Source organism: Citrus sinensis, chromosome 3 (genome assembly GCF_022201045.2).
Source record: "Citrus sinensis cultivar Valencia sweet orange chromosome 3, DVS_A1.0, whole genome shotgun sequence".
In the NCBI taxonomy this organism is placed as follows: Eukaryota; Viridiplantae; Streptophyta; class Magnoliopsida; order Sapindales; family Rutaceae; genus Citrus; species Citrus sinensis.
The window spans coordinates 47726776-47788402 of record NC_068558.1 but is presented as its reverse complement, the minus strand read 5'-3'; the positions used below and the strand labels follow the sequence as shown (position 1 = coordinate 47788402).

At 36.4% G+C, this 61627-nt stretch overlaps 10 protein-coding genes and 1 non-coding gene across 17 annotated transcripts; 4 read left to right on the top strand and 7 right to left on the bottom strand.

Annotated features, from left to right (window-relative positions):
* Positions 1-318: 318 nt before the first annotated feature.
* On the top strand, positions 319-2466 carry LOC127901462 (uncharacterized). Its single transcript, XM_052438828.1, has 4 exons — positions 319-1013; positions 1097-1357; positions 1673-1832; positions 1956-2466. The coding sequence occupies exons 1-4, from the start codon at positions 663-665 to the stop codon at positions 2132-2134; spliced, it is 951 nt and encodes a 316-aa protein (XP_052294788.1). The 5' UTR covers positions 319-662; the 3' UTR covers positions 2135-2466.
* A 4077-nt stretch (positions 2467-6543) lies between these two features.
* LOC127900848 (vegetative cell wall protein gp1-like) lies at positions 6544-7997 on the top strand. Its single transcript, XM_052436109.1, has 2 exons — positions 6544-7045; positions 7192-7997. The coding sequence occupies exons 1-2, from the start codon at positions 6544-6546 to the stop codon at positions 7995-7997; spliced, it is 1308 nt and encodes a 435-aa protein (XP_052292069.1).
* Positions 7998-14844: 6847 nt separating this feature from the next.
* LOC127901165 (uncharacterized) lies at positions 14845-17956 on the bottom strand. The gene has a single exon (XM_052437733.1). The coding sequence runs from the start codon at positions 17272-17274 to the stop codon at positions 14860-14862; it is 2415 nt and encodes an 804-aa protein (XP_052293693.1). The 5' UTR covers positions 17275-17956; the 3' UTR covers positions 14845-14859.
* A 153-nt stretch (positions 17957-18109) lies between these two features.
* Positions 18110-21422, bottom strand: LOC127898595 (E3 ubiquitin-protein ligase SINAT3). Of its 2 annotated transcripts, none has more exons than XM_052437734.1 (3): positions 20768-21422; positions 19318-19704; positions 18110-18649 (listed from the first exon to the last, which is right to left on the bottom strand). In XM_052437734.1, exons 1-3 carry the CDS (start codon positions 20990-20992, stop codon positions 18287-18289), a joined length of 975 nt encoding a protein of 324 aa, XP_052293694.1. In that variant the 5' UTR covers positions 20993-21422; the 3' UTR covers positions 18110-18286. The 2 variants fall into 2 exon arrangements, with proteins under 2 accessions (XP_052293694.1, XP_052293695.1); XM_052437735.1 differs by lacking the exon at positions 20768-21422 and adding an exon at positions 20451-20674.
* A 3710-nt stretch (positions 21423-25132) lies between these two features.
* LOC127901204 (UV-stimulated scaffold protein A homolog) lies at positions 25133-28006 on the bottom strand. Its single transcript, XM_052437915.1, has 2 exons — positions 27541-28006; positions 25133-27264 (listed from the first exon to the last, which is right to left on the bottom strand). Exons 1-2 carry the CDS (start codon positions 27715-27717, stop codon positions 25474-25476), a joined length of 1968 nt encoding a protein of 655 aa, XP_052293875.1. The 5' UTR covers positions 27718-28006; the 3' UTR covers positions 25133-25473.
* Positions 28007-33743: 5737 nt separating this feature from the next.
* LOC127901323 (aspartyl protease family protein 2-like) lies at positions 33744-35578 on the bottom strand. Its single transcript, XM_052438405.1, has one exon. It carries the CDS (start codon positions 35397-35399, stop codon positions 33957-33959), a length of 1443 nt encoding a protein of 480 aa, XP_052294365.1. The 5' UTR covers positions 35400-35578; the 3' UTR covers positions 33744-33956.
* Positions 35579-46838: 11260 nt separating this feature from the next.
* On the bottom strand, positions 46839-48967 carry LOC127898594 (cyclic pyranopterin monophosphate synthase, mitochondrial-like). Of its 6 annotated transcripts, none has more exons than XM_052438694.1 (4): positions 48821-48905; positions 48644-48708; positions 48046-48155; positions 46839-47647 (listed from the first exon to the last, which is right to left on the bottom strand). In XM_052438694.1, the coding sequence occupies exons 3-4, from the start codon at positions 48145-48147 to the stop codon at positions 47054-47056; spliced, it is 696 nt and encodes a 231-aa protein (XP_052294654.1). In that variant the 5' UTR covers positions 48148-48155; positions 48644-48708; positions 48821-48905; the 3' UTR covers positions 46839-47053. The 6 variants fall into 6 exon arrangements, with proteins under 6 accessions (XP_052294654.1, XP_006491289.1, XP_052294655.1 ...); XM_006491226.4 differs by lacking the exon at positions 48821-48905 and adding an exon at positions 48305-48339 and having other exon boundaries at positions 48468-48807; XM_052438695.1 differs by lacking the exon at positions 48644-48708 and having other exon boundaries at positions 48821-48967.
* Positions 48968-49883: 916 nt separating this feature from the next.
* On the bottom strand, positions 49884-52081 carry LOC102625867 (cytochrome P450 703A2). The gene is made up of 2 exons (XM_006491228.3): positions 51037-52081; positions 49884-50783 (listed from the first exon to the last, which is right to left on the bottom strand). The coding sequence occupies exons 1-2, from the start codon at positions 51961-51963 to the stop codon at positions 50145-50147; spliced, it is 1566 nt and encodes a 521-aa protein (XP_006491291.1). The 5' UTR covers positions 51964-52081; the 3' UTR covers positions 49884-50144.
* Positions 52082-52421: 340 nt separating this feature from the next.
* On the top strand, positions 52422-52493 carry TRNAQ-CUG (transfer RNA glutamine (anticodon CUG)). Its single transcript has one exon. It is a non-coding gene; the product is annotated as a tRNA-Gln (tRNA).
* Positions 52494-52530: 37 nt separating this feature from the next.
* Positions 52531-55208, top strand: LOC127901274 (uncharacterized). The gene is made up of 4 exons (XM_052438268.1): positions 52531-52992; positions 53106-53211; positions 53642-53732; positions 53955-55208. The coding sequence occupies exons 1-4, from the start codon at positions 52702-52704 to the stop codon at positions 54817-54819; spliced, it is 1353 nt and encodes a 450-aa protein (XP_052294228.1). The 5' UTR covers positions 52531-52701; the 3' UTR covers positions 54820-55208.
* Positions 55209-58460: 3252 nt separating this feature from the next.
* Positions 58461-61240, bottom strand: LOC127901183 (transcription factor MTB1-like). Its single transcript, XM_052437781.1, has one exon. It carries the CDS (start codon positions 60593-60595, stop codon positions 58754-58756), a length of 1842 nt encoding a protein of 613 aa, XP_052293741.1. The 5' UTR covers positions 60596-61240; the 3' UTR covers positions 58461-58753.
* Between the last annotated feature and the right edge of the window lie 387 nt (positions 61241-61627).

Here is a 61627-nt window from a genome sequence, read left to right as displayed (position 1 = left end):
GAGTCGAGGTGGAACTCTGATTAATATCAATCCAGTTGGCAGTTGTGCAGCAAGGTTAGGCAGATCAAATATAATAATTCATGTTTTTCATTCCATGTCATGTAGTTATTGTTGGGCTACCCTATCTTATCTTATCTTATCTTTCGAATTAAACGTAAATCGATCGACTTCATCTCTTGCGCTTATTGCTCTATTCAAACTGAAAGCTCCAGAGCGCCGTCATATATGATGGTTTGCATATTTTTCTGCAATTAAGTTTTATTGTTGCTTTGCTTCTGTTAAATGCTGGCAGGTCGGCAGCGTATTTTCCAATGTAACAACAACGACGCGCCCGCTTTGCTCAAAATATCTGGTGTTGGGGGATTGCCCGAGTCCCACACAGCATTGCTCTTCTAATTATAATTCAACACGCGCACAGTGACGCACCAAAAAACGGAACCGCACACCCTCGATCATTATTACACATTTTCACGTGCTGCAGACTGCTGTGCTGGGGCCTGTGCCCAAGTGCCCAAAACCAAAAGTGTTACAGAGTCCGGCCCAGCCCACAACATTAATTTCCAGTTTCCCTCGCATGTACAGACTACAGACACGTCTCCTGACTTTAGGGAGACTATTTTTCTCTGGTGCCACCTGGGGGAGAAACGTTTGATCCCATGTAGATGTTGCCAAGTAAAGTTAATAAGTCGTTGCAAAAGGGGCCCGCGCAAAAGCCAACCAATTTTAAGGGGCAATCCCATCTTCAGATTCCCACTTCCTTATCTTCTCTCATAGCCCTGTTATCCCGTATCATGGCGGCCACGCTTAGCCTTCTTAGACTTCCAATTCTTGCCCAGAATCAACAACACTCTCACTCCCAATCTGGCTCAAAGCTCTCCACCTCAACTCAACTAAACTGTATCCGTAAAGACTCGAATAATCAACAAACACTCGTCAATGAGACCCTTGTTCGCTTCAAATCAGCTGTTCTTCCCGTTACAACGATCACATTGCCATTCCTTTTAGATACAAAGGTAAAAAAATTCTACTATCAAAATTTTAGCATTTTATATCGGTAATTTTCGTAGTATTTTTATTACGACTGATGGTCTCTCAGGATGCGCTTGCTGTTAATGGGGAATTTGGAATTTTGGAGGGCAGGAGTGTTGCACTTGTGCACCCCATTGTTATGGGTAGTTTGCTCGTGTACACTCTCTGGGCCGGGTATCTGGGCTGGCAATGGAGGCGGGTTCGGACTATCCAGACCGATATTAATGAGCTCAAGAAGCAAGTGAAGCCTACTCCAGTTACTCCTGATGGAGCACCTGCGGAAACAGCCCCATCACCTGTTGAAATTAAAATTCAGCAACTCACTGAGGTAGGCTTCTCGCGCCGTGTGTGCATACTACTACTTTAACATCAAAGATGCATTTTAGACATTTGGCTAGATGTATTTTTAAAATTCATGCAGTAACTTCACTTACAGAACATAGAATTCACCTTATGGTTATTAATTTTATTTGAAACAAAAGGGTTTTGTCATGTTATTGGCAGACTCTCTGTGCGTACCGATGTCCTTGAGTTTAGTGAACTGAATCTACTAGTTAATTGTAGTGACATGAAATGAAATTTGGCTCTAACGCATTTCAATAGACTATCACTATCTGAGACGTTGGTGCTTTAAATAATTCAGGAGAGGAAGGAGTTACTGAAAGGGTCTTACAGGGATAGACACTACAATGCAGGATCGATATTGTTAGGCTTTGGGGTGTTGGAGTCTGTTGGTGGAGGAGTCAACACTTACTTGAGAGCAGGAAAGTTATTTCCAGGCCCCCATTTGTTTGCAGGAGCAGGTAAACCTCAAGTTTGCATTTCCTGCCTAGCTAAACACTCAGCATATAAAATGGCGAAATAAATGCATTTGGTCCGATTATGACTAATACTTGATCTTACTGGTTTTGTGTTTGGTGCAACAGCCATTACTGTGCTGTGGGCACTGGCGGCAGCTCTGGTACCTGCAATGCAGAAAGGGAGTGAGACTGCGAGGAATCTTCACATTGCCTTGAATGCATTAAATATTCTGCTATTTATATGGCAAATTCCTACTGGAATTGATATCGTTTTTAAAGTGCTTGAGTTTACTAAATGGCCTTGATTTACATCTACTGTATAAGAGATTGACCTACTAGATGTACTCTGTTTCGTAGTATTTTTGGTTGTAAATTTCAATGATATGATACATGTGGTTCAGATTGTAATCTCATGTATTCTTTCCTTGGATTGTGTAGATTGTATCATTTTCTGGGACACAGAATATAGTCAATGTTCTGTCCTAGCAGACTATTTTTTCTGTTGTGCACTTAAATCAAAGTGCAAAATTGTGCATTGTATTTTGAGTCCCTCAAAAATGATGGAATTTTCATCGGTGTTTCTTTCATAATATAAGTAACAAGGTTGCATCAGTGAAGGATACTGTTACTTATTGAATACTTCATATTCCAATGAGAAAGATTTTGTATTTGTCGCTTTTCTTTTCGATTTTGTGTTTGTCGCTTTTCTTTTCCTTATTAGGGAGATTTTTTTTTAGTTTTGTCAACTAGATTTCTTATTAGAGTCATATTTAGTATGAGATTAGAGTATTTATTGTCATTTAGGTGGGAACCTATCTTTTCAATAAATAAAAAAACCTTGTACTTCATTTTTTTTTTTTTTTTTTGGCCATGTTTTCCATTCTTGACCTTCAAGTTACATGCTCTCCTAACAACTGACAAAGATTAAGGAGTGAGAGGTCTAGTGGCAGCAGTTACTACGGTTGCCGTACAAGATCTATTCTAATAACTTCTATTCAAGGATATGATTCATGACAGCTTCAATTTTGGGAACTGATATGTGGTTGATGGGAGTCTTGATGGAAATAAGAATCAAGATCAAGATCAACCCTAGCAAAGGTTGATTCTTACAAAGAAACTGAAGATGGATATTCTGATTGTCAAGTTTTATCTGCCAATGATCCGCCATCTTGTTAAAGAAAATCCAATGACCCTTTTTTTTCCAAGTTGAGGAGACTGACATAGGAGGAGGATATTGAAGGATTTATTATTTTAGAGACCTTATCTAATTTTATAAACTAGATTCTTATTAAATTCAAATTTGGTATAGAACTTAAGTATTCCTTTGTTATTTAGATGGAATGGGATTCCCTTTCTCTAGTTGAATTTACTTTGGTTTGCTCTATTATAAATACACTATTTATGCAATGCGTTTAATTATCTTTTGAATAAAGTTTTAATTTCCCATGGGGATTCTCTAGAATCTTGTTGAGATTCTAGCTAAACAACCCACAAGGGTGATTTGAGTTTTAAAAATTTCTCCAATAATAAGAACCACAATCTACAACACCAATTACTATAATCCAACAACAACGAATACAACAAGTAAACAAACACGCTGAATTTTTACATAGTTCGACAACTGGCCTACGCTCATGCCTTCAAGCTATTTGAGCTTGAGAATTCTACTAAAACGAGCCTTATATCTTGAGAGTTCAAAAATTACCATTGACTTCAAAGGTATTAATGAACCTTTGCAACAAAGGTTTACATCCCACACCTCTTCAATTAAGTGTTTTTCACACTTAAAATTGCTCCGTTGAAAGATTGAAATGAAGTTTAAAAGATCAAATTCCTTACAACGAGGTAAGTGATAGCTCAAGCATGCATGGATTTATGTGGATAAACAAGTGAAAGCTCAAGAGTATTTAAAATTATCAAATTTTAGTGTAGACCAGCCTTAGAAAATGATTTGGAGTTAGGTTTATATAGATAGAAGAAAATATAGAAGAAAAACTAGCTATTAGAATTTAGAAATATTAAAAAAGGTCTTTGTGAAACCAGTTCACTGCTTTGCTAATATGGCTAGTTATTGTTAAAGGATTTCAAACAAATCAATCTGCTGCTTTGGGTTAACTAGTTTGCCGGTTGCTCATCGGACAACCTATTCAATAACAAACCGGTTCGCCGCTTTGGCTCAACTTAGCTTTAAAAGTTTGGCATTTTAGTCTATGTTTTCAAACTTCTATATAATTATGAAAGTGCCTAACAAGTTTTGAAACTGCATCAAATAGGTCATATTCCAGATTTTTGGAAATAGCACCAAAACCAACAAAACTATTCATATATTTTTGACTCATTAAAACTTTTTAAGACTTATTTAAATCAGCCCTTTCACTTAGATGAGATTCATTTAGATAAAAGGTTTAGCTTCTGTCTTTCTTCAAGTATAGAAAACATAACTTATGAAAACAAAGATATATTTAAATGTCATGATCATTGCAAAATTTGATTTTTAAATGCCTAATCATGAAAAAATCCAACACACTAACTTTATAAGAATTATGAAAATGAATAGGGATGTCAAAATAACCCGGACCCGGCCCAGACCCGGACGAACCCGGATAATCCGGGCCGGGTTGAACCCGCATCGGAATATAAAAAAATCCGGGTCCGGAATAAATTTTAATAACCCAGATATATTCGGGTCCGGGTTTAGGTTAACCCGGACATCCGGAACCCGGACCCGGATATTTAATTTTAATATTATTTTTTTAATTAATTTTATTGATTAATCTAAATGTGTTATTGTTTAGAAATGTATTAATTTTTTATTTTTAGAATTTTAGAAATTAATATTGATTCATTGATCCGGGTTCAAAACCCGGAATCCGGAAACCCGGATTTTTCCGGGTTGAACCCGGACCCGGACCCGGGTGAAAAAATCCGGGTTAAAATCCGGGTCCGGGAAAAGAAAATAGTATCCGGGTCCGGATCCGGAAAGGCTAAACCCGGACCCGGACCCGGATTTTACCATCCCTAAAAATGAAACGTAACATAAGATAGTGTTATTCACATTTGAATTTTGACATGAATAGCATATCCTTGTATCGTTTAAAACTGATCTCACATTAATGATTATTAACCTTTGAGAACTAATGAGATTCAAAAATATTTTTCCTAAATTACCACTTACCATATTTTTTGTTATCATCAAAATCAAGATTATATTACTCTTTAAGCCAACACTTGTGTTTGATTTATCTCCACCACATTTTAGGCTATGTTATTTGATATCTGGATACTTCATTCTTAATGTTCTCATACACCATAAGACCAGTACGGACATGTTTTGCTGTGTAACAAAACAAAATATTAAAAAAATAGTTGATCAACGACAGTTTTAGCTGGATTGATACATGCACAATCACAAAATTGTATTGTATTTTTGTCTGCCCTTCCCTTCTTGCAAAAATGTTGTGTACAATGAAGCAGCAAAGTGCTGAGCCACAAGATATCAGAGAAATTTTGGGGAGGCTACTTCGTGAACACAGATTCTAGACTTACCCTATATTCTAGAATTTCTCGGCTAAGCAGTAAGCAACATCGCATTGGCTTTTTGCCACTGGGTCGTTGGCAGCTTCAAATTTAGCGTTCGGTTTCTAGTACCGACACAAGAGTAAGAAATACAGAATCTCTCAAGGCCCCACATTTTATATTCTTTTCTTCTCTTACCTAGCAATAGGTATGCTTTAGAATCTTTCGTCGCAATCAACATTGCTGCTGCCTCTCTCATTCGCTAGATTTCCTTTTCACTAGCACAACAGTTGAATGTTATAGCTGGAAATTAAAACCTTAACTACTGATTAATTAAAGCTGAAAATCACTCTTCCGTACATTCAAGTCATTCTAAAGAGAAAATGGCAGAAAAAGGGAAAGTGGACACCAGACAGCATCACAATCTCAACAAGCAAAGTCAACAGGACGACACTAACAACATCTTTCTTCGATTGCAGGAATCTTATAACAGTCAGTTATGTGAAGTTCAAGCATGATCATGAATTGTGGTGCATGAAAGAAGAGAAATGACAGCATGATTATGCCAGGCAGTCGTCCAGTAATATGCAGCGGATCCATGGCTGTTAATTGTACTCGTTTTCTTTTTTCTTTTTTCCTTTGGGACAAGATCAAGAGCAGCCACTATTTAGCAGAATATGACACCTTGATAGCACTACCATGTACTTTTGATTAACCAATTGTTAAACGTGTGAATAGAAACTGAAAAAAAAAAGATTAAATATTCTTGCTAACTTGCTTCTTGATTAAAGAATCGAAATGACGAGGATCTAGTAGCCTCACAATTTTTAAGGGCAACTAGTTGAAATTCAATTGAGGTAGGTCTTACTGAGACCGCAGACCACATCATGGCTGACAAAAAAAGGAAAAGAAAAAAGCAGCAAACTATTTTAATTGAGGACAGTTTGATACCAATCTTGCTTTGTGAACTTTTGTCAGCTGTTGGTGCTAGCTGAATCCGATGCTTTTCTTTTCATCGTAATAGCGTGTGATTTTCATGGCTCTCTATCAGTAGTTTCAATTTCAACCAAGTTGAAGCTTCATTGCTCATAAACCATATTATAAATAACAACTAGCATGGGCCGCATTTGTATGCATTTGTTCGATTTAAAGTTGTAGTTACCTATAACAAGTATTAGCACAAACTCTCTCTTTGGTCATGGCAACCCAACCACCAGCACCCCGTCAATGGTTCCGTTTACCATCCATAGGTCGCCCAGCCCCACCGGTTACACCAACCCCTGAGCCCCCCGCTCCCCAGCCACGGCCGCCAATGATTCGTGCCCCTTTTAGGCCAATGGGGCAGCCTCCTCTAGAATCTATCCCAGCACCAGCAGCTGTTGGGGTCTCCTCAGTTCCAACATCTCCAATCAGAAGAACTTCCGTTCCGTCTTCTCCGGTCCCCAGAGAATCACCGAGTCCCCCATCTCCTCCAGCCACTACATCACCTCCTAAACCTCAAGTATCATCTCCTTCTCCCACAAAGCTACCTAGCACCTCTTCAATGCCAACATCTCCGCCAAAACCAGCGGTCACTACTTCTCCACCCAAACCATTGGCAACTACATTCTCTGTTCCAACATCTCCAGCCAAACCGGCGCCAACAACCTTTCCTGTTATAACAACATCTCCACCCAAACCGGCGCCAACCACCTTTCCTGGTATAACAAGATCTCCACCCAAACCGGCGCCAACTGTCTTTCCTGTTATAACAACATCTCCACCCAAACCGGCGCCAACTACCTTTCGTGTTCCAACATCTCCGCCCAAACGGCGCCAAGTACATTTTCTGTTCCAACTTCTCCAGCCAAACCAAAGCCTGCGGTGACAGCTGCCATAAGTACTACTACTTCTCCTCCTCGTGTGCCTAGTCCAGCACCAGTTGGTCCTCGAACTCTACTGTCTGACGGGACCCCACCTCAGTCGCCTTATAAAAAAGCTACCGCCCCACCACCATCTCCTTTGACCCTACCACCTCCTCAGTTTACATCCAAAGCCGAGACTCAGCCTACAATCCCTGCTGAGACAGAGCAAAAGACCGTGCTTGTTCAAACTAGGAGTGAAAAGCCCAAGTCTTGGTTTAATGGTACTGGAAACCATTTCGATGAGACTCACAAGCCTAGCAGCTATGCACATCGTGGGAATCACGAGGTGCACAAGGAAGTTGCGAAAAATGGGAAAGTTCACCGCAAGCAGTTCTCTTCAGATTCCGATGAGGTTGGCATGAGGGTTATAACAATTGCAGGGGAGAACAAAGGTGCTTTCATGGAAGTGATCAGGTCTCCCCTGAAACATACTTTTGATGGCACCCCTCATACTCTCCACAACAAGGGAAGCCTTAAAACTCAGAGCGATGGCACCGGATGGCACAGCTTTAGCAGCAGCAGTGATGAAGAGAAGTCCAAGAAGGACAAGAATTACAAAGCAAAGGCGGCAATGCTTCCTCCTCCAATGGGTGCATTCATGAATAGTAACGTGCAAGGTGTTAACAACTCGATTGTATTCCATTCTTCATGCTCTCATCATGATCCTGGTGTGCATCTTTCTCTTTCAAGAAAGCCTTCTGGTAATGGATTCCACGTCAAAGACAAAGGCAATGGCCATCACAGCTAGAGAGAACCATTGCAAGTTGCGAGCAAGAAAATTTAAAAGTTCTGCTTTTGCGTTTCAGTTATTTTAGGCCAAAATAAATGATTCTATGGGAGTGATTGAGTGATGATAGAAAGAGAGCATGGAACTGATTCCTCATTGTTATATTCCACCTTCTGTGTGATGCAATGAAGACTGTGCCATGCTCTGTGACCAGTGTGAGAAATATGCAAGAATGGGGATGTGATGTAATAAGGTGTCGTTTATTAGGATGCCAGTTTTTCTCACCAAGAGTCCTGATGATAAATATTAAATAATGTAATTCGTCTATTGTATGATAAATTTCCCATTACAGAAAGAGTCTTCATATGCGAATAATATAATGTCATTATTCTGACAAAGATTGATATATTTTAATCTTTTTTTGCCCTGCATTAAAATAAATAAATCATTTCATTGACATGAAATGACAAGACCCTGTTCTTTATGATTTTTTGTTTTGTTTTGTTTATTATATCTCAAATAAAGTAGCAGTATCAAAGATGAACCACTATGATAGATAATAATGTTGCAGTTCACGTACTGAATATAACAATTCGACGCTATATTCTCTAAGTAAGGGGTCATAATTCAGATAAACTGGTAGGTTATCTTGTAATTATTTACATAAAAATATGTAACGGATGCCTGAAAAACATTTTTATTTGATTGATAAAAAGGAATTGATTCTGATAGAATCCGTTGATTAAAAATTTAACAAACTAGTCTCATATCCAATTTTCTTGGCTGAAGATTGAGCAGCAGACTTGAGAATGCGGTTGTATCTATATTAGTAATTCTTCAATATGCGGAAAGATGGAGACTTAGGTGACATTTGTTTTTTAACTTAATAACTTAAAGTGACTTAACTTAATTAATTAAGTTTGTTAAATGTGAACCTGAATCAGAACCTTCTGAAGGAGACGACTTTGTCGTTTCGGGAATTGGATAAGAAACGACAAAGCAAACATACAGATAACACTGCCGTATGACAATCAGCATCTATCATACGAAAGGCTTAAGTAACGCACGTGACTTGCACAATCAAGCTTAAGTTAAACGGCAGTTGTTGATGCCGTTTCAATTTGAAGAGCTGTTACTGACAGTTAAGATTGGCGGGAGTTTGCTGGGTTTGTTGAAACAAACCCAGAACGAGAGCTGGTATACAGCTTACATATCTGCATCCCTTCCGAGGTGTATATAAAGCCTTGAGGGCTACACTCAGTGATAAATCGTTCCTTGTAGCAATTACTCAAAAACTTGTAATCTGTTAAAGCATAAAGAAAAGCTATGGCTTCTGTTTCTCAAGAGGATGTAGGCTGCAAAGCCGAACCTCTATAATCCCCTTTGCATTTTGTTTCTTGCTTTACTCTATCTTAAATCCTATCTCTGCTAAATATCCTTATTCTTAATCTGACTTCTATATTGATCCTTTATTCTTGCCTTATCAAGATCAGTGTGTGGTGATTTCTTGGGTATAAGAATTAAGGTTTCTTACTCTTAATTACAACAAATTGGTATCAGAGCTCACATCTCTGAATCTTGCGAGCAAAAATGGCAACACCGAGGCTTGATGTGGAGAAATTCACGGGAGAAAATGACTTCCATCTTTGGAGGCTGAAGATGAGAGCATTGCTGGTTCACCAGGGAATTGAAGAAGTGCTGGAAGATCCAAGAACCTCGAAAAAGATCAGCAAAGTCAAAGATGAAGACATGTAAGAAGCCATGGACAAAGCTCACAGCACTATAATCCTAAGTCTAGGAGATGGAGTACTTAGAGAAGTGGGAGACCAAACAACAGCTGCAAGCCTTTGGAAGAAGCTAGAGGATTTGTACACAAAGAAATCTTTGACAAAAAGATTGAGTACAAAGAAAAGGCTCTACACACTCCAGATGGAAGAAGACAGCTCTTTAACTACTCACATTGATGCCTTCAATATGATCATTTTAGATCTAGAAGACATTAATGTGAAAATTGAAGATGATGATAAAGCCATTATTTTGTTATCTTCATTACCACCCTCTTATAAACATTTTGTTGACACTCTCTTGTATAGTAGACAATCTCTGGCTATGCAGGATGTCAAGGAAGCTTTGAGTTCCAAAGAAAGCTCTAAGAAATCAGAAACAAAAGATGGTGAGGGGTTGACAGTAAGAGGGAGATCAGATAAGAGAGATGGCTGGAAAGGCAAAAAGAAAGAAAGATCAAAATCTAAGAACAGAACCTTGAAGTGCTTCCACTGCCACAAGGAAGGTCACTTCAAAAGGGACTGCCCTGAGAGAAAAATTAAGCCTAAGGATGCTAACAACAGAAATGGAAATAATGCTGTTGCTTCTGAAGATTCAGATGAGGGATATGACTCTGCTGGTGTTCTGGTAGCCTCAAACATAGAAACTGAAGGTAAATGGGTTCTTGACTCTGGCTGCACCTATCACATGTGCCTCCATAAACACTTATTCAGTAGCTATCAACCCTTTGAATGAGGTAAAGTCTTGATGGGTAACAATGCTTCCTGTAAAGTCATTGGTATAGGCTCTGTTAGATTGAAAATGTCTGATGGTATAATTAGAGAACTTGATAATGTAAGGCATATTCCATAGCTTAAAAGAAACCTAATTTCTTTAAGCATGTTAGATAAGGCAGAGTGTTGTATCAGACTTGAATCAAGCTCCTTAACGGTTATTAAAGGGTCTCTGATACTGATGAAAGGTGTAATGCAGCATGGTTTATACATACTGCAAGGAACAGCAATAACTGGGGATGCTGGGGTAGTGATAAAACATGATCAAGACAAAACATTACTGTGGCATTTCAGGTTGGGTCATGTAAGTGAAAGTGGGTTGAAAGAACTAGAAAAACAGGGAGCTCTAGGGAGTGATAAGATAAGTACTGTTGGATTCTGTGAGGAGTGTGTCCTAGGAAAGTCCTCAAGAACCAGGTTTAAAACTGCAGTGCATAATACTAAGGGTACTTTAGATTATATTCACTCGGATTTATGGGGACCAGCACAGATTGAATCTCTAGGTGGAGCTTGTTATTTCTTGTCTATGATAGATGACTTCTCTAGGATGGTATGGGTGTATCCAATAAGGAGCAAAGATCAAGCTTTTGATAAATTCAAAGCCTGGAAAACCTTGATTGAAACTCAAACTAATAGGAAAGTTAGAAGGGTTAGAACTGATAATGGACTTGAGTTTTGCAATAAACAGTTTGATGATTTGTGTGAAAAGAGTGGAATCCAGAGACACAAAACTGTTAGGCACACACCACAACAAAATGGTTTGGCAGAAAGAATGAATAAAACATTAATGGAAAGAGTTAGATGCATGCTATTTCATTCAAGGCTGCCAAAGACATTGTGGGCTGAAGCTCTGTGTACAGCTTGTTATCTGATAAATAGATGCCCCTCAACTGCAATAGAACTTAAAACACCTTATGAAGTATGGTCAGGGAAATTAGCTGACTACACCAAGTTGAGAATCTTTGGCTGCACTGCTTATGCACATATTAAGCAGGGCAAGCTTGAACTAAGGGCATTGAAATGTGCTTTCCTAGGGTATTCTAGTGGAACTAAGGGTTACAAGCTGTGGTGTGTAGACCTTAAACCACCTAAGTGCATAATAAGCAGGGATGTGATTTTCAATGAGTCTGAGATGCAAAAAAATCAGACTTCTACTCAAGGCACAATTCAGAAAATCCTAGGTGCAGAGACACCTCACTTTGAGGTGGAGCTGTCAAAAACTGAGGATGGTAAGAACACAAGTCACACTGGAGAAACTCAAGGCTTAGATGAGACTAGTGCTTAATCACAAGAGCACATCTCAATACAAGATTATCAGCTTACCAGAGACAGACAGAAGAGACAAGTTAGAGCACCAGAGAGATTGGGATATGCTGACTTAATAGCATATGCCTTGACAGCAGCACAAGAGGTTGATCAAGAGGAGCCAAAAACTTATGTAGAAGCTGTAGCAAGTAAAGAATCAGCTCAATGGATCAAGGCCATGGAAGATGAGATGGACTCTCTAAATAAAAATGGCACCTGGAAATTGATTCAAAAACCAGAAGGGAGGAAAGTTGTGGGCTGCAAATGGGTCTACAAAATAAAAGATGGAATCCCTGATGTTGAACCCAAGAGATTCAAAGCAAGGTTGGTAGCAAAGGGCTTTACCCAAAGGGAAGGGGTTGATTACACTGAAGTCTTCTCACATGTAGTTAGACACACATCAATAAGAATTATTCTGTCATTGGTAGCTGTTTATGATATGCATCTTGAACAATTAGATGTTAAAACAGCCTTCCTACATGGTGATCTACAAGAGGAGATTGTAATGTCACAACCTGAGGGTTTTGTGAATACTCAACATCCTGATTGGGTTTGCTTACTTCAAAAATCTCTTTATGGGCTCAAGCAGTCTCCCAGACAGTGGTACTTGAAATTTGACAGCTACATGCAAGAACTGAACTTTCAGAAATCCAGTTATGATTACTGTGTATATCTCAGAAAGACCTATGGGGAGGAGGTGATCTATCTTGTCTTGTATGTTGATGACATGCTTCTGGCCAGTAAAAGCATGAAGTTGATTGATCTGCTGAAGCAACAACTCAAAGATAAGTTTGACATGAAAGATCTTGGCCCAGCAAAAAGGATCTTAGGTGTGGAAATGATAAGGAACAGAACAGCCAGGACATTGTTTCTATCACAAGAAAAATATGCCAACAAAGTTTTAGAGAAGTTTGGAATGCTGAACTGTAAACCAGTGTCCACTCCAATGGCAACTCATTTCAGGTTATCAAGTCAGCAGTGCCCTAGCACTGAATCAGAACAAACTGAAATGTTGAAAACACCATATGCTAACTCAGTGGGCTGCCTAATGTATGCAATGGTCTTAACAAGACCTGATTTGTCATATGCTGTAAGCCTGGTCAGCAGGTTTATGTCAAATCCAGGGAAGGAACACTGGAGGGCTGTGAAATGGATACTGAGATATCTAAGAGGGACTACAAGCTATGGTCTGCTGTATGGAGGGGAGAGAGCTAACTACAATCTGGTTGAGGGTTCTGTTGACTCTGACTATGCAGGAGATCTAGATAACAAAAGATCACTCACTGGTTTTCTTTTCACCCTTAATAACTGCATAATCAGTTGGAAAGCATCACTTCAAAGTGTAGTGGCCCTATCTACAACAGAGGCAGAGTACACAGCTGCTGCAGAGGCCTTCAAATAAGCAATATGGTTAAGGGGCATGATAAATGAATTGGGGTATGAGCAATCATCCATAGCAATTCTATGTGACAGTCAAAGTGCTATCAGTCTGAGCAAAAATCAAGTCCATCATGAAAAGACCAAGCACATCGACATCAAGCTCCATTTCATAAGGCTTGAAGTCTCTAAAGGCACTGTGAAGCTTGTGAAGGTTCATACCAGTAACAATGTTGCTGATATGTTAACAAAGCCAGTTCCAATGGCTAAGTTTGAGCACTGCTTAGACTTAGCTGGCATCTGTAGAATATGAAGATACAGAAACTCGAGAAGAAGAAGTCATATGAGTGCTGTGATTCAGATTTAAGGTGGAGATTGTTAAATGTGAACCTGAATCAGAACCTTCTGAAGGAGACGACTTTGTCGTTTCGGGAATTGGATAAGAAACGACAAAGCAAACATACAGATAACACTGCCGTATGACAATCAGCATCTATCATACGAAAGGCTTAAGTAACGCACGTGACTTGCACAATCAAGCTTAAGTTAAACGGCAGTTGTTGATGCCGTTTCAATTTGAAGAGCTGTTACTGACAGTTAAGATTGGCGGGAGTTTGCTGGGTTTGTTGAAACAAACCCAGAACGAGAGCTGGTATACAGCTTACATATCTGCATCCCTTCCGAGGTGTATATAAAGCCTTGAGGGCTACACTCAGTGATAAATCGTTCCTTGTAGCAATTACTCAAAAACTTGTAATCTGTTAAAGCATAAAGAAAAGCTATGGCTTCTGTTTCTCAAGAGGATGTAAGCTGCAAAGCCGAACCTCTATAATCCCCTTTGCATTTTGTTTCTTGCTTTACTCTATCTTAAATCCTATCTCTGCTAAATACCATTATTCTTAATCTGACTTCTATATTGATCCTTCATTCTTGCCTTATCAAGATCAGTGTGTGGTGATTTCTTGGGTATAAGAATTAAGGTTTCTTACTCTTAATTACAACAAAGTTGATTAGAGGTGTTTGTTTTTATAACTTAATGAGAATTTTTAGATAATTTTGACTTAATAAAATAAGCTAATTTTTTTGGCTTTTTACTTAATGGATAAATATGAATTAAGTCAATTACTGGCTAATGTCAAAAATATCCCTGTTTTATAATTTATTTTTCATGTCTATCCCAAAACTCACCCATAGATATTTACCCCACATAAAAATATCTCTATTTTTTCTTTCTTATATTATATACGATAAAATTTGAAATTTATGGTCTTTTATATATTAAAATTCTAAAATAATTATGTATTCACTTGAATATAGTTTTACTTATAAGTGTTAAAATATTGTGGTATTTAATATATTATTTATTTGACATTCAAATTTAATAAGGATACAAATGTAAAAGTACATATTTTCAACTTTTTAAGTTGAAAAAAACAAACAACTTAATACTTATTTTTCGAGATTCAGACGAAAAAAAAAAATAATATTCAGATTCAGATATTCAGACCTATTCAGAATTCTGCATATATTCATTATGCAGTTAACCAGGTGACAGATAACAGTCCATTTTGAACCAGTCTAATTATCAGTTTTCAATAGCTCATGCTAGGATAAACAAGCATGAAAATCGCTGTGCGGCACTGCTAAAAAATCAAATTTATCTGAGTAAATTTCCAAAAAGAAAAAGAAAACAGAAGAGACCATTTGCTATAGTTATGATATAAAGACCTACCTGCTCCATAATCAAGATTTTCAATGTTTGAATGGAGATATTCATGCAACTGTAATAATTTCTCATTCTCTTTCTCAACTTTCTTCTCAAGGCCCTTGAAGAATGCAAGTTTATCTTCAGCGTCCATCAAATGAAATGGATCACGCCCTGACAACTCATTATCACGGACTTGAAAAACAATTTCTCTAAGCCTATCATCTTTCATCCACTCGAATTCACGATCATCTTCTCCAGAGATAAGCTGCGCAATATCATCACATGTATCTAAATGTTGATTTACTTTCTCCCTTGCCGCCATGAAATTATCTCTGAAGCCAACTCCTATCTTTTTAACCATGGGTTCAATTTCATGAAAATTCTTTTCTACCCAGTTTTCCATCTTCAAAGATGGTCCTGTCTTTGTACTCCCACTAATAAATTCATGATCAAAGGAAATTGGGGACTTTTGATCATCCACCCCTCCATTCACTTCATCAGCATATTCAGGATCATGTTTCTTCATAGGAACATGCTCCATATTCTTCCAAGTTGAATCTTCACTAGCATCTGGAGCAGGCTTAGAGTCTGATGCTCCACCAGAAGTGGTAGATCCAACATTGTCCACATCCAATATCTGGCTTGTATTTCTGTCACAATCTATATCACTTGGTTGTGTTAAAACATTGCCACTTTCTGAAAAAGTTTTAACTAGGGGTTGATGAAATTCTGGTTTGTTACGAATATTAGAAAGAAACTCCCTAGCTTCTTTCACTGACCTTATCACCTTTGGTTTTCTTTTTTCATAATTAGTCTCTGCCTTACATGATTCACTTCGAAGAGTACCAGAAGACTGGACAGCTAAGCCTAAAGTACTCCCATTATCCAGGTTGGTTTTTGGCCATTCTCTTGAAACTTCCAAACTAGACGCACCGGAAGCTTGCACGATCTCTTTCTTAGAAGAAGGTACCTTGTTGGAAGATTCAGTATTTAAACTTTTTGCTTCATCCAAAAATGTTGTCACTACGGTTACATCAGTGTCACTTCCTTGTTCTAGACCTCCAGTTGAAAGATTACTCAAAAGACTCGCATATTCTTCATTTTTCTGTTTGACCTCTTCAATCTCATCAGATAATTCATCATCCACAGCCACCCATTCTTCTTCAACGACATCAGCCTGGGATAGCTCTTCAGCCTCAACTGCACGGGCTCTCCTGGCCATTTCTCTAATTTCCAGGATTTTATCATCAAAACCCTTGGATCCCCTTGTTTGTGAACAAGAAGAATTCTCCAGTGCTAACCTATCCTCGGAACCATTTGCTTCCATAATATTCTTCATAAGTTCTTCCTCATTTATCTTAGGCTTTTCAAATGTTACACCTTCTGGTTCTGTATTTCCTTGAACAACTTGCACACTTCCCTTCTCCAACATCTCCTTCTCCTTTCTTGAATTTATCTTCCTCCTCATCATTTCCTTCTCCAATTCAGTGTAATGCCCCCTCTTTTTTTTAAAAGAGAATAATTTCCTACCCACCCAAAATACAACCAAACCACACAACACTACCCTTCCAAGTGTAGAGAGTTTCGGAACAAACTCAGGGCCAGGAATAACACCACGAACAATGTCAACAAAACCAGACTCCTCGCCTGAAACCACAAACTTAGCCACTGAACTATTCCTCGGAATCACATTTTCCCCACTCTCCATCTCCCTGGCCAAACTCTTAGCATACAGAATTCTAGAATTGATTTTACTCAAGTCCTCAAATTCATGTCTCTTGACTAGGGTTCTTTTCAAAATTTCATTTTCATCAACCAAAACTTTCTTCACAGTCCCTTCTGAATCTTGAAAAACTGTAAAAATAGGACCTGACCCAATACCCCAGTAATCAACATCCTTCTTGTATTGATCAGTCCAGTTCTCTAATTTACTCGACAAAACAGATTTACCTAAGGGTTTCAACTTTGATTCCTCAACGCTACTACTTGTCTCAACAACACTATCATTAACAAACCCATAATTAAGATCACTCTCTCTTACACTATCATAATTTAAATTCTCACTAGAACTTGGGTTCAAAGAAATGGGATTTTTTGGATGCACCTGTTGATCATTAACGAGCTTTTCTCTGAGCGAGTTGCGGCGGTGGGTCGGTCGTCCAAAATGAGCGGAAATTTGCGTACTCCTGGTGTTAGAGAAGAATAAATAGCTTGGAAATGGGCGTGTTTTAAGAAAGTTGGAAGTTGGTATTCGGAATATGTATGAGTTTTTGCTGTTGCAGGTTCTGGCAGAAAATTTGGGAGTGAAGGGAGAGACAGTTGATAACGTTGGAGGATTGAGGAACTCCATGGATGATGAAGACTTGAGAGTTTTTAGTGGGGTTTTATCAATGACGTATAATTTGGAAATGATAAGTAAAACGACGTCGTTCCCGTAGTCAGTACCAAGCAACTGAGCAAGTACAAAGCATGATGTAAACTGATAAAGTGGGCTTTTTTTTTCTTTTTTTTTCCTCCTCCCCTTTTAATCTCTTGAGGGAAAATTTTATTAGAGTTCACAACTACATCCATTTTTTCCATCGCATGAGCTAGATCCCGGTTAATTTAGTTACTACTATGAAAATTTTATAACATGCCGATAAATAATTATTGTACCGAGAATAAAAAGTGTGTAAATCTCATATATTGATGTTTTTCATTTCTCTCTTCGTATTCTCAACAACGGAAATCATTTTCCTCGCTCTAAACTAAATTGAAATGCATTTGACACTCAAAACTGAAATCTTCGCCCATGCACAAAAACTGAGGTGACAAACTTAGATTGAACTCAACATCCACCTAGGTCTTTTGCTCAGCCATGATTTGAATCCCTTCATGTTGTCAGGTAATCTGTTTGGTTCAACCTCGCAAAACTGAAGGGATTGTATTCGAATGTCAAAACCAGGGCAGCACTTGACTTCAAAGCTCCACCAGCATCTTGACTTCCAAAAATACCTAAATTTATTTGGATCATAGATTGAAACAAACTAACTAAAGCTAGCTATCAGCTTGGAATCCTGCCAACATTTTATATTACGTTTGACTGGAAACCAGCAGAGCAATTTCTCATCAAGAAAAGTTGGTCTTAGTCAGAAAAATGATAGCCTAGGATCATGACTGCAGCATCCAACACTGATGAAGCCATATAGCCAGAAGAACTCCAATTTCTGCAATGAAAAAGGAAGCTTATTCACAATTTATAACAGCTTTAAGCCTCCAGCATCCATACATATTTCAGATATCCTCAGTAATTTCTGCATCTGCTAATAATATTACAACAAATTCTGCAAGTGGGCCTGGACATGCATGAGATCCAACGGTCGCTAACTACAGAGGTTGGGTATGCAGGCGCCGCCTTCTGGGCTCTGCTGTTCTTTCCATATCCGTCCGGTAACTCGCAGCTTCAACTCTTTCCGGTCCCCTCCAGAGAAAAAAAGAGCCATATTACGCTGTATAATTAGACCATCATGACTGTCTCTAACCTTCTTGTGACTGTCTCTGATGCTCCGTGGGGTGCCTTCCCAAGTAAGCTTCCGTCCATTTCCTCCAACCTCTAGACTGTAGGTGTAATTCCTGGCTTCTGTCTCATCACCCATGAATCGGAGGAATGCCATGTACACTGGAGCCATCCCCAGCTGGAAAGCTTCAAAATGTAGGCAGAAGTACTGGCCAAAACAGTGGAAAACCTAAGAAATATCATCAAAATGAAACAATTCAGCATTTCTGAAAATTGGAAGTCATGAGAACCACGATTGTGTGCAAGAATGGGGAGATGAAGGAATAATATGTTCAGGGTATTGTACAAAAGTGAACTTTTACATGAGTTAGGTGGTAAGCAACTCCTATGGTCTACGAAGAGATTAATAAAATCCCACCTTCATGTAGACCACATACCAATCAACCGCCCAGATGCAGGAAAAATCCAATAACTGCTGATAATTTACTCAACCATCTATAATTTCCAATTCTAAATTTGTAGATGTACTTCAACAACATCAGAACACTAGTAAACTGTTACTAGTAACAACAAAAGTAAACATAAAGTGCGACAGAGAGAGGTTAAAGAAGAGAAAAAGAAAGAAAGACCTTTGGTGACAATGTTGTTATAATAAAACCAAAGGTTAACCATTGACCCATGCCATCATCCTCTCACAGCATTTTATGTTGAGGTTCATATTTGTGGTTAATTAATAAACTTTAGGCCACCACATATGATTTACGCGATGCCAGAGTTCCATGTCTTAGCATGAGCTTACCAAAAACCAGAAGGATTCAATTTCATAGTTCCATGCTAAATTATATATGATGCTGTCCCCAGTCTAAAGGAATTTAGATAACAGAAACGAGTACATACAGTTAACATCCATGTGGCATTTTCTACTTCATGAGGATTAGACTTGACATAGCGATGGTTGAAAGTGCACCCAGAATGCATATCTACTTTGTGATCATCCCTCAGATGAGCAACAAGGAAGGGAATATCACCAACTATGGAGCACTCTGATCCAGCATATGGACAATTGTAAGGTCTGAAGTTACATATAGCCTCATGCTTAAGTTTGCTGTAATAAGGGAAGATCTCTGGGCATCCAAGCGACATGTATTTGCAGGGTAGTTCAAGTGATTCAGCCACCTTCTCTAATGCTAGACACCTTATATCACCAAGCTCCTGCCTACAAGTGGGGCACCGATTATGTACTCTTGTTTTACAGGTTGAACAGAGCGTATGCCCATTGTGGCACTGCAGCGAAAAAGGAATATCAGCTCTAATCTTTAGACTTTTATTTGAAAAGTGAAGATAAAATTCTTAAATATCAAAACTTATATGAAATTTTGCTCATTCTCATACCAAGTAAAAATAATTTAAAAGCATCCCATCAGCAAGTAGCCAACTTGTAACATATTGACCAAAGAGGATTACTAACTATAAAGACAATGCAAGAGGTTAAGAAAATGCATAAACAACCACAAGCAAATTTTCCAAAAATAGGCAAAAATGAAATAATTACTCACAGATGGAAAATGACCAATCCACAACCACAAGGTAAATATGGAACTTTTCATGGCAAAATGAAACAGACCAATAATTACATGGTTAATATTGAGTGGTAATAAAGAACATAGGAAAAATATTAGAGTAACCATTTTCACAATTCTTAATGGTTGCTGTTAGGATGCTGTTTTCATCACCAATGAAGGGAACTTCACTTGAAGAAAGCTCGTTTAGATTTCTTGCAGTTACACAATGTGTTACAGTTGGTCCTCTACCACTTCGGACATTATCACTATAAATTACTAAATTAGAGCCTGCTTCACTCATACAAGGCTTTGATTTGATCCTTGTTTTCCAATGACTAAAAACTGAGTGACCAAATATTCATAAATTAAGCCAAAAAAAACCCAAATTTCATGCATCGAAAAATCCTAATTCATAAATCTTGCTAGAACCAACCAATAATTCTTAATATCCTCCAAGAATAAATGTACCTTCATGACTGCAAAAATTCCTGCAACAAAACACACACAATCCAAACTAGCATCCCCCAGCTGCAATCCAGCTACAATTATCTGACAAATTCTTATAGTTTAACTACTAAAACAGGTTCAGCACCAAAATCTAAAACTAGGTCAACGACAATTACCTAATTCTAGATACCAATTATGAAACGCCAAAAATGCATCCGTATCATCAAAAAAGGGTGGAAAAAGACAAAACATGAAAATAATAACAAATCCGGAAAGAGAAAAAAAAAACAATAATAAGTAAAGGAACCCATCAAACCAATTTCAGAAAAAGAACAAACCTGATGAATAGGAGGATACATTGAATTAGTACAAACTGGACATTCAAGAAGTTCATGGACACTGGTGGTGCCAGGATTAATAACAGAAGCGAGACTAGTGTTATTATTATTGCAGTTATTGTGAGGCTTTGAAATAGAAGGAAACTGATGGGGGCGATGGTGATGGATCTCATCCTCATCAGTCAAATCTGAGGATGGCACACATTCAATGCTATGCAGTTCCATTCATATAACAGAAAGAGAACCAAAATTCACCAAGTTTATGGCAAATTCGTACAAGGATATGATTCTATTGGGGCTGTTGAAAGCACAAAACGCAGACGAAGATGAATTTATGAACAAAGAGGGCAATTTTGCTTGATGGGTATGATTGTTACATGTAAAATTGCGAGTGAATGATGAGTCCTTTTTTTTGGGGGGGGGGGGGGGGGGGGGAGTGAAAAATAAACAAGGAATTTGAAGACAAAGGATACAAGATCAATTTGAATCTGCATATAGGAAAGAGTTTAATTTAAGAGAGGTGCCTTTCTTCTTCATCGTTTCGAAGAAAGAGAAAGCGAAGCACCGTTGAAATTGTTTTGAGTCAGTTGATTAACATCAAACGGTTTTCAGGAAAAGAGGTTCAGTTTAAAATATAAGCGAAGTTTCTGATGTACTGAGAAGTGATTAGGTGGAATAATGAAAAGGATATCTGTAATAATTTTTTTTTTCTTTTTTCTTTTTTAATTTAAACTATCCTTTCTGTTGGTCACTTGGTTGTTGTTGTTGTTGTTAGCTGTTACTGTTTCCTTTTCCTTCCTTTTCTTTAAATTTTTTTTTTTTTTTAATTGGTGCGGATGGGACCGAAAGGGAGAGACATTAGGATGTTTCTCGGATGTGTGTGGCACTGTGGTGTGCATTATTAGTCTACACGAGGCATTATTAAAGAAAGGACAAGATTTTTTTTCTTAATTTTTATTTTCTTTGTAGTTTGTTCCCATTTATTCTGGGCTGAGCGCATTCTTATGCCATCCCTAATTATTACATTAACTCAATCGGGCAGCCAATTGCCCATTTCAATTCTTGGCAGCATTTTGTGGTTTCATACTACAGTTTTCTCCGTACAATTTTACTGTACGATGTTTCCATTATTCGGGGCATTTAGTCCCTATTCAAGTCCAGGCCACACCAATAAACTTTTAGTTCTATTAGAAAATTTCTACACTTACTTTGGTGAGAGCAAATATTCGAATTTTCATAAGATAGCTCTTACAAAAATTAGTTGCAATTATCAAATAATTAAGTAAACTCCTCAAATCTTAAAAAGATCAATGTTCCATATGTATAACTGTGTATAATAAAATTTAAAAAAAAAATTCAGGCCACAACCCAATTACCCAAAATGCCAAATAAGAAAGGTTAATTATTCGTACAAAAGAATAAACCTTAGCGTAGTTAGACACATGGTTATTAATGTGATGATCTGTCCAGGTATAAAATCATCATCAGTGTTGCTATCAAAAAGATAATGTGTTTGTGGTTTGTGGAATATGAATATGGGATGGGGCTTTTACTTTATTTTATCGCCGTCGAGATTACAAGGAAGATTTATGATGATATATAAAAGAAAACTTGAGTTCGACGTTACTTCAATGTAAGCTATTAGTGCATAAGAATCTTACCATCTATTTTACTACTTTTATAACCTTGCTTAAGAAGGAATGTCACACTCTATAATAACGACTTTGATTCATCTGCTGGGATTCATTTGTTGTGCCGTAAGTAACGAATCAAAAAGAGGTTGATTAGAACTGAACCTATCTCTGGATTGCTCGAACAAATAGAGGATAACAGATTCTAGTTGTTTTATATTAGGAAAAAGGACTATTAATTCACTTAATGTAAAAAAAATAAAAAAAAAAATACATATAACTTCCTTGCTATCAATCAATTTTATTTATTTTAACTGAGAAAAAATAATATTTTATCTTTACGAACAAAAAAAACTTACATTTTTAAGAAATGACGTGTAAAATTCTCAAATCTTATTAATTTTCAAAGTAGCAACAGCTGCGATGTATAAATTTATAAAACTTATTCAGTTAGTTTGAGTTGTTTGCTTGGTAATTTAAGCATAATATTTTATTTCTTTCAAAATGTTTTTGGGAAATCAATTATAACAGGTCAGTATCAAAATCAAGTCTTGTTTGGGTTCATTTAGTGTATATTTATGCTGCCTTTACTAAAAACATGTAGAATGGGTTTGTTGATAGTTGGTCATGCTTGTGCCTGAGTATTTGGTATGGGTTTATTTGCGGTAAAAAAACTTAAATTCAGAAAAAAAAATTAGAAAAATAGAAATTGGTGAGTCTATTAAGCTATGATTGTCTTGAAGCTCAAATGATGATGGGTTAAGATAGGTTTGATGCTGGTGCTAACTCAGAGTTTGAATTTCAACTTCAATTTTCGTTTATGGGTGAGAAATTTTGGGCAAATACAGTAGATAAGGCTATGCATTTCCAACCAAAAGAAAAAAAATGACGAAGAGGAAGACAAGGCTACGGTGTACTATGGCCTGTAAATTTTTTTGTTGGCATTTAAAAATTTTTCAAAATTTTGTTAGTCTTTCATGTCTTTTTTAAAATATTATGGAGTTTTATATATTTTTTTCAAATGTTAAGAGGTTAACAATTTTTTTCATGTATTTTTGTATAAATATATAGTATTATCCTTTTTTCAATTAAAATAAATGGAATTAATTAATGAAAAGAGGTTAAAAATCTTTTTAAAATATTAAAAGGTTTTATGTCTTTTTTCCAAACGCTAAGAGTTGCCAATTCTTTTTTCTTCATGTCATTTGTCAGCTAATAACATGTTGGCATTTTGTCCTATTTTTACACCTCATTTGTTATTATAATCGCAGCCTTGTGTCTCATTTTACCTTAATTTCTTCTATAACATGGATTAGGATCTGGTTCTTACTATTCAAAATACATACATCTAATGGTATATTTACTTATTGAGAATGTGAATGAATGATATATTTACTTACTTAAATAAGAGGTAGAATAGGGATGAAAGTGGTGGCTCTCACCTAAAATTGAGAATGAGTACTAGAGTTCCCATTCTCATGGAAGAGGTGGGAACATAAATCTCATTCCTTAAAGTGATTACATTTTCTCTACTTAAATCTTAAAATTCTCATTTTATCATTCCTTATATTATTATTATTATTATTATTATTATTATTATTATTATTATAAAATAATTACAATAATCAACTAAAATCAGTTTAGTAACTTGTAACAGTCTGTTCCGATTCTGATTCCTACAACTAAAATAAATAATTTATTTTGTTTCTCATTTCTCATTTCGATTACTAATTAATAAACATACCATAAAGGCATCAAAGATAAGAGTTTCTTATTCTAAGACAGTCTCACACTTTTATCTTATCTAAGTTTGCATTACTTTGAAAATATCAGTTGTGCTTGCCAATTGCCCAAATTAGTTATATGGTTAGGCAACATGTTGTAAGGCAATGCACCATCTAGGGCTAGACATTGGATTGGATTTGGATAGATTTGATTCAATCCAATTTGATTTGTATAAATTTAGATCAGATTTGAATTTGGCCTCAAATCTGATCGGATAAGATTTGTGTCATTCGATTGGATTTGATTCGGATCGGATCAGATTTGGATAAGATTTGTGTCATTCTTTTAAAAAAAAACACAAAATCCCTAATTCCATCTCGTCCTAAACTAGCACAAAATCTCTAATTCCATCTCTTCCTAAACCAACATAGCAGCAACCACAAACCAGCACAAACTACTGTGACCCACACCGTCGACTACACAAACCAAACAAAATCAACCATATCTTGATCCACGTCCAGTCGCCACAACATTTAACCTCCTCCATACCCACGATGCCGTGAAGACCCAAGCCATCGATTCCAGCCGTGTCTTGATCGATGTCAACGTCCAGCCAACCAGTTGCATGCTGCACACCATTGAAGTTCTAGACGACTCGTGCACGCCACCAATTACAATTTTGAGACGAGCAACTAACAATTGTAGGGTTTACATTACTCACCCACATGCTTTTTGGTGGTTTTACTTGTGTTTTATGTTTTCATTAATTATAAATTTAATGAATTTTTGTGAAAATTGTAAAAAAAAATCCCAAATTCAAAATATTCATCCGATCCAAAATAATCCGGATCAAATCGGATTTGAAGTTCAGATTGAAATCAGATGGATTTTTTTCCTGTATGAATTATCCGAAATCCGAATCCAAAATTGCCCACCCCTTAACACCATCCATCTAGTACACAATTTGAGTCTGACATACACTACGAGCAAGTTAAACCAAGTTCACATATCAGAGTAAAGCCGTGGTTTTACCACGCAATTGAAATCTTTATTTATGTCCAATAAATGAGACCTGTGACAACATTTAAAGAATAACTAGCAACCGCATATTTTACAAAATTTGCTAACAAGCAAGCTCCTTATTCATTCTATATCTAGGGACGCCTAACAGCATCCAAAAGATTTCCAACTTCTTGGATAACAGCAATGCTCTTCAAAATCACACAATCTGTTGAGAGATCAACATGAAATGGTTCTTGTTCCCCTTTATACAAATGAAAAATGAAACTGTCTATTCATCAACACAGTGCTGAGTGCACGCCATAATCCCAGAGCCTTACTACAAAACATTTACCACTGATTTGGAAAGGACTCTCTGTAAATTGCATCCTCACCCATTCTCAGCCGTCTTATTGTTGCATCCCTTGCTCGGGTATTCAGAAGTCTGCGAGTTAACCTATCTCTTGGAGTTACTTTCTTTCGCAGCATGGAAGCTAGAGTTTGCTTCTTGTTTCTTGATGACGATCTCCTCCCATTTGTATCTTCTGCCTCGTCTCCTGCAGTTGCAGACCTTGAAGTTGAAGCCAAGGCAGCATCCCGTAAAACTGCTTCATTGTGTTCCCGTACTTTTGCAAGTTTTGCTCGATTCAGCAACTGTTTATCAATTTTCCTCTTCCTAGCTTCCTCTTTATCTCTCTCCCTTACATTCTTTATAGCGTGTTTTGCTAATTGCTCCACTAAATCAGACCCCAAATCTGTTAAAGTCTCATCCGTTAAAGAGCTCTTTTCTATCGATGATGTGCTCTGATTGATAGGATTTCCTTCGTCATCTCGGGGAATGATGGGTCCATGAAATGGGCAGACTTCTAAATCCCTTCTCTGACAAAGGCCTCCTTTCCTCAAAGGAGCACGGCATGGTTGGATTTCTACTTGCTCTTCTTTGTAAAGAGTTGCCCTAAGGTTCAATTCTGCTATCTTCTCCGCTGGAATAACTGCATCATAGTCTACCCTACCCCAGTGATTGTCAAACTCCATGCCCCTTTGATTAACCAAAACATCCCTTTTCAAATTATCTGAGAAAGAACCACATACAATCACTGGAGCTTCTGCCAGAAGCTTACTTCTGAGCAATGTTGAATCAATTTTACTACCTTCATTATCCAGAGAATCATTCCCATCAGACTTCTGTTTGGGGACTTCAGAAGCCTTACCTATGACCTCACTGGAGGCCAATACCATGGACAGATTACTATTGTGCTTACTAGATGCATTCGAACTCCCACTCTCACTAGACCCAATCTTACCCTCTTCCCAAAAATCTTCCTCTAATTCATCTTCTATGAGAGGTTTCACATTGTTTATAAGACCACAGCCAGAGTCTTCACATTTCTTCTTCACCAATTGGAGGCGATTTTGAATATCAATGAACTCCTTCAGCATTTTATCTCTAGACCTATTGTCTGACACTTCCACCCTAATAAGAACAGAAATCCATTCTTGGACCAAAACCAAATGCTTTGTCACTAGAAGCTTGTACAACTCCCTCAGTGCATCAAAAACTACTTTATTATCTTCATCCTCGTGAACCTTTTCCCCTTCTTTCAATGAATCAAGGCGAATCTGCCTCAATTCAGAAGAATGGAACTCCTCAAAATCTTCATCATCCAAGGGATCAAGCAGCATAATTTCTTCCTTGGCACGAATGATGTCTAAACACTCTCCAATCTCATCTATTGTCGACTGTATTTCTTCCTTTATCGAAGAAAGATTTTGCCGCAGCATTTCAAACTTGTTTCGTAAAATCTCTTTTGTCCTCATCTCTCTTTCCCGTCTCTCCCGCTGAATCCGAGCTGCATTTGCTTGTAAATTAGGAAACTGGAGCCTGAGAGTATTTTTAAGGTAATCAAAGCCTAATCTAATTTGTCTGTAGTGAACCCCAAAAGAAGCATTCCATTTCTCCAAAAATTCAAAAGCCTTTGATCGCAAAATAGATGCAATAGCTGGAGGCGCAGGAAGTGGTAAATTTCTTCTGAATCCAATACTTAAACTCAATAACTGATCCATGTTCTCAACAAGAATGGTCCTAAAAAGCTTTGATCGCATGAAGAGTTCATCAATTATGAGAAGTGTGAGATATCGGACCTGCAAGACCAATCACAAAACAAAATCATAATAATCCCTAATTTGTTCCCCTTATAAGAATCCTAGTATATCATTGAAAGTGAAAAAATAAAAAATAAAAAAACACTAAATTTTATGCAAATTATCAATTGGAAAGCTATTAAAGAGAATAATATAGAGAACCCGAAATCAGAGATTTTAATAGATACGACAACACCAAATTGAATAAAAAATAGTCATTCAATTAAACTAATAAATAAACGGAGGAAAATAATAAAAGGAAAACAATTAAAGGACCTGAGAATGGTCGCGTTTCATAAGGTCCATGAGGGTTTGAGCGGCGAGTCGCAGCTCCGAATCCGAATTTCGAACTACCCATTTAATGGCCTTGAGGAGACGTGGGTCCACCTCTCGTTCCGTCGAGTTCGTCGCCTTGTCTATCAAGGCCCTCACCTTCCCTCCTTGCTCTTCCATTTTCGCTTGCCAATCAGTCCAACGCGAACATGATATATTAATTTTAATTTCAAAATCCAAATCCCTAATCTCAGGTCAACGCGCGCTACCGCAGCGTCACGATGACGATGTCGGTTGGGTGTTTTCTTCTTCAAGTTCTAGCCTCCTAGTACCATCAATTTACATAAGAGCCACTATTGAACACGACGGCAAGAGAATACATACAGCCTAAAAGTATCTTATCCCCTTGCCGATTGATAGATCAATACTGACAATACAAACACCGCTCCCTCTATTTCATCCTCACCGCTTGAATATTTATTTGAATGGGCTTCCGCCAATTCTGAGCCCACCGTGTGTTGGATCTCTTCCATGCTAAAAGAGTTGGACTATCCGCGTCTCTCCAGAATCATTTTAAAATTTATTTTTTAATTATATTTTATTCAATATTAAAAATATCTTTTTAATAAACACTCTTTTTAATTATGAATCTTTAATTTTTTTTAAATTCACTCTTATATTTTTCTTTTTTTAATTTTAACATCTCTATCCATTTATTTGAACTTTTTCTGTCTACAAACAAAAAAAAATGGTTTTTCAAAGATAAAAATAATATATACGAAAATAGAAAGAAAGAGAAAAAAGAAATACTAATGTTTTAAGTTTGTGCAAAATTACAAACCAATATAATATATAATTATATAGATTGAAAGAAGAAAGGAAAAAAAAAAGTGCAAGCAAAATAGATTGAAGAGAAAACGAATAGAGTGGGTTAATTCTATTTGTAATTTTCTTTAAATGCAATTTTCAATAAAATAAGGACTTTATGAGATTAATAAATGGTTGTCAATGGTCCAACCTAGGACATTTTTTAAGTATATGTGAACAAGATTGTCGCCTAGGACACATATTTTAGAGAGACCCTATTTTTTAATAATATTTTATGTTTTTTATTAAGGTACTAGGAAAATTTATTTTTAAACAACTTTCAAATAAAAAATTATTATCATACAATTAATATTTATTTTTCATACAAATTGTATATTCGTTGATGTTAAATAGCTATTACTAATAATATTCTCTAAGCATTAATTCATTCCTCATTAGTCTTTCAAACGCAAAAAAAAAAAAAAAAAAGTTTTGCCTTTTCATTTTTTTAAATACTTATTTATGTTATAATCTTTTACTTTCCTTTTAATTTTTATTCAAAACCCCATAATTTGAAAAAATTTAGTAGACAAAGAATCGACAATTTTCGAAAAATTTATTGCTCTCTTCTTAACATTTATATTTCAAAAATTTTTAAGATCTTTTTTATTATTGTTAAAATTCAAAATATAATTATAGATGTGATGAATTTTGAGCTCTTTTATTTTTCTTCAAGTGTTGAAGTTATTAAATGTATAAAAAGGTTCAACCGAAAAAAAAAATCTTAAGACCCCAAATAATCTAAAACCGACCTTAAGTCCATGTCGCACTTTACTATGATGAATAAAGTCCAATCCTTCTATGTATGAATGTTGGTGTATTAAAAAAATTATTCTTTTTCTATCTGAGTTACTTTTTTCCTTGGATACCCAACATAATACCTATGTAAATGTGAGAGAGTAGGTAACACTAATACCCGAGATCAATGAATAAAACAAACAAAGCTACACTTGGTCTGACTTTTCACAAGAACAAAAGAAAATATTGCTGCAAATCTTTGAAAATTTCAACATTGTCCAAGGGTTATATATACAATAGAGAAGTAAAATAATAATCTGCCATGTGAGTTGATAATTTTATATATAAAATTTCAAGTACTCAGAAGCTTCTTGATTAATAGTAACTATTTCGATGATTGAGGCCATTTACTCTATCATGTGCTTGTTTCCAAAGTTTTGACGATCTGAACAGAAATAATAAACATTGACTACAAAAAGGAACCGTGTTCTGTTTTGGACCTTTGTTCTGGCTTTCCGCAAGCACTCTTGAACGAGTCATGAGTTATGTTTAAATCACAGATTATTATTTTTTTTTTCATTTTAATTATCTTTTGCCTTTGCCTTTTCTTATGTTTTCCGTAAGTGCTTATTCATCCCCATGTGATCTATCATTTAATCATAGCATTATTGCCTCGCTCTCCTCTCGCTGTGTTTATCTCACCGACAGTTGAACTGCAGTGTTTATCTTGTGTTGATTTATATTTTATACAAGGGAAATTATCAGTTATATACCCTTAAATGACACTAATATCAAACGTGCTACAATACTTTTCAAGTGTATCACTCGTATACCCTAAGTTGACAAAACACTTCTGCCGTCCACCAATCCGTTAACTGTCGTTTGCGAGCGCTGATATCGTAAGAGTAATCTATTCTTTTTAAAAAAAAGACATGTCATCCCATTTACCTAGTAAAAAACGACATTTCATATGATATATTTTGATAAAAATGACATGTCATCCCATTTATCGGATAATTGTTAATAATTGCTAAAAAAAAAGGCTACTTTACAACCAAATCTATTCCTCCAAAATTTAACCTAAATTATTGAAGATCTACTCCTCCAAGCTCTAACTTGAATTTTTTATGGTATAATATGTATAATTGTAAATAATATGTTGTTAATAATTTTTTATGGTATAAGATGAATATTTTTTATGGATAATTGTTAATAATATGTACCATTAATAATTCATTTTTTTAATAAAAAAATGTATTGTTAATAACAAAATTAAAAAATTGTGTATTGAAAATTTACATTAATTTTCAAGGAAAATTTGTATTTTTACTTCATTTTGAGTTTAAAGGGTAAAATAGTTATTTTGCTCAAATTCTGTTAAGTTCTTAACGGTAGTAAACGAAAAGGTGGATGCCAGAACTCTTTTGTCAACTTAGGTTATACGAGTGATATAAGCGAAAAGTGTTGTAGCACATTTGATACTAGTGTCATTTAAGGGTATATGACAGATAATTTCCCTTTATACAATTCCATTTATATCTCATATACATTATAAAAATCTAAAACTAATTAGAAAATAAATAATTAACTTTAAAAAATTATCATTATTATCAATTTTATTGAAACAAGGGAAATTATCATTTGTATACCCTTAGTTTACTCCATTATCAAAAATACTACAACACTTTGAGGGTGTATCAATCGTCCACCCTAAGTTGACAAAATATATCAGCTGACCACCAAACCGTTAGTTGCCGTTTACGTATGATGACGTCAGAAGGGTAATTTGGTCTTTTCATATGATACAAGTGATAATTTAAAGGTATACAAGTGATAAAAAGAGAATTTAAGGGTATACAAGTGATAATTTTTAAGGGTAAAATCGTCAATTCAGTGTAACTCCGTTAACTTTCAAACGACAACTAACAGTTTGGTGGTCAACTGATACATTTTGTTAACTAAGGGTGGACGATTGATACACCCTCAAAGTATTGTAGTATTTTTTATAACAGAATAAATATAGGGTATATGAATGATAATTTCCCTTGAAACAACAAAATAAAAAATAAAAATAAAAATTTAAAATATTTATTTTAATTATCAATTATTATTATTATATACACAATAAAATTTTTTTATATACATATCTATAAATGGGTAGATAAATTTTATTCAATATTATATCTAACTCGATTATTTGTATTTTTATAATAATTTAACAATAAAATTTACCAATACATACGATTAATTTTAAAACTCACAATACTTTTAAAAATAAATTTTACAAAATATTTAATTTATTTATTTCTACGGTACAAATAACACCAATTATTTTAAAAACTATAGAATTACCAAACTGATCTAAAAACTATAGTATTACTTTTACATTATAAAGATATATTATGATAACAACTCAAAGTCTAAAAAAGAGAAAGATAATTTATGAATAAAATTATTTAAAAATTATTTTTTAGAAGATCGAATCGTTCACTTTTCCCTTAGATAATACTCTTTCCCTTGAGGGTAAAATTTTTAAAGCAAAAGTCTTATCGTCTGCCTTTAATCATTGCATTTTCCCATCACCAAATTTAGATCTCTCCAGCACGGCATCCATTCAGTGGAATCAATCCAACCATTTTTTTCCAGCTTGATTCTCATTGCGATGCCATCACCTTTTCGTCGTTCTCTTCCAGTAGCCAATTACCAACAATGGACTTCGTTTCCAATGATCATATCATTTTTTCACTTTTTGAAAACCAAACTATGGAAAGAGAGAGTAGGCGTTGATTTTATGAATAGTAACCCAACGTAACCCAACTTTGATGCAAGATGTGACATACACAAATAGTTTGTAACAAAAACAAAAAGAAATAAGAAATAATAAATAAAATAGGTTAATTGGAGAAAATCTGAGCCTCTCAATAAATTTAAATACATCTAACCAGCTGCTAAATAATAATAATCCAACCTCTTTATTATTGGCGACGATGATAATTTAAGTGCTAAATTACAGAATTTAGATCCAAAAAACAGGAACACAATGAAATCTGATGCTGCTTACAATTACGTAAACGCTACCATTACTTGCACTTGGTCAAAATATATTATGATAACAGTATTGAAAATTATTTTTTGAAAAATCGCATCAAAAGTGATATCCAAAACCTCATTGTAAGCAGTGCTGCTTCAACAGCAATAATTACAGCCACATGAAGGGCATTATCTTATAGTGACTGTGTAGTTCACATTCACTTTTATACCGTGGTCACCAGCTAGAGTCCAACTATGCCTAACATAGGCAATCGACAGCTCTTTCCAAAGGCAGCACCACTTCGGTCTTTGATCATAAGGCTTATTATTAAACTACTCATAAATTGGGAAAAAAAACACATTATTTAACAATATCACATCTGTTAACGCCACATAGGTGAGAGTTCGGTGCACGCTAACTTCTTTTGACTTTGTTTCTGCCAAGTTCCATATGGGCACTAAGAAAAATCATAAGGCGGCAAATGGCAAAGGCATGTGATTTATGGACTAGTTTTTCATACTTTATTGTGATGCTTGTGTGACTTGAATTTTGTTCAATTGCTTCCATAAAGAAGGAAAAAAACAAGGTAAAAAAAAAAAAAGAAGGAAAACTGTTTTGTTACACTGCCAGTGGCCCTTGGATCTGCATGCACTCAAATGCTTTGTCTTTGGGCATTAAAGAAGGTAAAAGCATGTGGACGATACCAGTACAAATTAATACACAATGAAACGAAAGTTGTAGGGACCACCGACACGGCCTGACCATTAACTGTATAGCTGCGGCTAACAGGTAACAACAGTAGGACTTGACTAGCTTACAGAATCTGTAAGCCACAGACTGCAGCATCAGCCGTTGGATGTGGTTGGATGTGGAGTGAGAAACTAAACAATAGATGATCGGATGTGGGATAACGGGAGATGTTTGTTACAGAATCTGTAACATAGACAGGTCCACAACAGTAAGGCTATTTGTTTATGGTAAATCAACATTAGATTCCTCAGGCTGCCAAAATTTGGTTAATATTTTGAATAGATCATTAAGAAGGCAACACAGGGCGGTGGCACTTTACAGAGGCTTCACAACCAAATGAACTTCAAAACATGTAAAGCAAATGAAATTTGCCACCATGTAACTGTGAATAAGGACCAACTAATTTCATTTGCTTCCTGGGAGGGGAGGAAAACATATAATGACATTCCAGCCGTTTATTTAACCGGCCAGACCGGGTGGCGATGGCACCACCGACTGCCCTCCAAATGATATATAGTGTAATGGGGGTAGTGGGTCGTCCTAAAAGCATACGCAGCAAATATCAATGCCTATCCTCAGGAGTTAAATCTCCGATGATTGCTGAACTAAACGTCAGTTAAATTGCAAATAAACGGTGTACACTTCCAAATCAAAGCAAAGGAAAAAAAAAAAAAACTGTGAATAGTATTTTATTATTAAAAGTTCAATTTGACAATTTTTTTTTAAATTAACCATCTTACCCTTGTACTAGAGTTATGATTTTTTTTTTCTTTTAGAAGACTGATTAAAAGCATTTCATAATTTAACAGAGACAAATATGTGAATTATAAACCTTATCACCTGCACTCTGATTATTTTATCATTTTTCCCCCTTCTCTTCTCCATCTCCTTTCTCAGACTCATATCCAGGAAAGATTTTTTTCATATTCCCCAAAAAAAAAAGAAATAAAATAAAACAAAACACGCAGAGACAGAATAATTAACAGGAAAAGAGAGTTTTTCCCTTACAACTACACCCACGCGCAATGCAACCTCAAGCGCACCCGCGCGGAGCAAACCCGATCCGTGAAGCGGCCAAGTCATAAACAACCCGGAAGCCCTGTTGCTGAATATTTCCAATTATCGACAACCCGCTCATGGTTCCTGCAAATGCAAAGCAAAATGTTCCGCTACTATCCACGGGTATTAGATAATTAGTCGCCGGCAACGACACATCTGCACCTCTGAAATGCAACACCACCGTGGGCACCTTCACTTCCGTCTTTCCCGACAAATCGAAGCACGTATCAAACAGCGAAAAGTCTGGCGCACGCTTCAAGGAGGATGCTCCAGCTCGGAAAGCATCACGCAATGCGATGTAAGCGGGTCGGGTCAAACGGGTCACAGACGTACCCGAGTCTATGATGACCCCACCGTTACCGGCCGGATCGAGTTTGAACAAAGAAGCAGTGATGCCGCGGACATGAGCACCGCCGACGCTGATTCCAACTAGTTCAACATAGTAGAATGTGTCGAGCTTAGGGTTTGCGAGTAACGGAGTGAACCGGGCGGTTCGTGAAACGGCCGAGTCACCGAATACCATCGATGAAGGTTTAGCAGAAGTGGATCGGTCCACTAAACAGTAAGAAAACTTACGGTTGAACCGGCGACCGGTTTGAGTTGGAAATGACAACCTCCCACGACCGAGCCCCAATAAGCCCGCAGCAGCAACGAAGAGGCCCTCATTGTCGTGTCCACAACCGAGGGCCACGCGCGCAACTCTGGTGCCACGAAACGTCAGCGTTTCAGTGGAAAAATCACCGACGGTGATAGAACCGTCTCCGTAGGAGACTTGGTAAAGACACGTGTTCCTGCGGTTACAGCCAGAAGAGTCGAGCTTGCGGCACAAAGGGGACCGACAGGGTACGGTAGCAAACGAGCGGGACTTGGCAGGGTCGAAGACAGGGTCGGTTTGAGAGTAGCATTTCTTGCACGGAGCGCACTGTATCCAAACGACGTCGCTACCGGTGTCTAAGACCATGTAGACATACCTAGGGGGTGTGCCAACTCCGAGGCGCGTGAAGTACTCGCCGCTGCCTTGTGCGAGCCCTGATATGACGGAGCTACTAAAGCCTCCGTTGGCACGCCCGCGGGAGCGGTTGCGCGGGGGAACACGAACGGCAGATTCAGCGAAGGCGGTTAAGGATTTGACACGTAAGACGTCGCGTTGGATGCGGAGGTTGAAGAGGTGCTCTGGAGTTCTGTTGAAGGACAGAGAGTCTACGTGATGTAAACGTAGGGAGAGCGAGGATTCTGCGTCAGGTGCTGGTAGAGGGAGTGAAGATTCGGATTCGGAAACGGATACGGATTCAGGCCAAGAGAGAGTGGATGGGGTAGGGAGAGAGTTAAGGACGAAGGTTTGATACTGGAGAGAGGCAGCGGCGGTGAAGAAGAAGGAGAAGAGAAGGAGAAGATGGTTTCTTGCTTTCCCTTCCATTGAAATTGAAGGGAGAGTTGAGGGACAGCAGAGTGTTTTGCTTTTGGAGTGCGAGAGAGACTGATGAGGGTGATACAATATTATTATTGTTACTTATAACTGTTGAAAGAAACAGTGGTGGAGGAGGTATACTGGTAATCAAAGATTCAAAGTCCCGTTATCACTTATCACGTTTTGAGGGGTGGGCCGTTGGCCGTTGGTGGGGTTTGGGTCAATAACCTTTTTTTTTTTTTTACATTTGGATTTATTATGTGCGGTGCTCTCTCTTTACTGGGGATGGTAAAATCCCGGGCCGGATCTGGATATTGTAATGATCGGATTCTGCCTGGATATAACTGGTCCGGATCCGAGTTCGGACCAGATTTTAATTTGGATACCCAAATTTTATATTGTTTAATATTATATGTGTATATGTTTTTATTTTTTGGTAATTTTATAAGTTTTAAATTTATTTTAATAAAATTTAACTTGAAAATATAAATTTTAAGTGTTTAAAACTTTATATATGCATAATAAATGAGTCAAATAAATATAAATATTTAAAATAATATATATTTTATAATATTTTTTTAATAAAATTCGGGTTTTGGATTTATCAAGTGATGTCCAAGATCGACCCGATTTTATACTTGGACCGAGTAATACCCGGCCCACAACGCCCGAGTACGGTCCGGGTCCGGACCGGACGAGTATTTTTGCCAACTCTACTCTTTACGATAGAATGGATTAATGACGGAAATGTAGCAGTAGACTCTTTTTCTTATTGTAAAATACGTAATAGCGTTAAAATCTCTAGTAATAAGTTATTTCTACTTGGTCTAGTATGATGAATGTACTCAATGCACGATTGTTTCGTGCGTTCTTTGATTTAATGGAAATTCAGCTTGTTCCCCTCCCCCCACCTCGGGATGGCAAAACTTTGGGCCATGTCTGGGTATTGCAATGACCAGATCCTGCCCGGATGCAATCGATCTGGGTCCGGGTTCGGGCTGGGTTTTAATCTGGGTACTCGAATTTTATATTTTTTAATATTATATGTGTATATTTTTTTTTATTTTTTGTTAATTTTATAAGTTTTAAATTTATTTCAATAAAATTTGACATGAAAATATAAACTTTAAGTGTTTAAAACTTTATATATGTATAATAAATGAGTCAAATAAATATAAATATTTAAAATAATATATATTATTTTGACACGATCCGGGTTTATCAAGTGATGTCCAAGACCGATCCGGTTTTATACCCGGATTGGATAATACCTGACCCACAACGCCCAGGTACGGTTTGAGTCCGGACCGGGAGGATATTTTTACCACCTCTATCCCACCAAAAAAAAACTAATGCTAAGTGCCTAAGACTCCGTTTGGTACAGCTTATTAAATAGAGCTTATAACAGTAGAGCTTATAGCAGTAGAGCTTATACCAATAGAGCTTTTGCATAAAAAATCATTGGGTGTTTGGTTGTCAATAAAAAAAGTATTTTTGAATCATTAAACTATGTGATATTTTTTATATTATCTATTTTTAGAAAAGCTCTATAATCTCTACTCCCAAAAGCTCAAATTTTGGGCTTTTACTAATAGAGGTAAATTAGCTTATTTAAGCTAAAAAAACTTTACTAAAAAAATAACCAAACACCATAAAAATTTTAAAAAAGTGCTTATACGATTAAATAAGCACTTATGGCTCTTAAATAAGGCATACCAAACAGGCACTAAGTCTGATCATGTACTTACATATGTTTGAGAAGCATGTATTTATATACGCTTGAGGAGCATGCATCTAAAAGTTTTCCTTCAAATTTTGATATAAATTCTCATTTGATGATTTGTATATTTACCATAACTGAACAATAAGTCTTCTTTTCTTCTCTTGGCATTGGTGGCCAGAGAGAGATTTTGAGTTTCATTTATATCGGACGAATTAATTTAACGATAGGCCGATTTATTTTGAATTGAAATATTCAAATTATGCCATCAAATAATTGATCTAGAACATTATAATAGATTTATAATTGTCAATATTATAGTATTTGAATGGTACAAACAATCATATAATTTAGAATAATGCAAAAGAATCTTCGCTTTAAATTGAGTCCATTTTCTTTGATTTTAAGAAAAACTTACATGAGATAATGAATCATTAATAAATGTAATATTGAATGTGCACACAAATGATATGGTGCCAAAAGGCAGGCAGCACTAATGCTACAGGGTGTGAAATAAAAAAGGCCACAAGACAAACGTCACTGCACAATGAATACAAGGTTACATTCGACTTAAGTACTACAAATATGATAAAACACTTAAGACTGGCTTAATTTAATGCAGCCTCAAACAATAAAATATTAAAATATTAAAAAATCACTAAACACTAAAAATTTCTAATTTCGACAGAGAGGAAATATTGCACCTATTAAATGTACTAAAATCAAGTGGAAGGAAAATTATGGAATTGGTCAATTATACTTACCCCCGACAACTGTATGTGAAATCCCTTACCAATCGGGAAAAGAAATCAAAATATCTAGTTATACATAACAATACAAAATTGCACAAACAACATAATATTAAACAAAAAACAACAGCAATAGCAACTCCCCCCACACCAATAAACCTAGCAAATACGGTGGTTGAGCAATAAAACTGGGGTAGAATAGGGGCAGCAAGCCCACCTAGTCACAGGATTAGCAGCAACACTATTTTCACCCCTAATTTCTTTTTCGCCAGCAAAGCTGCAACATCCACCAAGATTTTGCAAGCACATCCACCAATCTGGCACCTCCACTAACAACATAAAAAAAAAAAAAAAAAAAAAAGAACAACGACCGCTTGCATGGGTGGGAAGAACAATGGTAGTAGCAAGGAGCCCTTTCGTGTCCATAATTAGATGTGAACCAAATTTGCATAGGCCACCAAGATTCAAGTCCACCACCGCCATCAAAACCCACCAATCCTAGCACCACCACCACCAAATAGGTGGAAAAGATAACCTCCACTTAAGAAGAGTAGGGACCTAATTAATTCGTGTAGGGTATAAGCTCCTTAAAAACTTTAAAATTAAAAATAGGTCAATTTCGAGGATAAGTCTAAGAGTTGGACTATTGGCACCCCTCTAATGTCCTAATAAAACCCCTCTTTTAAACGAACCCCATTACTGATGGAAAAAATTCATTATTTATAAGTATATCTATATTCTTTCAAAATTGCCCCTATATCAATTCCAGTAAATTGATTCTTTCTCTTTGCGAACAAATTCTTTTTTTTAATTAATAATTCATCAAAAAAATAAAAAGAACATTATAAGAAAACTAAATTTTCCCTAAGGGGATGCTCCAGCCAATTAGGGAGTCATCTTTTCAACCTATGCTCAATTTCATCAAGATTTTAGAGGAGATTTCAAATGTTCATGCCAATTTCTCGGTAGATGTCGGTGACTCGACTTCTGGAAACATGCTTAATCTCATTGCTTTTGTTAAGGAAAAGGTTGATAAGAAATTTGGGGTGTTTGAAATGATAGCTAATCGTGTATTTGGCTAGGGGATGAGCTTATGCAATTTGTAGTTCTCTCTCGTAATATTTTTTGTGTTAATGCAGCATTACTTTTTTTCTTTTTTGAAAAATACATCTTTCATAAAGAAAGAAGATGGAAAAAGATTGAATTAGGGATAATTTTGGAAGAACATATATATTCTTATAAATTATGAATTCTTCTAATTAATTAATGAGGTTTTTTTAGAAGAGGAGTTTCATTAAAATTTTAAAGGGGTGCCAATAGTCTCGGTCTAAGTCTAAATACAAAATAAATTTTAGGTTTGGGTTCGGAGATTTTATCGGACCCCAAACTTGACCCGAAAATATTTTTATTTTTCTTAAATCAAAATAAATTTTCAATTTTAATTAAATAATTACAAAAATTTAACAAAACAGCAAAACCCTAGATTTAAACTCTCAGCTTACTCTCAAAAACTCTGCTCTCTACCCATCACCACCTCGAAGTCTCCAACAGAGCTTCCCTTTCCTGGCTGTCACGTCTGACGCAAAAAGACCAAGCTTCGCTATGAACGTCACTTTCCTCTCTTGCCGTAAGCCGCTAAACCTTTCTTACTGGGACTATCATTTCTCATTGGACTCAACCACCCATCATGGCCTTCCCTGACATTTGATCAATCAAAGTAATTTTTTGTTAATTGCGCAGGTCAAATTTTCTTAATTTTGGGTGTGGTTGTATTCATGAGGCTACTGTTGAAATGATGATTTGTAAAAGTCTATATTTATTTGGAAATCTAAAAATTGAAATGAAACAGATGTAGAGGTAGTAAAGGTATATCGTTTTAATTTATATTATTTTATCAAGTATTTGTTAAGTTAAAATTGTTAAAACATATTTTTATTTATATTTATTTTTATCTTGTTGTGTGTTTATGAAGAATTTTAGAATGTGCATGAACGGTGATGATTACTGAGAGGCTACTGCAAGTTTATGTTGAAGGTATAGCATTATTTTGATTTGTTTTGTAAAATTTGATCATTTATAATTATATTGAAGACTTAAAATTATTATATTCTCACTTTTTGGAGGTTGTTAAAATTTGATCATTTGTAATTAAATTTTTAAATCTATATATTAAAATTTAATTTTTTTTCTTCTTTTGAGAAAAAGAGACGAATATTCAATACTTAATATTTTGTTGGAAAAAAATAAATGGCGATTGCTTCCCCACTTTAAACCCCACTCAATTCGGAGATTTTGGGAGACATACCTGAATTGTCTAATTATAACTTTTTCGGGTATGAGGTAGGTTTGGGGATGGCTTCCGAAATCGGGTTCAAGGCGGGGACCATTGACATCCCTAGGGAAGAGAGAGAAACCTCTCTAAGGAAGGAGGAATCAAGGGAAGCCAAAAAGAAAGGAAAAGGGGAAATATTCCCGCCATATGAGAGCTTCCAACATGACGAGAGGTTATTTTTCCTAGTAGGGGGTGACGGGGTTTAGCAAGTTCTTACCCTAAATTTGGTAAATTTTGGATTATTCTCATTGTAAATTGACTACATTTAAATTAACCCCTTTACTTTTAAAAATTACAAATTACCTCCATTTTTGTTCAAAAGCTAAAGGTAAAAATAAGGGTGTGTTGATTTTTTTTTTTTCTTAACTAAATAGGGGATAAATTGAAGTTTCTAAAAGTAAGGAAATAATTTAAAGATAATCAATTCATAATGGGATAATTTGAATTAAACCTTCTAAATTTTACTCATTGGGGATAAAGTGAAAGAAAGAAAGAGGGTGAGATGACAAAAATATTCTTTCGAATGCAATAAAGTAAAGATAGGGTTAAATAATATGTTGGATATTTGAATTTTAATTGATGTTAATTAATACAAATGTATTGTTATTATGCGAATACTGAATCTGAATTAGATAATCTAGTGGACATTTTGGGGAGTTGAGCTTAGCTGCTATTTTGGATAGAGCAAGCAATGATCCATTCCGTTTGTTAAAATATGTATGGTTAAGTATGATTTCCTTATTTTATCATAACATTAGTTTCATTTTGATTTTACAGAGTGATTATCTTGCACAAGACTGTGGGTTAGCTTACTAGACTTATATCATCTTGTATTATCGAGCACATGCAACAAGAAATTTCATATGATTATTAATTTATGTAATGTGTCCATAGTATTCTCGACATTCTGGTTCAACAGTCATTTATTATGCTTATAGGTACTCTTAATCACAAACTCATTTTTCTTTCTTGAGTCTTTACTCTTGTCTTCTTTCCATCATCCATTATTACTATATCTAGAAACTTTGGGTGTGTTTACCTATAGACTTAAGGAATGTGAACAAAATCATAATCATACATGTTATTTACTTACAAAAATTGAAAGGAGAGTAGAATGGAAATTGTAAGGCCCATGTGAAATTGAAATGACAAATGAGAACTTGATTCCTATGAGGGGTTAGGAATCAAGTTTCCATTCCTAGGATCAACTCTTTTACTCTCACCAAAATTTTTTAATTCCACTTTTGTCTTGAATTTGAATATTCAAAAAACAATGAAAATAAAAAAATCCCTAATTTCCTTTCGTTAGAAATTCTAACCACCACCAGCAACATTAATCTTGTCAAACCATCAGATTCGCATCACAGGTCGTTGTGCAGCACATTGTTGAATGTCGCACGCCATCAACCTTGTTAACCTCACACCGTAAGTGTCACATGCCACTTGTCGCAGACATCGCTGCTATTGCCCATTCGTCACTATTGTCGTTGACTATCCCGTGCTACTACTGTTGCCGACTCCCATGCCATGGAGATTGCCATATCATCACAATCATCATCATCATTTTTGTTTTGTTATTATTGATAATTTGTTATATATTTTATTTTTTGTAATATTTGTTGTCGTTATCATTACTGTTATTGTGATTGTTATTATTATTGTAAACAATAGTTTTTTAACAATAATAATCACAATTACCATAATACAAACTAATAACAACAACAACAACAATTAACTAAAGACATTCTAACAACTTGAACTATTCCATTCTGATTTCAAAACAAAATAAACACATCAATAGTAATACAACATATATCACTCTAACTCATTATGATTCTAGTCTAATTTGATTGTTGATTGGGAAATGCATGATTTATGTATTAGAGTAAGATCCACGGATATATAAACCTAAAACATATAGTATACAATATACACATGGACAATTGTAAAATATCTTTATCAATAAAACATGATTTGATGGCCCTTGATCACCCGTAACTGTTAGCTATTTAACAAAGAAAACGAAATCTTAGTAAGTGTAGCGTAGAAGATTAAGGCTATGCTTACTTAATTAGGATACTTAGTTTGTATCTCAATTGATGTGTTACCAATAAAAATTTACTATTTAAATTAAAAATAATAAAATTTAATAATTATCTATCACTTGAACTAATCTTATAGTAATATACCATTTGTAATATTAGTTGGAATAAAAGGTAAGTATAACATTCTTAGTGTAGAAGTGTTAAAACGCCAAGTACATGCACATAAGTTTCAATGCCTAATATATCATCGCTTGGTTTTGACTTTATGGCAAAACATACTCCCATGTTCCCACTGATGATAATAGCAGTGACTTCAAAGTATATAATAATTAATAGGCAGTAACTATGGTGGAGCTGTTTCACCGTAAAACATTGATTAATGATGATCGTTAGATCGTAACAGTAAGTTTCAACGCCTAATCTATCATCACTTGGTTTTTACTTTATGGCAAAATGACATTCCCATGTTCCCACTGATGATAATAGCAGTGACTTCACAGAATAAAATAATTAATAGGTAGCAGCTATGGTGGATTCGTTTCACCATAAAGAATTGATTGATAATGATCGTTAGATTGCAATAATAATAAATATTTAATATTTGTTTGTATGATCATAGGATCATCCAACAGTAATCCTATTTGGAAGAGTTTCAACATAGTTGAACTCTAATTAATAAAGTGAGATCCACCGATGAAAGACCAAGATGTAATTTCATGCTTTTCATGTTCTTCGAAGCCTTTCTTTGTGTATTATTGAAATTTCCTCGTGATTCTCTCTCTCCAGCTAGCTGGTCTGGCTTGACCTTCCGCTGATTCCTGTCGTGTAATCTCCCCTCATTTTCTTTACTCTTTATTTTCCTTTTCCATTAAAAGAAAGCACACAACTGCCACCATGGTTTTGCTTTTGGACTGGCCGTTGAGTGATACGGTAATTAATATTTGTTGCTGTAGGTACAGCAAGGACCGTGAAGAATACATTCGTCGAAATGGTTCAAGGGATATATAAGGTTTGTGAACATGACATGATGGCCAATTTGTCAAAATTTCTTTCATTAGAAAGCGACACATGCTTGTCATGCCTTGTTTCAGAAAAGCTCACGAGGCACATGTTCGTAGGTCCCATCATTAAGAGACTGTAGCTAATTGGATGACCCACTCACCCAACCAACTAGCTTGATTTGTGCATTGAACCGTGGATCTGAACAACTATTTTCATCTTCTAGCACGATGATTATTAAAAGTACGAGAAATGCAGGCATCGCCATTTGGTTTTATGTGTTTAACCATTAAAGCATCGGTGAAGATTGTTAGGAGTTGATGATTTAAAAAGCAAGATAAGTGAGACAAATAGGTAAATGTCAGTGATGCATGCAATTCAAGAAACATCAAACATTAGGTAATGAAAAAAAAATGTTGATGTCGTACTGTCATACAAGAGGGAAGAGTTAACAGGCAACGTTTAAATTGCATTGCCCAATAAAATAATTTGGTTAGGCATAGGCGAGGGAGAAGAGAAATGATGAGAAATTTTAAGATACAAATGAGGTATTATGACGTTGTAATATGTGTATTTATTTTAAAAAATAATTATGTAAGTGGTAGTTTTATTAAATTTAATTAAACACATCATACATGTAAGTGTAAGTAAATAATATTGTAATATGTGTACATTTATTTTAAAAAATAACCATACAAGTGATAGTTTTATTAAATTTAATTACACACATCATACATACATTAGTCGATTATATTATCTTTGACATATTATAAAATTTCTCAAGAGAAAGAAAGTAAAAACCAAACAAGAAATTCTACAGAATATTAGATGTTTCATGTCATATTCTAATGTGGAACTACTAACTAATAATTGAGAGACATGTGACGGCATATGTTAAAAAATTTAAAGCAAATTAAATATAGTTAAAAATTTAAATCAAATTAAATTAAATTTCTCACTTTTCTTTTGCGCAATATTTCAAATTTCTAAGTGTGAAAGACAAGCAATTAATTAGTGCTCTCTCACTTCATTACTGCAATTAATTAGTGGGCAAGAATTTGGATGAAAACTGAGAGAAAGATAAAGAATATAATCAAAAGTAATGAAGTGAGAGAACACTAACTAATTGCTCATCTTTTACATTAGAAATCTGAAAATATTACATTTATCTGATATTAAATTTTTTAACATACAGTGCCACATATCTCTCAGCCATTAGTGGGTGATTCCACAATAGATTATAACTTGGAAGTACTGTAAAATTTCTCATGCCGAATAGGCCACAAAATCTACTGCAAGTTTACTCATCAATGCATTTATATAGACCACCACTCTTCAAAACTGCAGGTATAATCCTCTCAGCCCATCGCATTTATTACCAACATTCTAGGTGAGTTAGGTTGTACATAAATGTGTGGGATATAATAATAGAACTGCCATTGGTCATGGTCTCCTTTATCCATCACCATTCTTTCACTATAAGCGCTCCCTAAAGATAAAAATTGGGTGAATTAATTTTTTTTCTTTTTTCAGGTGATAATAGAAGCTCACAGGCAAATTTAAAATGCGGGGTAAAGCCTCCACTTCATAGAACAGAGGTCTCCTTGGAAGGTGGGCTCAGCGCAAAGGCCGCTGGCAGAAGAGATGTGCACTTTCTTGCCTGTTAACCAAAATTATAATTGAAGCCTGTTTCATCGACCGTGTGGGGTAAACGAATCTCGAAAGCAAAAAAGAGCAACAGAGAAAAAGATGAATCACCAACCGAAGGAGCATTAGAAATAAGCATGAGCGTTGAGACTTACTTTTAAGTTAAAACAAAATAGTAGAGAGATGTGCCTAAGTAAACAAGCTTTTATCCAGATTAAAGCTTTAAAGTTAAATGATGCTTTGCGGAATTATATAATATGATTTTAGTACCACTCCTAATACGTCAACCAACTCAGCATCTCTGGTACCTACATAAAATATCAGGCAAGGAATTCAACAGTTTAACCTTGCATTTTCAGTCTTCTAAGAAACCATGGATAATCAATTAGTAGAATGAGTTACTCAAAAAGTTTGAAGTTTTGCTCACTAGCTTGTAATGGTAAATTGATAAAGATATTTGACTTTGAAGTGGGGACTGGGGAATGTATATAATGAAGAAGATGCCATGTAATACGTTCTCATCAATAGAAAATGATAAACGAACTCAATGAAGACAAAGGGACGATAGAAACGCAACTTTGAATTGCCGTTTCACTCGTTTCAAGCGTTAATTTCTGCTTTTTTTAATATTGCGTGGATCCACAAGAAATAAAAAAAAAATGAGAAAACGATGGTCATTTCTGCCCTCTCCCCAACCACTCATTTTACTCCCCCTCCATTGAGTTTGTTTCGTTGCCAGACTCCCCTCCATTGAGTTTGCTTCGTTCGTTACCAGACTCCCCTCCATTTGCTTCGTTCGTTACCAGACTCCCCCTCCATTTGCTTCGTTACCGGACTCCCCCTGGACGACAGCCGCTTCTTGTTCTCGCCGAGCCCCTTTTTTTTCTGAGATGCAGAGACAGAACTCGTTTGAGTTTTTCCTTCCTGAACGCAGAGAGCTCAAGTAAATGAGAGAAATAGAGAGAGACTACAGAACTCAAAAAGTGCCTGAGAAGTTTTTCCTTTCTTTTGATTATTTTATTTTTTAAACTCAAAAAGTAATAGACAAAGGGACAAAAGCTGCTTGATTCACGTGCCAATTTTTGGTTTCCATTAACGTAATAAATAAATAGGTCCTCTCTCTAGCAGTTGCAAACAACTCAGTTGATTCACGTGGTAATTTTTTCTGTCATCCTTTTGTCTTCGCGGAGTTCAAATAGCAGAACTCCTCCTCAATTAAGTATTAAAGCTAATGTGGTGAGCGACTTGACCTTTGGACAAGTGGCAGAGTCCTCACAATTGTTAGAGTCGTTGTTCGAGCCTCACAAAAGCATTGTAGGGACTAAATTTTTTTCAAAAAATTTGAATGAAAACAATATTCTCCTTCTCAAAATGAAAGTGGAGTAAACGTCCCTTAAATACTAAAGGGTAAAAATTTAGACTCTAGAGCTTAAGAATTATCTAATTGTAAATGGGTAAAAAAATATAGGTTCTAGAGCCCAGGAATTGTCTAATTGTAAATCGGTAAAAACCTGAGCTCTAATCGCAGGAATTGTATAATTGTAAATATACTCAGTAATAGTTTCATGTAATATGAGTTGTAATACGAGCATTAGTCTCATATAATTAAAAAAAATAAGAGAGAAAAAAGCTAATGTGGTGGTTGAAAAACAAATCTATCACGGGAAGAAACTAACTCATTTTCTCTGCTATAGAATCCAGAAGACAATATCTACCGTAAAGCGAAGTAAAATGTGGAGTAGATTGGTTAATACTCAAGCAAACAAATTTGGGGCTCATCAGTCCCCAAGCAAATCATAGCTACACCACTATGAAGTCCCTTCTACCTCAATTAATACAACCCAGCTAAAATAAATCATTTACTTATGCCTTGTGTAGGCAACACATGTATAAAAGAGAAGCAAGTGGGAAAAACCTATCTTGAAGCATGGATCAGATCAGTTTAAGATACATAAATGAGAGGATGGCAATCCATTAATTTTCATATTTGCTTCAGGTGAAGAAACTAAATTGACCGTAACAAATATTCACTTCAAGCATGAATTCTGCCATGAAAGTTCATTAAAAATAAACCATGTTACTTCTGATTCTGAAGCCTAGAAGCTCATATAAGTATGGGCATCCATGATTTTTGACAGTATTAACATTGAATTCTTCCACCAAACATATCATTACTTCTCCCTGCACCAATCCCCACTTTTACCACCAGTTTTTCTATCAAGCCTTACATCTGTAATCTGAATATCCTTTGAAGCAGCCTTGCACATATCATAGACTGTTAGACCGGCAACAGTTACAGCCGTCATAGCTTCCATTTCAACCCCAGTTTTCCCTGATGACACTGCTTCCCCTTCAATGTCTACACTAAAATCCTTAGAGTTCAGCATAAGATCAACGCGAACATGAGTTAAGGTGATATTGTGACATAGTGGGATGAGACTGCTGGTATGCTTTGCTCCACTAATGCCTGCTATTTTTGCTACACTAAGGACGTCCCCCTTGGCCAATTGGTTTGCTAAGACCAGATCAAACACCTTTTTGCCCAGAATTACCTTGCAATTAGCAATGGCAGTTCTTTGACTATTTTCTTTTAGAGAGACATCCACCATTTGTGCTTCTCCTGTCCGGCCAATGTGGGTCAGGCCAGGTGTGCTATCACAAATCTTTTGAGATGTCAACTGAGCTTCTTGAGCCATGAAATCATTACTTACAGAACCAGAAAACCCATTTGAAGTAGGAGGTTCACCAAAGATTGATTCCATCTCCTGAGGCCCCGGTTATCATATAAATTCAAAGAGTCTTGACATTAGAATCTACCTCAGAAATTGAACGAGATACATAAAAGAAAATAATAACTTGAAGAATCTTGACACATGACAGTTGGAACTCAAGTTGGGACAAAGCTGCTGGGATCCCCAACATTATTGTTATCTTAAATGGATCTAACTAACTAATTTTCAAATTGAGTTCTCGGATCCTATATTTCAATCATTCATTCAAATCAATCACAAGGGAACTCTTCAAGATTCATTATGCTTTTTATTCAGCGACAAAGTTGCTGGCGCGATGTGTGCACGTGATGACCTTTATCAAATTATATATCAACAACTACGAGAATAAACTTTGTGAATCAACTTCGATAAAATATAGAACAGTGCCTTACCTTGTTGAGATCCACAATTGCACTTGCAAAATCATGGTTACTGTTACTACTAAAGAACCTTCTTGAGTGAGGAAATGCAGCTGCAAGTCGACGAAGAATCATGATGGCAACTGCAAGCAATTTGAGAAAAACATCATTACTCTCGAAGAAAGTTCTGTTATCAACTGCGAACTTTGAAGAAAGAAAGAGATGAATCGCTGCTGTATTAATTAGATTTTCATTTTAAACTCTGCTTTCATTTAGGCGTTTTCGCGAACACCTTAAGGTCATTGAGTCAGAAACGAGGAGCTCAACCTACGAAATTACAAGAACAGCGAGAAAGCAAAAAACAACGTTATTCGATTGCGATTATAAAAAATGTTTTACGATAAAAGAAACGATCAATGAGGCTGAAGGTTGATGAAGGCTTGAGACTCGAGGACCTGTGTAAATTGTAATTCCTCCACCATCACCAAACAAAGCAGCTAAGAGGAGAATTAAGCAACTATATTATAATCAGTAGTACGACGCCGTTTCATGGACAGGAAATACTTTTCGTACGACAGAACCATGAGAATTTAGGAAGAAGCACCCAAACAAAAGAGAGATTTTATCTCACACTTCCACCACCATCAGCCAGCAGCCTAATGTTTCTTTCAAGTCCTTTCTTGTTTTGCTGTTATGCTGCTAACCATGCCCGCCCCGGTGCAAGAAAATTATAATTACAATGTGATATTCTAAAAGATTTTTTTTTAATTAAAAAAAAAAAAAGAGTGAGAGAGGGGGAGAAGCATACCTCTGTGCTTCTATTAATTTTTATTCATATAATCAAAGTTAGAGCATGGTTGAGATTGTTTTAAATTATCAGATAATAAAAAATTTAATTCTCAAATAATCTCTTTTTGTACTAAATGTTGAAAGTTAATTGGAGTTGCTTTTAGAAATTAGGCTTTTTAACAATTTGATTTTTGTAATGCATAATCCCAATATTATCCTCAACTTAATAATATATTTTCAAATATACCCCTGGACTGAAATAAGGAAATTTAGTAATATTTTGATTTTTGAATTTAACCAGAATATAAAAAAAAAAGAAAAGAAAATTATCGTCGGAAACCGGCACTGTCTCCGGCGCAATGACAACAACCGATGAACTGTTCTTATTGCGACACACCCCAAATGATCAAACTCCAAATGTTTCGCCCAGCAAAATGATGATTTTACGAGGGGCAAATGGGAAGTAGTGGCTACGCATGCGCCTCCAAAGTTTGGTGGCCGCCAAAACGCCGGCGAAGCAAACTGGGATGCAGCAATACATTCTTATGATAGATTGGCCAACGATGACCAATGCTCCTGTAATTGTGCACCGTGCCAGCTGCTGTTTGACGATTGAATGACAGTTTCACGTACTCTTCAAGAGACTTGTGCTCCTCTATCACCCATCCAATGCCGATGAAATGAACCCCGTTGGGTAGATCATTAAATTTCCAATCCGATGATATACTTGCGTGATCACTGGCAAGAGCACTGATTACGACAACAGAACAATGACTTTCTACTTTTATCTGTTAAACAAAATCTTAACAATTTTAATTGGTATTTAATGCTAATGATTTATGGAACATACAAATAGAAAGTTGAAAAAAATAAAATAAAACTATTCCTTTATTGAATAATTGGCTTTAAAATGAATTCTAATTATTTTTAGTGTAACAAAATAATAACATTAGTCCATTTTAATAATTTCTATGTAAATGTTTACTTTTATGCTGATTTTACTAAACCCGACCCCATTCCCGTTTAGATTATATGGGTTTGCATTAAATTTTTACTTATGCAATGTGTATGGAAACCGAACGTGAGATTATAATATATATATATATATATATATATATTACACATGGTTCTAATACATTATTCTGAGTTGTCTGGCAAACACACCCTTTAACTCACTTGCGCGAAAAGCTCTCCTGAGTCCTGATTTGTTTAAATTTCGAGGGAAATAACGATGCAATCTAACTACAAGTCAAAAGTGAGCTTCAGTGACCTAAAAAAACAAAAGAAGTGAAATCGCCTCCAATCTGGTTTTTAAGTCTAGTGTTATTTATTTGGAGGACCAATCAGTGGTACATGTGATCTGCCAAACGCGGCCTTGGAAGGGCCAATAATGGCTGGGCTTTTGGCATGGTCATCCCATAAACCTCACTTGTATCAATATCTTCAGGCCTCAAACCCTCCGGGGGTGTCCAATCAAAACAGTGAAAAAGCCGAGCCAAAGCCATTAGCACCAAAGTAATCCCAAGCGGCGCGCCCGGACACTTTCTCTTACCAGCACTAAATGGCAGTATCTTGAAATCGGCTCCATGGCTTATCTCGACTCGGCTCCCGTCAGCCAACCAGTGCCTCTCGGGCCGAAACTGTTCAATGTCGTTCCATATCCTGGTGTTTCGACCCAGCCCGTGTGTATTGATGAAGACACGTGTCTTAGCTGGAATGTGATAGCCGTTAATTGTTGTGGCGCGTAAAGATTCGTGGAGGATGAGAAAGGGGCCGGCAGGGTGCATGCGGAATGTTTCACGCACTACACATCGTAGGTAATTAAGGTGGGGCAAGTCTTGTTCATTGACCATTCGATTTGGACCTACAACAGAATCAAGCTCTTCCTGAATCTTGCGAAGAATACGTGGGTGCTTGATCACTTCTGCCATTGCCCACTCATTCGTCACAGCTGAAGTGTCAGTTGCGGCCGCTATCATATCCTAAAAACGCCACAAAATTACACATATAATTCAAAATATATATATCTGCCAACATACACTATGGGTGTTAAAATTTATTAGTAGGAGATATTTTATCGGTCTCACAATTCTACTATTAAATTCTCGACATGGATCTTATTGCACACTATAAGTAATAGTGCGCATAAAATCATGACTATATATATATATATATATATATATATATAAGCCACTCAATTATATACATTATTAGAAGTTGTAAGAAATAAATGACCTGAATTAGAGCTTTAATTTCGACATCATCCATGTGCTCTTTTCCATTTTCACCGGGCAAAGACAACAAAACGTCCACAAAATCCATCGCTTCACCATCTTCTTCATTAACTGAATTTCTCTTGTCCTTTCTCGCCTTTCTATGTTCTTCAATAATCTTGGTGTGAAAATCATCCACTCTCTTTTCAACTTCCCGCATTTTCTTTTCACATCCATGAGGATCAACCCACCTCCAAATTGGCAAATAATCACCCAAATAAATCACTCCCAAAAGCCTAAACAACTCGTGAGTTATGTGCATGAACTCCATGGCTTCTTCTGGGCCGGCAGATCCGCCTCCAAAATATTGCTTCCCGAGCAGCATTCTGGTCACATTATTCATAGAAAATGCACCCAACACGTCCCTCAAATTCAGGGCCTTCCCACTCTGGGCCCGGCCCCAAACATCTTGAACAAGATGTTTGGCCTCATCGGCCCGGTGTCTCACAAACGACTCCAGTCTCTTGGTTGTTAAGAGGTTCTCCATGCAAATTCTTCGCATCCTCTTCCAATGCGGGCCTAACGGGGCCAAGGCCACATCTCCGCAGCCGTAGGCGAGATGGACGGCCGCAAGTGTCCGTGGCCGGGAAGCAAACACTTCATCTTGCCGGAGAAGTATTTCACGTATGATGTCGGGGTCGTTAGTGGTGATGGCATCGACGCTACCTAGACGAAGGTAGACCAATGGACCATATTTGTCACACAATGAAGCTAAATCTCTGTGTGGCAGTTGGCTCAACTGGAGAAGGTTGCCAACGATGGGCAATTTTGGTGGGCCTGGAGGAAGCCTTTTCGTCTGGTGAAAGAACTTCTGGTTTTGGAAACGGCGTATAATGTCGGCAATGATAGATGAAAATAGAAGAATTAATGCAAATGTAGCGAAGTCCATGACTACTACCGATTTATTGAGCTAATAAAAACTAGATATTTTTGTCTAGTTCATTCATCTATTGGCAAAATGTGTTTCAGTCATAAGCCTAACATGATGTCACAATTTTCATCTCAAATATTTGCTCCTGTGTGTGTGTGTGTGTTTGTGTGAGTGTCTGTATATATATAGATTATTAACATCCACAATCTTTAAATGCAGTGTTTTATCCATAGATAATGGTTGATTAAAGAAAAGAAGAAAAGTAAAAAATCGATTCAAATTTTATTGGTTGGTAGAACATGCAATGAGTGGTGATACTTAATGGTCTCCAACTTCAAAGAAATGGCGTTTGCATGTTTATGCCCACCCCTAGTTCAAAGTACATGATACCCCCGCGACCCCGCCCGCTTGAAATGCAATCCTAACCCGGGCAAGAAAGAAGTTGATAAAAACATTTTAAAGCCTAACCAACAATCGGTTCCATGGTCTAGTGGTTAGGACATTGGACTCTGAATCCAGTAACCCGAGTTCAAATCTCGGTGGAACCTTATTATTTTGCTTTTAGATGTTAATTACTCTCAAAAGTCAAGACATTAATTGCATGGGGGTGATAAACCAGCCTAGCAAGTAAAATTGGGGGGGATTCAAACCCCAGGCCTAGCTTTAATATTTTGCTTTTAGCTGCTAATTGCTTTCAAAACATTAATTACAACTAGGAATTCTATTACTTTAGCTATTCGTTTCGCTTGCTGGAAGATGGAAACAGTAAATGAAGGAAGAATCCGACAAACAGTGATGGAAGTACTGAAAAATTCCGACATGGAGGAGATGACTGAGTTCAAAGTCCGTGTTGAGGCCTCTGAGCGACTGGGAATAGACCTCTCTGACGCCAATCACAAGAGGTTTATCAGAGGAGTTGTTGAGTCGTTTTTGCTCTCCACCACCGAAAGCACAGACAATCGTATAGAACCGGATTTGGAAGTTGAAGAGCAACGAGCCCAGATCGGGAAACGCATTAACGATGACGGCGATTCGATTATTTGCAAGGTAAACAAAACATATATAAAATTAAAATATTTGACATATTTTATAATTTTTTTGGGTTCTTTTTCCCCCTTTATATATATTAGAGATATGCTGTTCTTTTAAATTTTCTTTAGCTCTCAAACAAGAGGACCGTTGCAATTCAAGAATTCAAAGGGAGAGCTTTTGTATCAATTAGGGAATATTTTCGAAGAGACGGAAAGCTGGTTCCTACAGCTAAAGGTGAACTATACATTTCCTGTTATATTTAATTGCAACAACTCTGCGACATTGAGAAATAATTTATTGATGCATTTATATTTAAAGTGTGCGCTTATGAGTTTGTCATGTAGGTGCCTTAACAATCTCCGTACCACTAGTACTCAGTATTCCAAGAATTACCCGTCACCTGTTATGAATGAGAAATTTTGTTAGCTTGTATTTAACCTTGCACTCACAGGCTTGGAACCCTTGCTACAATGATACTTTTCAAGTTTTGAGGCCTTCCGTATGCTGTCTATACAGTACATTTCTTCGACAATTTACGTTCTTTTATAATATTAATTTTGTCATAAACTTTGAAGTTATTGGGGCCTATCATCAACTATCCTTTTTTTTTTTTAATCACACTAACGTTTTACTTCTAAAAGCATTTTTCCTCCCTCTACATTAGGAATTGCGTTGACTAGTGAACAATGGAGAGCCTTCAGTAAAAGTCTCCCTGCAATAGATGAAGCTGTTGTGAAGATGCAATCTAAGTTAAGGTGAGAGATACTGCATTGATGTTTGAAGTCATTTTTTGATATCAAGTATGCGGGTTTTCTTGGCTTTAAAATGGAAATAAACATTCAAGTGGACGCAATGATGTTCTAGTATGTACTTGAGCATGTCCTCATTTTAAAGGCTTTTTTTTTATAATCACTTTCTGCCTATAAAGCAGGTAACAAAATGATTCTGACTTCAACCATGTAATCGATATACTGTAGATCTGAATCCAGTGGTGAACAAAACAAAGATGTGGCAAATTCAATGACTTCACCTCTTGAACTTTTTCCCACTGAACTCCACCGTTTCAATGGGAAGAATTACCGGGTCTGGGCGCAACAGATAGAACTTCTTTTAAAGCAATTAAAGGTTGCATATGTCCTCACTGACCCATGCCCTATTGTTACTCTATGCCCTCAAGCTAGCTCTGAAGAAGTAACAAGAGTCAAGGCTGCTGAAAGAAAGTGGTTGAATGACAACAACATATGTCGCCACCACATTTTAAACTTTCTATCTGATCACCTTTATTATCAGTACTCAAAAAGAACCAGTAGTGCCAAAGAACTATGGGAAGAGCTGAAATTAGTTTACCTTGATGAGGAATTTGGAACAAAGAGATCTCAAGTTAAGAAGTACATTGAATTTCAGATGTTTGATGAGAAATCAGTCTTTGAGCAAGCTCTAGAACTGAATAAGATTGCTGATTCCATTGTTGCTGCTGGCATGATGATTTATGAGAATTTTCATGTTAGCGTCATCCTTTCCAAGCTTCCCCTGTCTTGGAAGGACTTCTGCATTAAGTTGATGCGAATGGAATACCTTACTTTCACAATGTTGATGGATCATATAAAGGCAGAGGAAGAATCTCGTAGCCATAACAAGCAAGAAGAGCCTTCCAAGTTTGTAGAGTTATCTCCAGCTGTAAATTTTGGTCCAAGGATGAGAGAGATGAGCAAGAAGAGGCGAGAATCAGAGATGGATAGCAAGACTGTAGTCTGCTACAATTGTCGGAAGAAGGGGCATGTGGCCAAACATTGTCACAATAAGAGGCTACACCAGGAAATTAACGACAACTGCCCCTGCTGATACAAAGGTTAACAAGTTTGATAAGAGTAGGAGAATAGCTGATTTCCACTAACAGGTTAAAACCAACTCAGTGTAGCTGTTTGATTTCATTTAGAGTTGGGAGTACAAAGCTTTGCAGGATAATTTTCCACAGGAAGATTGCTGGACTGCTGAGCCCTAGTTTTCAGTAAGTGTTCATCTTATGTAAATCCTGCAATGCTGCTTGTAAAATTTTCACCCAAGAACATGAATAGACTGTATAGCAGATTCCACTGCAATGGCCAAACCTATTTGTCTTGACAAGCTATCAGCCTTGGATGGTCTTTGTCAATTGTATTCGGCTTGGGTTTGCATACTTTTGTTCTTTATCCAAGCTTTGATCATTCTTGCTAAGGATCTTGGTTTCTTGACTTTGTTCCCTGGCTGGCCTAACGTAGTCTTTTTTGTAAATTTTCATGATTTTTTTTTTTTTTTTTGCCTGTTGATACCCTCGCTCGTCCTCAACTAGTCTGGCTAGAATTGAGTTCAATGAATATTTGATTAAGATGCAATGATGTAACCTTAATGATCATTTGTATCCGATTAATGGAATTAAGCCAAAGTCCGATCATTACCACCGACACTTTATTGTTGTTGTTGTTATTGTAAATATTCAAACCAGAGTTACAAAACAACATGATTAGTTATAATTAAAGAAAGAAAACAGTTCCATGAAGTCCACGCTCTGTTTCTGCCTTCTGTATGTCAAGTGCCGAACGGTCCCAAGATGTGTTCGGCAATCTGTGAGTTTTTTCTGGACATTCATTTTTCGTTTGTTTCTTAATTCAGTTATTAAAATAATATTTAATAGTCAAATTCTCCGTGGCTTGTGTACAGGTAAATCAAGTTATCATTTACAGAAAGAGCTCTCTCGCTTTTTCTCTTCAGTGGGAGATTAATGGAGAGGTCAATTGAAAGCTGAAACTGAAGTTGGAGTAAAAATTGAAAAATCCAGAAACAGTTGCAGCCTAAACATTTAATATTACCTATCATGGTGAGGAACCTGGTGTTGGAATTATTCCTACACAAACAAACTGATTTTCACATTAGAAATTAAATCTGTTTTGCCGCAATGAAATGTGCTCCCCGAACGTTTCCTTTGTGAATCTTGTTCCTCATGAAAAAGAAGATAATCAAATTCTTCAATATTCTCGACATTAACAATATTTAGTACAAACTAAAATACTGGTAGCTCGCTCTAACTTGAGCTGCCAAAATGGATCATTGGGTCATGTTCATGTCGCGCTAGCTTTGTATCGTGTCAAATTTATATCAATCCAAACGATTTAGTAATCGTGTCCAAATATTGGGACTCTAACCTAATACGGAAAATAAGTGAATTATCTAATAACCCGCTTAATATTTATACACATCTATCAAAATTTACATATTTATACTATTGAAGTTCTAAATCTAAATAAAAATTTAAAAATGGAACACTGCGTATATATTCATCCTCAAAAAAAATAAAAACAAAAAGAGAGAATTATGTACAATTTTTTAATTTTAATAAAAAAAATCTATAAATTAATTTAGAATAGAAAATATAAACATGTTATTGATAATAATCGGATAAATGGAATAAGAACTTTAACCTTAACCTAACATGAAAAAATTTATCGACTCAGACCCGATCCATTTAATAATTATGTTTTATTCGTATTGCGTTCATGTTAGGTAATCGGGCCATGTTAAATTTTCTTATCTCTAACAATGATCAATGCTATAAATAAATTATATATTTTCAAGTGTGAATCATGAAATTTGAAATTCATAATATAATCATGAAATTTGAAATTCATAATATCTTATTTGTCAAGATGACACCAAACTGGTACAGGCGTTCACACAACTAAATTAAAGGTTTGACGTGGATAGAGATAGAATTGTATTTATACTAAAAGTCGTAGGCGCCAAATTAAACAATCACATGGCACGCTCTTGCGCCTCTTTGTGCTCGTTCTCACTTCTCACATTGGTAATCCTCATGAAACTCAATGTGGGTCTCAGGGAAAGAGAGAAATTTCAACAAGATAAATGAAGAGAAAATAAAAATAAGGGGGACCCAGATGTGATTTAATGGGTCGGTGGACATTAGATGAAAGTATATGGAATTTTGTGAGCCATGTTTTGGCCGCATGTTTTCATCAGCCTTTGTCCATTTTCCATGCTGTGACTGTGGGTTATAAACAAGTAGTTTGTGGTTATAATTGAATAACTGAGGATAAAGATTCATCCTAAAACTGTGGTATGGGAAGGAAAGAAATAATCATGCAATGACTTTTGAGTGGCATGGCAGCGGGCACGGGCTTCTTGGGTTTTGGTTTGGTTACCAATCAACATGGCGTTCCCATTTAGGTGTAGTTCTTCAAAGTTTTGACTTGAGAGCTTTTCTGGAAGACTGCACATGTACCACATGACATTTTGTCAATGCTAGTTCATTGGTTAAATATCTTCACGGGCGCAACGCGGAGATCAATGGACCACACCATAATTTTTGTGTTCGTTAGTGTTTTCAATTTTGTTTATGCAAATCAATAATCATTGATTGCTATACAAGCTATTCCGGACACATTTGGTTTTCCCCTCTGATTTTCTCATTCGTTTACCTTTTACTTTCAATCTTTTTTTCTGCCGAGATTGGAGTGGAGATACCTCAAATCCTCTTTATAGAAAGGAGAAATTTAAAGGGATGGCTTAGATTTTAACAGCAAAATGGTTCCCTTCGCATTTCCATGTGCATCTAAATTCTCAAGGCGTTTTCCGTTGGTTACTGAGACAGAAAAAGCTAAAGAACTTGATTTGAGAATCTTACTCTATTATTGCTTGCTTGTTTGTTTGTTTGTTTGTTTGTTTGTTTGCCAGAAACTTTTATACATTTTTATCCAACGGGGGTTTTCGATCTCTTGAGAATCAAATAAAGATCCAGCAATTCCTCACAACCAAATAGAATATTCGACCCCGAAGCACAATCAATGACCCATTTTCATGCATGAATTAGCTCCATTATTGAGGTCAAATGATCAAATGAAGCATCTCCATCCCTTTCCATTAGGAAAGATTTGTGTTACCAACATTTCAGAAGAGAAATCATTGGTAAGTGTGCCAAACAGTCCCAAGTTTATGTCTAATGACGTCTTACACAAACCAAAAAAAAAAAAATCATGGGACGCGCATCATTGGAAAGTACAGTTCAAGAGATGCGCTATATCTAAAACTTTCTCACCATTTTTTGCCTCCCTCCAATTGCTTTCTCCTGTTGATTCCAACTGTTGATACATTTCTGGAAACTTAACAAATAAATCATGAAGCTGATGATCCGAAATTTGGAACAAGCCAGCAACCAATTACCCATTTAGTGGGTGAGTCAATCAATAGGGAATAGATAGAAAAGATTTTTAAGGCAAACGCAATAACTGTATATTTCCAAAGGTATCAATTCTTTTATCATCTTCAATCTGACAATTACTGAAGCAAACTAGTGAAAATCCCTAAAGCACTTTATCCTTAGATGAAAAACAGAACTCAAATTACATCAAATTCATCAATGAATTACCGATAATGCACATTAATTGGCAAAGAACAAAATACAGGAGCAATATGCATTTAAAAAAAAAAAACAATAATAGTAATATCAGTTTCTTAATAACCAACGATGATAGAGTTGGTTAAACTTACAAATTTAATTCATCTTGCAAAAAACTTCCTTATGACAAAATATGTATAATATAAACATTCACAGAAAAATTGCTGCCCTAAATGTCAATAAGTAGTTATTTTCTAATTCTAACTGGACCTGCTGTTTCCACTCAGAATCCTTTGCCGTATAACAAAACCGAAGAAGAAACTTTTGAATTGTTCTTCTCTACATTTTATGCTATCACTAAGTTAAATGCCATTCTTACTGCTACTGCCGCTACCCAACTGATGATAATGGCTGTATTGAGCTTGATTCGCAGGAAAATGCTGCAATCAACTTCTCTTTTGTCAACTGCTCCGATCCCTGAGATTTGATTACAAATGTGTGAAATACCATATCATTTCCAGTAGAAAGTTTCGACTCCACAACTGTGATTTGTGCGTCTTTAAAAGCTTGGATGACTCTTGATGCAGGATGTGAATCAAGAGGACAGCTCACTCTTACAACCACCTCATCATGGGCAGCTTGAATATCAACATCAGGGGCTCGGTTCTGACTTTCCACATTAGGATTCGACTCAAAGGCAGACAAGTCTCTGGAGTTGCCACTTAGGTTCTCCCTCTCTGCTTCCATGACCTTTAGCTTTGCTTGAAGCTCATTGATGTAAGCAATGGCATCTCCCAGCAACGATGCTTTATCCATCTTGGATATGTTAGGTACCACAGCTCGTAATGCATAGAACCGTTGGTTTAGCTTCTCACGCCGTTGCCTCTCCGCCTCCACGTGGTTGAGAGGCTCTTCTCTTCCATTTGCGGGCTTTCTACCTCTTTTCCGAGGCCTTCTCTCCTCAACTGTGCCTGTACGCTCATCCCTGCAAGAAGCTTCCACGTCAGAATGCTCAGAATCAGCATTCAGTGGTCTGGCGATCACATTAGGCCTCGAAGTAGCCCCAGAGAAATCAATCTGCATTTGCATTGGCTTTTGTGACTGATAGTGGTTAATCCGAAAATCTTCCCTAACCCCATTAACCAGCTCTTGCAAATTGTTAGTTTGTGAACCAAAGATTTCAGTTGCGATCCCTTGTTTCACTCCTTGAACATTTCCCCAACTAAAACCATGAACACCATTTCGAATACCCGGAAATGCAGTCCTATTTCCATTTGTGTAAGCTTCCCATGAAGGCCTTTCTTCCATCTTTCTAACAGCAAGTTTCTCCCTACTAAAAGGGGTATGAACATGGCCCGAGTTGTTCAATTCCTGACCGAAAATCTTTGGAACTCCTTCAACTCTGTCCAAAATGCCCAAATTAGGAAACAGACCATTCTCATCTTTCTTCTCACTTGTAACTGGTAATGCAACAGCCATTGGCTTAACCGTGGCTAAAGAAGAGTTTGAAGAAAAGGTAGCCCTAATTGAGTGCACCAATTCCAAGCTTTCTGGTACTGATCTGACAGAGCCCAATTCAACAACCCCAGCATCAGTCGAGATCAAAACGATGGTCTGAATTCTGGCAGACTTTGCAAGAAAAGACCTCACGCAGTAATCAGAACTCAACTTCAAGGCATCCAATAACCACACATGCTTCCCAGAGGCAAAACACTTGCCTGGGCCACCTTCTCCACGAGGAAAGGAGAAATACATAGATGCCAAAAAGAACATCTCAGTATCAGTAACCCTATCCAATCCCAAAGCATAATTATCCTCATCTGATCCACCAAATAAAGTATGCAGTTTCTGCAAAACCCTTTTTCTCATCCTCTGTTGAGTTTCATCTTCAAGCCTGATATTAGGAATTCTCGTAGCTTCTGATTCTTCACCTTCTTTAGGCTCTCTACAAGACCCATCTCCCCATCCTAAAACCCAATCACCTGACTTAGACCGCGAAATTTGCCAAAAGATAGCATAATTCCAGCTAAAATTTGACGCGTTAGGCCTGTCCACGAGATCAGAAAGCTTATTTTGTAAATCTTCATCACTGCCAACAGCCATTAAAAGGTTCTCATTCGAAATTGAGCTCGTCAGTAAGTAATCAAAAGCTCTTGTTCCCAAAACAGCTGCTCCCATAGCCTTATCCTCATCATTCCACAAATTACCTCCCATATTAAACTCTATTTTCATATCTAAACCTTAAAAAAAAAAGGCCCCAAAACAATTTAATGCTAAACAATTTTCAAAAACCCAGATCAAATCTACTCTAAAACCCAACAAACCAATACCTATACACTGAAATTTGACACATTCAAATAAATAAGAAAACCCCACATGGCTATTGTTACATGAGAGGATATCCCTATGATTTCAGATCTCACAAGCTATATATAAGAGCTAAGTAATAAATAAAACCCAAATAAGGAAATACACTAAAATCAATCGAAAGAGTAAAAGCTTATACACACCAGTCAAGGGAAGCAATTTGGGATAGTGATAGACAGCAAAAGGCAGAGCTGAGCGGTGAGACTTGAGGAAGTTGTAAATTTTCCCGGAAAAAAATTAACAGTTCAATTTCGGAAACAAGTTTTCCCGGAGAACAAACACACAATCGGTTAAAGAATTTTTTTCCCAAATAAAGAAAAAGAAAAAGGTAACAGAAAGAGAGAGAAATAGAGGGGCGTGCCAGAGAGAAATGCAGGTGATTTCGTTTTGTTTTGTTTTGTTTTCGCTCGCTCTCTCTACATCACTGCATAATTGGACCGTGGTTAAGTAAGTAGACTAAAGAGTTAAAAAAGTAACCATGGTTAAGACATTTGAGTTAACTCAAACTCAATGGTTGGAGGTTGAGGTACCAGTCGGCAACGTTTTTGTTTTGGTTGATTTTCAAATGTTTTAATGACTTAAAAAAGAGGCTTTTTTCACACGCTTGAGAGTCCACTGTTCGTTACACTTGCCCATCATCTTTGATCGCTTATCATATTCATGGGACTTTTAAAAGCAACTGTTTTTTCCCATAAGAAATTTGATGATTTTAATGAAAAGTAAGACCATCATCAATTTGCGTGATTCTCATGTCTCACAGTGGCACGCATTAAGTTTGAATGCACGTAGTCCTTGTGACTCCACTTATTTTTATTTTATTTAATACGTTACATGTCTTTAATAGTTAATTAAAAGTGATTATAGATCTTTGATTATAACCAAAAATTAAAAATAACC

Bases quoted from the DNA above. Each gene is read 5' to 3' on its own strand.
- LOC127901462 (XM_052438828.1), top strand. From the start codon at position 663: ATGTTGCCAAGTAAAGTTAATAAGTCGTTGCAAAAGGGGCCCGCGCAA. The intron at 1,358-1,672 runs GTAGGCTTCTCG...TAAATAATTCAG, and splicing joins AAATTCAGCAACTCACTGAG to GAGAGGAAGGAGTTACTGAA. The intron at 1,833-1,955 runs GTAAACCTCAAG...TTGGTGCAACAG, and splicing joins CCATTTGTTTGCAGGAGCAG to CCATTACTGTGCTGTGGGCA.
- LOC127898595 (XM_052437734.1), bottom strand. From the start codon at position 20,992: ATGGAACTGCATAGCATTGAATGTGTGCCATCCTCAGATTTGACTGAT. The intron at 19,705-20,767 runs GTTTGTTCTTTT...TTTTCGCTGCAG, and splicing joins TGTATCCTCCTATTCATCAG to TGCCACAATGGGCATACGCT. The intron at 18,650-19,317 runs GTATGTACTCGT...GATATTTCTTAG, and splicing joins ATGCCACATGGATGTTAACT to GTTTTCCACTGTTTTGGCCA.
- LOC127901183 (XM_052437781.1), bottom strand. From the start codon at position 60,595: ATGAAAATAGAGTTTAATATGGGAGGTAATTTGTGGAATGATGAGGAT.
- LOC127900848 (XM_052436109.1), top strand. From the start codon at position 6,544: ATGGCAACCCAACCACCAGCACCCCGTCAATGGTTCCGTTTACCATCC. The intron at 7,046-7,191 runs GTATAACAAGAT...CAACTTCTCCAG, and splicing joins GGCGCCAACCACCTTTCCTG to CCAAACCAAAGCCTGCGGTG.
- LOC127901274 (XM_052438268.1), top strand. From the start codon at position 52,702: ATGGAAACAGTAAATGAAGGAAGAATCCGACAAACAGTGATGGAAGTA. The intron at 52,993-53,105 runs GTAAACAAAACA...AATTTTCTTTAG, and splicing joins GCGATTCGATTATTTGCAAG to CTCTCAAACAAGAGGACCGT. The intron at 53,733-53,954 runs GTGAGAGATACT...GATATACTGTAG, and splicing joins AAGATGCAATCTAAGTTAAG to ATCTGAATCCAGTGGTGAAC.
- LOC127898594 (XM_052438695.1), bottom strand. From the start codon at position 48,147: ATGATTCTTCGTCGACTTGCAGCTGCATTTCCTCACTCAAGAAGGTTC. The intron at 47,648-48,045 runs GTAAGGCACTGT...CCGGGGCCTCAG, and splicing joins CAATTGTGGATCTCAACAAG to GAGATGGAATCAATCTTTGG.
- LOC102625867 (XM_006491228.3), bottom strand. From the start codon at position 51,963: ATGGACTTCGCTACATTTGCATTAATTCTTCTATTTTCATCTATCATT. The intron at 50,784-51,036 runs GTCATTTATTTC...TGGCGTTTTTAG, and splicing joins AAATTAAAGCTCTAATTCAG to GATATGATAGCGGCCGCAAC.
- LOC127901204 (XM_052437915.1), bottom strand. From the start codon at position 27,717: ATGGAAGAGCAAGGAGGGAAGGTGAGGGCCTTGATAGACAAGGCGACG. The intron at 27,265-27,540 runs GTCCTTTAATTG...TTGGTCTTGCAG, and splicing joins TGAAACGCGACCATTCTCAG to GTCCGATATCTCACACTTCT.
- LOC127901165 (XM_052437733.1), bottom strand. From the start codon at position 17,274: ATGGAGTTCCTCAATCCTCCAACGTTATCAACTGTCTCTCCCTTCACT.
- LOC127901323 (XM_052438405.1), bottom strand. From the start codon at position 35,399: ATGGAAGGGAAAGCAAGAAACCATCTTCTCCTTCTCTTCTCCTTCTTC.